The sequence below is a fragment of the Nyctibius grandis genome, chromosome Z, assembly GCF_013368605.1.
Source record: "Nyctibius grandis isolate bNycGra1 chromosome Z, bNycGra1.pri, whole genome shotgun sequence".
Lineage (NCBI taxonomy): Eukaryota > Metazoa > Chordata > Aves > Nyctibiiformes > Nyctibiidae > Nyctibius > Nyctibius grandis.
Genome location: NC_090695.1, coordinates 2,024,342 through 2,091,499, shown reverse-complemented (window position 1 = coordinate 2,091,499; position 67,158 = coordinate 2,024,342). Strand labels below are relative to the sequence as shown.

The 67,158-nt window shown below is 49.5% G+C and overlaps 1 protein-coding gene across 1 annotated transcript; it reads left to right on the top strand.

Annotated features, from left to right (window-relative positions):
• The first annotated feature begins 13,268 nt into the window (after positions 1-13,268).
• ARK2C (arkadia (RNF111) C-terminal like ring finger ubiquitin ligase 2C) lies at positions 13,269-59,878 on the top strand. Its single transcript, XM_068423822.1, has 8 exons — positions 13,269-13,329; positions 49,387-49,696; positions 51,729-51,854; positions 55,337-55,466; positions 56,317-56,421; positions 57,220-57,315; positions 58,518-58,624; positions 59,761-59,878. Exons 1-8 carry the CDS (start codon positions 13,269-13,271, stop codon positions 59,876-59,878), a joined length of 1,053 nt encoding a protein of 350 aa, XP_068279923.1.
• The last annotated feature ends 7,280 nt before the right edge of the window (positions 59,879-67,158 follow it).

Here is a 67,158-nt window from a genome sequence, read left to right as displayed (position 1 = left end):
CTGTCCTAGGGCCTAAGGTTTTAATTTTTGGTTGTTTGGGTTTTTTTTTTAAAAAAAAATCTAGATCTTGCACCATTTTCCTGCCTTTAGGTCATGTCTCTTATCCTAGTTTTGGAATTGTTTTTAGGATACGATCCAGGAAACACTTTCTACCAGAATATTTACCGAAATCAGTGGAACTACTTACTTCAGCGGGCTGTAGTTTCTGTAGCGTATCTGGAAATTTCTGACCCTCATCTGTCATTTTGAGCCTTTCTCGAGGCAAAAACCAAAGATTAGACGTTAACAAGATGATACTCACTTTATATTGTGCAATTAAAATGTTCCTTTGTATTCAAAATGTTTCTAGTGGAAATTTTGTACAGCTCTATCATCAGAATTTTTTTTGCCATTTAAGGCTGAACAGGGGGTAGTCAGGACATGGGAAGTTCTGTTTTCTTTTTGTGTTAGCTGGTTTCTAAATTTATTTGGCTTCCAGTAATTTTATCTGTGGGGAAAAAAAAAAAAAAAATTAAAAATTACCTATATTGTCACATAACTTAAAAAAAAAGGAAAAAACCCCAGCAGTGGTGATGTAGTTAGTAACAAAACAGCGTTTTCTTTAATAAGCAGAACGGTTGTGACTGCACTTTAAAGAACAACTAGGTAAGGGATTGATATTCCCATTTCAGGCTTTCCAAAACATTGAACACAAGTGTATTGCATGGCCAGAAAAATGTACGTGGTGCTTCTAGTGACCGATTTCTTTCTCTGGGGGGGCGGCGTGTGGATGGAGCCCATTCACACTGCAGCAGGGAAAAGCCCTGGACTCTTGGGGCACTGTATCAGTAGTGGCTGTCGGTCTTTGCTCCTCATCTTTTGATCATGCCAACTCAGCCGTCGTTCTAGTGGGCTAGCGCACATGCTGTAGAGGTAACTTTGGGACAGTGCTTTAGCGTGGCTGCTTCTTTCCTGGTTCGCAAAGTCTTTTAAAAGATCAGTTTTGAAGAAAGCTGCAGGGACCCATTTGTCGTCCTTCCATGAAAAATGCAAACTTAACTCTCATTTTTCAGTTTGTATATGATGTGACTTCCATGTATATATAAAAACGACTGCGTCCTAACCAAACTTCCTCCAACTGTGCACTGTGTTTGTTTAAACAATTCATGTATTGTAGTCTGATGCAGGTTTTCTTTTATTTTATTTAAAACACTACATATTTTCTCATATTCTTCACAAATTTGAAAGGGTAGTGGTCTGAAAACCGCAATCACTGGATAGCTAGGAAGTTTTTGTTTTGTTTTTTTTTGTTCCCTGAGCAAAAGGTGCCTGGATGGTTTTGCTCTTCTCAGCAGGAAAGAGAAACGTTAGCCATTGTATGGCTAAGAACCAATGCACTCGGGGCCTGATCCAGAACCCACTGGAGTTGATGCGGGGCTTTCCATCGACTTCAGTGTGCATTGGCTCAAGCCCTTCATGGTTTTAGCAGTTCCTGAATCTCTGGAGTGTGAACTTGGAATCTTCTGTAGTGAAGACAAATCATTGCTTAGAATATAAATGTTTAAAACGTGCAACTCTAGTTAAAAAAAGTTTGATTCTTCTCGACACTCATTATTTAGTTCTCATTTTCCATCTAGTATTTAATGGTCTTTGGAGAAAAAATAATAATAAAACAGAGTGTTATATATATATAAAAATATATATATTTTTGGTGCAAGATGAGACCTTCTGTTTTTTGAAACAAGTCTGTAGCATAAAGGTTAAACTATTTTAAGACGAAATAAAATAGAGTGTATTATTTAAACAATATCAACTTGTTTGGGATTTTTTTTTCCCCCCCACTTTGCTGCCCAGTTGTGTAGGCATGGGGTCAGGAAGGCCAACGCATGGATGGAGCTGAACTTGGCAAGGGATGCAGAGAATAATAATAAGGGCTTCTACAGGTATGTCAGCCAGAAACGGAAGGTCAAAGGAAGTGTACCTTCTCTGATGAACATGACTGGCAAACTGGTAACAACAGACGAGAAGGCTGAGGTACTCAACAGCTTTCTTGCCTCAGTCTTCACGGGCAGCCTCTCTTCCCCCACCTCTGGAGTGGATGGGACCACAAAGCAGGGACTGGGGGAGCAAAGTCCCTCCCACTGTAAGAGAAGATCAGGTTCATGACCACCTGAGGAACTTGAACATACGTAAGTCTACGGGACCTGACGACATGCATCCCAGAGTCCTGAGGGAACTGGTTGATGTAGATGCCAAGCCATGCTCCATGATATTTGAAAAGTCATGGCAGTCAGGTGAAGTCCCTGGTGCCTAGAAAAAGGGAAACATTGCACCCATTTTTAAAAAGGGTGGAAAGGAGGATCCTGGTCAGCCTCACCTCTGTGCCTGGGAAGATGATGGAACAGATCCTCTTAGAAGCTATGCTAAGGCACATGGAGGGCAGGGAGGTGACTGGAGACAGCCAGCATGGCTTCACCAAGGGCGAGTCCTGCCTGACCAGCCTAGTGGCCTGCTATGGTCAAGTGACTACATCAGGGAAGAGCTATGGATGTCATCTATCTGGACTTCTGTAAGGCTTTTGACATGGTCCCCCAGAACATCCTTCTCTCTAAATTGGAGAGAGAGGCGTTTAATGGGTGGACTGTTCGGTGGATGGAGAATTGGATGGTCACATCCAGAGAGTAGTGGTCAATGGCTCAATGTCCAGATGGAGACCGGTGACAAGTGGTGTCCCCCAGGGGTCTGTACTGGGACCAGTACTGTTTAATATCTTCATCAATGACACAGGCAGTGGGATTGTGTGCACCCTCAGCAAGTTTGAAGACAACACTAAGCTGAGTGGTGTGGCTGACACACCTGAGGGAGGGGATGCCATCCAGAGGGATCTGAACAAGCTCGAGAAGTGGGCCTATGTGAACCTCATGAGGTTCAACAAAGCCAAGAGGGACAAGGGATAAAGGTTTTAAACAAAAGAGGGGCGATTCAGACTAGATAGAAGGAAGGAATGTTTTACAATGAGGTTGGTGAGACACTGGCACAGGTTGCCCAGAGAGGTGGTAGATACCCCATCCCTGGAAACATTCCAGCTCAGGTTGGACGGGGCTCTGAGCAACCTGGTCTAGTTGAAGATGGGTTGGAAGGGACCTTAAAGGCCATCTAGTTCCAACCCCCCTGCCATGGGCAGGGTCATCTTCCACTAGGCCACCTGTGCCAATAAAGAGAAGGACGGTAAGTATAACTGCACTCTAGAGTCCCGCTGCCTGCCAGTCTTCTCATAGCCAATAGGGAAACAGGAATAATAATAATCATCATCATAATAAAAGATCCATTACATTTCCAGTTAAACAGGGGAATTTGCTTTAGTTCTGATAGTTTTATCGCACGAGAAGGCTCTCAGTGGTGAAAATCACAGAATCACAGAATTGTTTTGGTTGGAAAGGACCTTTAAGATCATCAGGTCGAACCATTAACCCAGCACTGCCAAGCCCACCACTAACCCATGTCCCTCAGCACCACATCTACACGGCTTTTAAATCCCTCCAGGGATGGGGACTCCACCACTGCCCTGGGCAGCCTGTGCCAGTGCTTGACAACCCTTTCCGTGAAGAAATTGTCCCTGATGTCCAATCTAAACCTCCCCTGGCACAACTTGAGGCTGTTTCCTCTCATCCTATCACTTGTTACCTGGGAGAAGAGACTGACCCCCACCTCGCTGCACTCTCCTTTCAGGCAGTTGTACAGAGCGATGTAAGGAGAGCTGTTTATCCGTGTATTTTAAATGTCAAGATTGGTTTCGAGTGAAGTGAGTTGGCTTTTCAGCCCCACTGAGTTCTTGGCTTTTGCAAAGCTTGACAGTACAGACTCTGCGCCTGGTGGTGGTTGTGGAGGCGGACACCAGGCTCGGATTTTATTTCATGTGTATCACCAGCTGAGGGAGAACAGCGCTGGGGAGTTGGGTGCAGACGCAGAAAGAGCTGATGTATCTCCTGGACCTTTTTTTTGTTCCATCACCAAGAGGTACGCAGAGTCTTTGGACTTCAGGATGCACCGAGTGGAAAGATTAAAGTTTCTCCTGCAGCATGCAGCACATCCTTTGCTTTGTGGGAACTGTCATTTGTGGGGCAATACAAGAACTAACAAAAACTACCCAAAGGGGTTAGACCTTGTATTGCTTTCCCCAGTGAAATCATTGCAATGCAGATTAATTTTTTGGCTGAAAAGCCTCCTTTTATTGACACTAAACAGCAACTGAGGATCCAGGCTCCCCCAGGTTTATATCTTGATACCAGGGAGTTTATGAAAGTATAAATGCATTCCTGAGAGCCCATATAACTACTGATTCATAAATGCCCCTTGGAAGTTTTGTCTCGGAGCTGGTTAGTCATCTGGGTTTGTAATGCAAGTTAAAATTAGAATTGAGTGACAGCTACCGGGAAGGAAGGACCTTTCAGACAGTAAATCTTGGGCAAAGCTGGAGTAGGCAGGGGAAAACTATCTGAAAGCTTAATTTCAGATAATTTTCTACATTTATTAGCTGCATAGGCAGCTTTGGGTGAATCTGGGACAACCACAGCCAAGCTGGAAAAAGAAACAAGTAAGAGTCCCCTGTCAAATTCATTTTTCATTACTGTAGGTGATGCAAATTGAATGCAGAACTCCTGGAGTCTGATCGGTGCCTTTTCCAGGGGGTTTCCTACACGTGGCTCTGAGAAAATGCCATCTTGTACAGCTGAGGATTGCATTTGCTTTGCCCATGGCTCCATAGAAGTGATAGCTTTGTGCTCTCCATGATCAAGGACATGCACGGGTGGGCCTGTGCGAACCACATGGAGCTCAACAAGGCCAAGTGCAAGGTCCTGCACGTGGGTCGGGGCAATCCCAAGCACAAATACAGGCTGGGTGGAGAATGGATTGAGAGCAGCCCTGAGGAGAAGGACTTGGGGGTGATGGGTGACGAGAAGCTCACCATGAGCCGACAACGTGCTCTTGCAGCCCAGAAAGCCAACCGTGTCCTGGGCTGCATCCCCAGCAGCGTGGCCAGCAGGGCGAGGGAGGGGATTCTGCCCCTCTGCTCCACTCTCGGGAGACCCCCCCTGCAGTGCTGCGTCCAGCTCTGGGGCCCCCAACAGAAGAAGGACATGGAGCTGTTGGAGCGAGTCCAGAGGAGGCCATGGAGATGATCAGAGGGCTGGAGCCCCTCTGCTCTGGAGACAGGCTGAGAGAGTTGGGGCTGTTCAGCCTGGAGAAGAGAAGGGTCCGGGGAGACCTTCTAGCACCTTCCAGTACCTGAAGGGGCTACAGGAAAGCGGGAGAGAAACTTTTTACAAGGGCATGGAGTGACAGGACGAGGGGGAACGGTTTTAAACTGAAAGAGGGGAGATTTGGATGAGATCTTAGGAAGAAATTCTTTGCTGTGAGGGTGGTGAGACACTGGCCCAGGTTGCCCAGAGAAGCTGTGGCTGCCCCCTCCCTGGCAGTGTTCAAAGCCAGGTTGGATGGGGCTTGGAGCAACCTGGTCTAGCGGGTGTGTCCTGGTTTGGCCTAAACCAGGCCGATTTTCCTTTCAGTGATTTTTACTTTCAGCTAAGTCTCCTCTAAGTAACTGCACTTTCTGAAACTAACTGCATGTTTGCAGACAGTGTCTGCTTCCAGGACTGATAACGCTCGAAGTTTGTAGTTATCGCTGAGGCACCGGTAGGGATGTTGTGCAGAAAGGCTCTTGCTGTACTTAGTCTTAGAGAAACCAAGGTCACTGCTGAATTCCTCACTGCTTACGAGTGAAGAGCCGAAGGGGGGTCGCAGCTGCAGTGGGGAGCAGACAGGGCAGGTGACCCAAAATTGACCAACGAGGGTATTCCATCCCATACACGTCATTCTCGGTATAAAGTGGGGGGATCACGAGGGTCTCGCTCTCTTTCTGCTATGGCTGGTGTCCAAGGAGGACTCCATCTGTTTTCCTGCTGCCCCCGATCCCAATCCGTGCATCCCTGAATCCAGCTCTCGACCGTCGCTAGGCCCAGCCTGGGCCTTCCCGGAGCCTGCCCTGCAGTGCTGGGGGTGACGTGGCTGACTTCAGGGGAGCTCAGTCTTGCTTTTGTATATATATTTGTATATATTTGATTATTTCTATTATTATTATTATACTCTTTTTCATTATTATAGTTTATTAAAACTGTTTTAACTTTCCAACCCAGAAGTCTCTCTCCCTTTTCCCTTTCCCTTTGGGGGGAGGGTGGGGGGGATAACAGAGGGCATCTGCCACAGGTTTAATAGCTGGCCCAGCTTTAAACCATGACAGGGTGTCCCTGCCCATGGCAGGGGGTTGGAACTGAATGATCTTTAAGGTCCCTTCCATCCCAAACCAGTCTGTGATTCTATGATATGCCACCCAAATCTTTCCATTTCCGTTCTGTCAGGTGCTTGTGTGTCTACCTTAAACTTGACATGATTGAACTCAGTGTCATATCCAGCTCATCTGACCTCATCTATGTCTTCCAGTATTGACAGTGATGCTGCATAACTCTTTGTGATCAGCAATCTTGAGTAGAAATCTCCAACTCGATATGCCAAAGGCACTCATAAAAATAGTGATTTTCCATTGCTTCCCTGGAAAAGCATCTTTTGTAATGTTACCACCTGCAGATCATAGAATCATAGAATCATTTAGGTTGGAAAAGACCTTTAGGATCATTGAGTCCAGACAATTTAATTATCTGCATCCCAGTCTGCAAAGGAGGTAATTCAGCAAGAAATATTCAAAGTTTTTAATGCAATTTGGCCACTGATGTTTTAGCTCGGGAAGCCCAGGCTGGAAGCAGCCCGTGGGACGGCACTAGATGGCACCAAAGCCAGAGGATACAGGCTCTGGGCTGCCGTCGCACCCTCCGCTGCATCCCCCAGAATGGGGGAAAGGGCGCCCAAAAACAGGCAAAAGGGCTCGTGGATGTGAAAAGACCAAGTATTTTGGTTTTCCCAACCACGCTGGACCCCGTCACCTGGGCTGGACCCTGCCCGTGCAGCCAGCATCCATCCCGTGGCGGGGACACGGGCCCTAGGAAGCACGAAAGAAATAGAATCATCTGGACGTAACACCGAAATTAAATCACCCAGCTGTGATTTCGAGGTAATTAATCACCGATGAGTCTGATGGAGGGTCGTTTCTCTGGGTACAAAGCTCGGGATCTGGGAATGCAGACAGGGGTTGTCGACCTTGCCTTATTTTTGGTTAGTGCAAAGCTACCTTGAGAGCAAGGAGCGGATTTCATAAATAAAATATTGCAACGACCTTGATTAGCGGCAGAAATTGCGGGGTTGTGCAGCGAGGCTGCTGCCGAGCGTGTTGCCAGGAGAGGGCTTTCCTTTCGCCCCGACTCTCTCACCGGCTGCGGCTGCATCCCAAAGGCACTGTGGGATACTGGGATGGGGAGAGCATCAGGGGGGACCTGCAAGGAAAACGCACCAAAACCTCTGCTTTCCAAAAATATGACCAGGATAAAGGAGAAAGGATGAGGTTGGGGCCATTCTTCTTGAAAAAGGATACCGAAAAATATCCTAAAGCCCAGTGCCTGCCCACTCCATAGGCAGGATCAGGGTTGATGCTGAGGATGCGTGGATAAAAGTGTGATTCGAAGGAAGCATTAAATAGGCCTCAATATCCCGCTGCAGCGAAACATCGCCAGCTCCCATTTTGCAACAACCCTGTTCTCGGGGGAAGAGGAAAAAACCCCTCCTGCTTTCCTCTGGAGAAACTCCTGGGCTGCGTACCTCAAATCTGCTCAGCAAAATGGGTGCACAGTGTTTCCTTTCTCTCCTCCCAAAGAGCTGCTCTTTGGATGTGAGGTTTTTACCTTTTTTTTCCATTCTCCATCTTGCCTTCAATTTTTCCACCTTCACTTTTCCCTGTAGGTTCTCTTCTCCAGTGCTCATCTCCCAAGCCCAACAGGCTTTTTGTCTCACCCCATCTAAGACCTGACATGCTCAAAACCCCAGACCTGTTCTTCTTAATGGGGTTTGTAAGACCCACCACCCTTACCCTAGAAGCACCATCAAAGATCCAGCCATGGCCATGCCATGTTTGTATCATCATTGACATCAAGACATGCCCCCAGGGAAATCATTAGCCAAAATGTAGCTGAATCATAGAATCACAGAGTCATAAAATCATTTTGGTTGGAAAGGACCTTTAAGATCATCAGGTCGAACCATTAACCCAGCACTGCCAAGCACACCACTAACCCATGTCCCTCAGCACCACATCTACATGGTTTTTAAATCCCTCCAGGGATGGGGACTCCACCACTGCCCTGGGCAGCCTGTTCCAGTGCTTGACAACCCTTTCAGTGAAGACATTGTCCCTGATGTCCAATCTAAACCTCCCTTGGCACTACTTGAGGCCGTTTCCTCTCGTCCTATCACTAGTCACCTGGGAGAAGAGACCGACCCCCACCTCGCTACACCCTCCTTTCAGGTAGTTGTAGACAGTGAGAAGGTCTCCCCTCAGCCTCCTTTTCTCCACACTAAACACCCCCAGCTCCCTCAGCCGCTCCTCATCACACTTGTTCTCCAGACCCTTCACCACCTTCGTTGCCCTTCTCTGGACTCGCTCCAGCACCTCAAGGTCTTTCTTGTAGTGAGGGGCCCAAAACTGGACACAGGATTCGAGGTGCGGCCTCACCAGTGCCGAGCACAGGGGGACGATCCCTGCCCTAGTCCTGCTGGCCACACTAGTGCTGATACAAGCGAGGATGCTGGTGGCCTTCTTGGCCACCTGGGCACACTGCTGGCTCATATTCAGCCAGCCATTGATCGACACCCTCAGGTCCTTTTCCACCAGGCACTTTCCAGCCACTCTTCCCCCAGCCTGTAGCGGTGCGTGGGGTTGTTGTGCCCCAAGTGCAGGACCTGGCAGAAGAAGATCAGAAAATAATCCAAGGCTCAGACCATTGTCTAGCAAAGAGATCTCGTCTCATGCTTCATCCCTACCAGGAGTGAGGCATCAGATTTTTTCATGGCATCAATCCCATTTCTCCCTGTCCTGCAATAAAATGGCCTCTGGGGGTGCCAAGATGTCCATCTTGAGCAAACCATGGCTTTGAAAACGCCAGAAAAAGTCCTTCACCGGGGTTTTTCTGCTGTCATGCCAGAGGCTGGCCAAAAATAAACCAAGTTTGGAGGATGCTGGCTCATCAGTTTTTGAGCCGGTGGAACCCATCCCGATTTCCCGAAGGATTTCACCCAGCTCAGTTTTGCAGAGAAGGTGAAAAATTCCGTATTGCATTGAAATTACCAAGGGATTTGAGGTGGGCAGAGGGTGAGTGTCAGGTCTGGAAATGAGCTGAAAGTTATGGTCACCCCCAGACCTGACCGAGGACAGTGGCTGATGTGCCATATGTGCCCCAGGACTTCTCAACTGCTCTGTGTCACATTTATATTTATTGAATATCCTCCATGCACGCCTGGCTAAGGGGAGAAACCTTCCCCATGGGACCGAGGGGTGAGACATCCCCAGCATTCTGACGCCTGCAGCATCTCCAAAACATCTACTCCATCGGTACACCAATGTGACATCCATGAGGCTGGAGAACATCACATTGAAAAAGAACTTCATGGTGTTAATTTTTAAAGAGAGCTTGGGGCAAAAGTGGGAGGATGCCCCAACGTGGGGGTGCTGGGACCCCAAAAGCTGCCTTGGGGGACACCAACAGGCACCGGCCACGCAGGTGGGAGGAAGATGAGGGCTAATTTTAACGTCAACCTGTGCCTGTGGCATCTGCGTGACACGCAAAGCCCCAGTGACGGATCGGGTGTCCTGGGGGACAGTGCATGGATGAAAAGCAACAGCAGCAAGGGCTGATCCCTGCGAAATACCCGTGACAACAGCCGCAACGGGGCCGGGGGCCGTGGGAGCAGCTGCCAAAGGCAACTGGAGCCGGCAGCGGGGCTGCAGCCCCCGGCCTGGGGCCAGCGATGGTCTCAGGGGACCATGGAGGGGACATCAGGGTGCTGGCATTGTCCTTCTTGAAGCCACAGGAATTCTTTGTCTCATGAGGAAGGTGACTCCAAGCCTCGTGGGGTTTCCAAGCGCTCTCTGCATGGAGCCATTTTGGGTCAGCAATGCCCCAACGAGTAAGTTCTGTCAGGAACCGGGGTGTCAACACAACAGGCCAAAGGGTCGCCTGCGGGGACGGGGACAGGGACGAGCCCCTCTGCACTCCTGCATACGGTGCAATCCTCTGCTTTGGGCCTGACTTGGCATCGGGCCCAAGCTGAGTTTAACATCTTTGTCGGCGACATGGACAGTGGGATTGATGTGCCCTCGGCAAGTTTGCCGATGACACCCAGCTGTGTGGTGCGGTCAATACGCTGGAGGGCAGGGATGGCATCCAGAGAGACCTGGACAGGCTGGAGAGGTGGGCCTGTGCGAACTGCATGAATCTCAATGAGGCCAAGCACAAGGTCCTGCACGTGGGTCGGGGCAATCCCAAGCACAAACACAGGCTGGGCGGAGAATGGATTGAGAGCAGCCCTGAGGAGAAGGACTTGGGGGTGATGACTGACGAGAAGCTCACCATGAGCCGGCAACGTGCGCTCGCAGCCCAGAAAGCCACCCATGTCCTGGGCTGCATCCCCAGCAGCGTGGCCAGCAGGGCGAGGGAGGGGATTCTGCCCCTCTGCTCTGCTCTCGTGAGACCCCCCCTGCAGTGCTGCGTCCAGCTCTGGGGCCCCCAACACAAGAAGGACATGGAGCTGTTGGAGCAAGTCCAGAGGAGGCCACGGAGATGCTCAGAGGGCTGGAGCACCTCTGCTCTGGAGACAGGCTGAGAGAGTTGGGGCTGTTCAGCCTGGAGAAGAGAAGGCTCCGGGGAGACCTTCTAGCACCTTCCAGTACCTGAAGGGGCTACAGGAAAGCGGGAGAGGGGCCTTGTACAAGGGCATGGAGTGACAGGACGAGGGGGAATGGTTTTAGACTGAAAGAGGGGAGATTTAGATGAGATATGAGGAAGAAATTCTTTGCTGTGAGGGTGGTGAAACACTGGCCCAGGTTGCCCAGAGAAGCTGTGGCTGCCCCCTCCCTGGCAGTGTTCAAAGCCAGGTTGGATGGGGCTTGGAGCAACCTGGTCTGGTGGAAGGTGTCCCTGCCCGTGGCAGGGGGTTGGAACTGGATGGGCTTTAATGTCCCTTCCAACCCAAACCATTCTGTGGTTCTGTGACTGACGTGTGTTTCGAACAGGTGCCGTGGCCAGGGTGTGCCTCCCACGTGCGCTCCCCGGGAGGGGGGACCAGGGCTGCGGCCTGGGGTGCCGCCGTGCTGGCTGCTGGCCTCAGGGGGTGCGTGTCCGTGTTTTGTGTGTGACAATCGGGTTGCACACCTGTTTGCACACATGCATGTGTGTGTGCCTGTGTGTGTGGTGTGTGCATGTGCACGCAACGCTGACATGTATGCACCCGTGTGCGTGGGCCTGGCATGTGTGCCAGTGCCCGTGTGTGCATATAGTTCTGTATGTATGTGTGCCTGTGCTTGCCTGTGCAGTGAATGTGCGCACACACACGTGTCCGCTGTGCACGTGTGTGCATGTACAAGTGAACACATATGTATGTGTGCCGGTGCCTATGTTTGCAGTGCACGTGCACACACACCTGTGTTCGTTTGTGCATGTGTGTGCATGTACATCTGTGTGCACATGTATGTGTGCACACACACGTGTGCCAGCGCCCATGTGCGCATATACATCTATATGCACACGTATGTGTGCCTGTGCCTACATGTGCAGTGAATGTTTGCACACGCACGTGCCCGCTCGTGCACATGTATGCATGTACATGTGTGCACATGTATGTGTGCCTGTGTCTATCCGTGCAGTGCATCTGTGCACACACACGTGTCCTTTCGTGCATTTACATCTCGGTGCACATGTATGTGCGCTGTGTGTACATGTGCAGTGAATGCGCACACACGCATGTGCCCGCTTGTGCCCATGTGTGCATGTACATGTGTGCACACGTATGTGTACCTGTGTCCATGCATGCAGTGCATCTGTGCACGCACACGTGTCCTTTTGTGCATTTACATCTCGGTGCACATGTATGTGCACTGTGGGTACGTGTGCAGTGAATGTGCGCACACGCACGTGCCCGCTCGTGCCCGTGTGTGCATGCACGTCTGTGTGCACATGTATGTGTGCCTGTGTATACGTGTGCCGTGCTTGTGTGCACATGCACGTGCCCGCTCGTGCCCATGCATGCATGTACATGTGTGCACATGTATGTGTGCCTGTGCCTACGTCTGCAGTGAATGTGCGCACACGCACGTGCCTTCTTGTGCATGTACGTGTATGCACGTGTATATGTACCTGTGTCTATCCGTGCAGTGCATCTGTGCACACACACGTGTCCTTTTGTGCATTTACATCTCAGTGCACATGTATGTGCGCTGTGTATAAGGGTGCAGTGAATGCGCACACACGCATGTGCTTGTGCGTGCATGTACGTCTGTGTGCACACGTATGTGTGCCTGTGTCCATGCATGCAGTGCATCTGTGCACGCACACGTGTCCTTTCGTGCATTTACATCTCGGTGCACGTGTATGTGCGCTGTGTATAAGGGTGCAGTGAATGCGCACACACGCATGTGCTTGTGCGTGCATGTACGTCTGTGTGCACACGTATGTGTGCCTGTGTCCATGCATGCAGTGCATCTGTGCACGCACACGTGTCCTTTCGTGCATTTACATCTCGGTGCACGTGTATGTGCGCTGTGTGTACGTGTGCAGTGAATGTGCACACGCACGTGCCTGCTCGTGCCCGTGTGTGCATGTACATCTGTGTGCACGTGTGTGTGCCTGTGTATACACATGCAGTGCTTGTGTGCATGCATGTGCCCGCTCGTGCACGTGTGTGTGCATGTACGTGTGCACACGTATGTGTGCAGTGCATGTGCGCACACACGCGTCCGCTCGTGCCCGCGTGCACACCCGTGTCCGTACGTGACCGCTTTGTGCGCGTGCGCGTGCGCACGTCCGTACCCTCGCGCCCCCGCGCGGGTCCCGTGCGCGCTTGCTCGCGCCCCCGCCCCGCCCCGCCCTCCACCGCCTATTGGCCGGCGAGCGCGCCGGGGGGCGGGCCGCGCCGCAGGGAGGGGGCGTGCCGGGCGGCGGGCGGCGCGCTGCCATTGGCGGCGGGCGCCTTTGTGTGCCGGCCGAGCGCGCGGCCGCCACTCGCCGCCGCGTCGGAGGGGCCGGCGGGAGCGGGCCGGGCCGCGCTGGGCCGCGCCGCGCCACAAAGGCCGCAGCATGGTCCTGGTGCACGTCGGCTACCTGGTGCTGCCCGTCTTCGGCTCCGTGCGCAACAGAGGTACCTCGCCGTGCGCCGCGGGTTCGCGTCCCGCGGGGTGTGTGGTGGGGGGTGTGGGCGGTCGGGGCTCCGCGCCCCTCGGCAGAAGCGCAGGGCTCCGCGCCCCCCTCAACCCCCCAGAGCGCGTTGTGGGGGTGTCCACCCCCCCCTCTCTCCACCCGGCCCCGGGGCCGCCCGCCGCTTGCCCTTCTCCCCCCCCACCCGCACCTCCAGTCTGTGCTCCGGTAGATCCATTTTCCTTATTTTTTATTATCTTTTAAATTTTATTTTATTTTTTAATTCACCCCCCACCCCGCCCCCGTCTCGCCGTGTAGCCTAGCCACCAGGCCATCTCAGCGTAGCTGTAGACGATAACAGCCATTTTTGTACCTTCATCCTGTTTAGCTGAGTACATTGCACTGTAAATTCCTGTTAAGTGGATTCATTTTGCTGTGGTCGTTGGGCGCAGAGTCTCCTGGGGGGGGTCTTGGAGGGGCTAAACGCCCCCAAATTGAAGCCAAACCTCTCTCCCCCCCCCCCAAAAAAAAAATTAAAATGGGGAGGGGAAATCCATCAAGGAAACGCAATTGGCCTTAATTCCAAATATAAAATTGGATGCGAGTTGTATGGTAAGATCTGTGATGGAACGGGGGGATAAAATACCCCCCGAGAGCTGCTGGCGAGGGGGTGCAGCCTCCCTGTCCCCGGTGGCACCGACAGCCGTCCCCCGTGGGCACCCGCCCACCCAGCCGCTCGCCCGGCCGTCCCCATCAGCCACAAGTGTCCTGTCCTGTGAGCAAACCCCCCCCCCACCCCGCCCTCTAAAATCTAATTGCCAAAGGAGACGACTGGCAAAATGGTTTTCCATTAAACAGGGATAACATTTTTTTCTGCTGTGCTAAATTACTTCCTGTTCTTATTTTGTGGGTAATTTTCTGTATCGAATATCCTTTGGTTGTGTACCTCCACCTTTTTTCTTGTACTAAAACTAAAGCATGGTCTGTATTTTTTTACATTACCTAGTTTCTGATGTAAATCTCTCTGTAGAGACATACCCTGCTGAAATGTAATGTGCTGTAGCCTATACATCTGCTCAGTGTACGCTGCTTTTGTTCTGTTGCCCTTCCATAGCATGGTGGGCCTTGCCTTTTTTGTATTGTGTGCATGATGACATTGTTACACACGATTCCACTAATACTAATATACGATCTCTCAATAAAGAAACTAGTTTTCCTATATTAACCTAGTGTGCTTTTTCTATTGCTGTTTTCCCATTTATTGTCGTATCCTGCTGTTTAGATTTTTTTCCCTTGCTTTCCCCCATCGTGAGGTTTGAGTAAGTGGATTCCCTGCAACCCCCCCGCCCTGTAGCGCAGATATGGGGGCTTTTTAATACATATTTTTTTGTTTTTTCTCCTATCCCATATCTACCCTCAGCATTAGTCTGTGTGTACATCCCCCCTAGACACACAGCCCGTATTACCGTTGTGCCGATGCAGAACTCTGTTTTACCGCAGAATAGCCAAAAAAAAAAAGTATATAAATCCAAGCCCTCATTATTAATCAAAAAAAAAGTTAGATATTTGATGAAGGGTCTGCCGCTGATTTCCTTCTAGTTACAACATTACACATTCCTTACTAGACTGATAACAAACCGACGACCTCCGGTTGGATGGGGGGAGCAATTTGCTTTTAACTCTGATTAACGAGGTAAATGAACCTGGGGAAAAAAAAAACCCTTTAATCTATTAGCTGTATATTTAAACATATGTATATATATGCGAGTGCCCTGCCCACCATCTGCTAGGCGAGAAGTTGCCATGCCTCGGTCCCGCGGCTGCTGGCACGCTATAAATATCTTCACCAGACCCCTGCAAGGCAGGGCTCGTAAAACTGTCCCAGCTGCTAATGTTGTAACTACATTTTCCTGCTTGAAACCTCCAGGCCCACCATCTTCTGAATAACTTGATTTGGCCAAAAGAGTAAACGATGGGATTGGGGGGGAAAAAGTCACCGGGAACCTTAAAATATGGGAAGCAGGGAGGGATGGAGAAGCGAACTGCGGTCAGCGAGCGGTTTTGCTGCAGCTGCAAAGCGATAATAATACCGGTCACCTCTCCTCGTTCCTACGCCAGACCTCCTTTTCCAGGTCTGCAAAATGGTCCTGTAAAACCCCCCCAATTTTTGGCTTGAATGCTCCCAGAAAGCGAGGGGAAGTCAGGGCTCCCGAAAGCAGGCAATGGGGCTGGGGTTGGGGCGGGGAGGGGAGAGCATCTTGGTTGCATTCCCACAGAAGGCGGGGGGGGAGAGACACAGGATGGGTTATTTGTCTTTAATGCGAGGGAGATAAATTCAGCAGGTCGGTGGTTCCCACCGCTAAAATTTCCAGAGGAGCCGCTGGCAAACAAAACAAAAGCAAGTGGCTCCAGCAACCCGCCCTGCCTTAGCCCGCAGCCCTCGGAGAGCCGCATCCTTTTGCGAGGCCGTGCCTCTCCGCCTCCCCTCCCAGCTTTATCCTCACTTCGGTTTGGTTTATTTTTTTCTTCAAACATTTATTTATTGTTTCCATATCTCCTCCTCCGTCTCTCTCGATGACTGTTTGGCCATGCTGTCCCCCCACCCCTGTATGAGCACAAGCGGGTTGCCCCCCTGGATGCGGTGTCTGCTGTGGCCCTTTGTTCTCGCTCCATCCTCGCCCCGGGCCGGCGCTGAGCTCCATGCGTGACACATGTCCCCCCTGTACGCATCCCGAGGAGGGAGGCTGTGCTTCTCGCTTGCATGAAGGGAGACGTGCATGCCTGTTGGGGCTGATCGTTTTCCAATGTGATTTTATTTATTTTTCATTATTTTATTTATTTATTTTAAATTCAACTCCCACCCCCACGTGAGACAATGAGAGTTGGCGTGGAAAAAAAATGAATACCCCCCCACCCTCTCTACCCCACCCCGAAACCCTGACATGGATAAACCCAGTCCCCTCCGACACACACCTCTCCCTACGGACACCCGCCAGCAGCTGCCCCTTTGTTAGGAGCGGCGGATTCGCTGCCGCGAGCCTGACGACCCCCCCCCAGATCTGCAAATTAGCGCTAACACAGAGCCGAACTGGTCACTATGCTCCGAGGACGCCTTGGTAATCTAATAACACAGAAAGCTGCTGGGTTCATGGCAACTCGTACGAAGCAATTTATCATCCCCATCGTATTTTGACCTGTCTCGTTAGAAACACGTCCTTACGAGAGGCAACATTTCCCCCCCACCCCTCTCCACCTCCCAGCCTTGTTAGTCAGTAACCACCAGGCTTTCGTAGCCCGTAATCCATCGGACGCATCCACGATTTAATGGCTTCATTCCTTTGACGCTCCGAGTCTTGAAAAGCCACCTGGTACGAAGAAAATAATCTTTTTTTGATTTTTAGCAGCGCAGGCTGAGGAAATCCAAGACGAGTCATGTGCCGGTGGTGCTGCTGTGGGTGCGGGGGCACATGCAGTGGTTTCTGTAAAGCCTATACATCTCTCCGGCACCAACCTGTGTTAAATAACATCTTTCAATAACAGGGAGATGGATAATCCCAAACACAGACAAAACGGGCTCTGAGATTCATTTCCAAGGGCTGTGCAAAGGTCTTACACACATCTGCGTGCGTTTGACAGTGCCCAGCGGGAGCTGGACCCAGCTGTGCCTCACACGGGGTTTGGGGTGGTGTCACGATTTCCATCACTTTTAAGAAAAAGGGTAACAACTAGTGGGTCACATTTTGCTCGTGTTGGGAATTATCAGCAAAGCCTGGTGACAGCTGGTGTGGATTTACCGTGCTGGGCGCGGATCCGGCCCCGTGGAAACGCGGGATTTAAGAACCGGTGAGTTGGTGCCCAAGCGAGAAAGCAAACGCAGTTACGGAGCTGGGAAGGGTTTGGGGGGGGGGTGTGTGCCACAAAACCCAGGAGCTGTCCTGGCCAGGGGGGGCGAGGCGATGGGGACGTGGTGAGGACACAGCCCAGCATCGCTTGGTGCATCCCAGAGTGTGGGGTGCCAAACTGGGGGGCGAGATCCGTAGGCGCCAGGACGCTGCCATAACCGCCTGGGGCCTGGGTCCTCCTCCGTGAACCTCCTGGAAGGACTGTCCTAGAGTAAGTCTGAGCTTCCTTTTTTGTTGTTGTTGTTGTTTTAAACCCTGCTTGTAATTTGGGGAGCAGCTCTTTAGCTGTAAAAGAAGGACGGAGCACGGCTGGGGCAGGCGCGGGAGCCCCGTCCTCCCAAACCTGTAGGAGAAACCCCCCTCCAAGTGCCACGGGGAGCACATGTGACATCCAAGACCAGCTCATCCCTCTCCACCAACCAGACAGAGCATGGCTGCAACCGCTGGAGGTGATGGGGTGGAAGGAAAGGGGAGGATGGCTCTTTTGGGGAGAGCAAGGGGAGACTGCAGAAGGTCTTCTCCCACATCTCGATCATCTTCGATATCCGTCACCTCCAAGACCAGAGCTGGTTTGGCAATTGGGAGAGGCGTGGTGGCACCGCCAAATATCGTGTGACTCTTGAGCATCTCACGGTATTTGGATGTTTCCACATAAACCCGCAGCTCCTGGAGTCGAGCAACAGCACAAGGCTGTTTGGTTAAAGGGTTCTGTATAAAATAAAGCTTCAAATTGCTGCTTGTGGCAAACTCGGTGCTCAAAACCCGGAAGCCAGCTACAACACTCAGGAGAATTTTCAGCTGACGTGGTGGTTTAGTAAGGAGAAGGGCGACGTGTGGCTGTGGTGGGGCCAGGGCAGGGACCTGCAGGTGGGCAGCAAGAGTGGGGCTAAAACCCAGTGGGGAAAATTATAATTTTCTTCCTTTTTGGGTTCAATTTGGGGAAATGGAGTGGGTCAGTCAGCAGAGGGGTCAGGGTTTCCCAAGCTGTGCCGTGCCTGTGAGCAGCTCCACAGAGGATCCCATGGGAGACCCCCCACATTTAATCCTTGCATGGTCTTGTCTTACTCCTAAACCTTCTTAAGGAGAAACTCAGATCTTTTGGGAGTGGCTAAGTTTTCCCTCTAAAATAAAAACCCAAATCACTTTTCATCCAGAGCAGCAGATCCTGGTCATTGCAGGGACCAGGGTCCCGTGCCGGAGAGCTGAGCTTGGCAGAGCTCAGCAGAGCCAGCACACAGGGAAAGCAAGCCCATGTCTGCTCCGTGCCTCCCCACCACCTTTGCGTAACCCTTCCTGCTCCTCCTCTGCTCAATTTTTCAGTCTACTGGGACTTTTTCTCACCTATTTTCCTGCCTGCTGGTCCTTTACATTTCCCAGCCCCAGCTGTGTTGGGCTGGTTGGCATGTGCTGTGGTGGATCCCTCTTGGTAAGTCCTTAACCACTCTTGTTTTCTTTCCCTCCCTTTAAAGGCTTTAATATGTGCCTGCAGGAAAGTTGCACACGTATGGTTTGTAGATCTTTAATGAAGGTTATCACTTTGGTTTGAGTGAATAAGCTCAGCGGGGTCAGCAGCAAAGCAGATGCTGGAAGCAGTGAAGATGCAGGTTATGGGGAGAGGCAACAAGGGGCAGCTTGGTACCTATGGGCTGGGACCCTTCGAAGTGAGGACGTACTTGTGGGGAGATGTTTGGATGAGGATTTTGGTAGCTTGGAGAAGTGCCTGGATGTCTCCATCTCTCACACCGCATCCCTGTACTCCTGACTGCTGCAGTGGCTGCTCTGCCTGGAGGTGACACCCCAAGGTGTGGGTGACCGTCAGCTTAGACAGAGCCACTGGCCATTGCTGTTTTTCCCTGGGGGGCTCAAGTGATGTTGTGGAGCTGTTTCCATGCATCGCTCCTCCACCTCCTTCCTCAAATGGTACAAGGTGAAGCCATTTCCCTAAACAAGGAGAACACCAAGCCATGAGTACCTTCTAGGACTTCTTTGAAGGGACCTTGAGCAGGGCTCTGATGGAGCTGGACAGCCTGCCAGGAGAGGTGTCCAGGCACCCAACACCGAGGATGGGTTAGGAGCTGCTCCAAAAACCTGCTTTAGTCTTCTCCAGGCTCGACAGTCCCTCGGGCACCCGTTGTGCTGTGGCTGCTCCCCACATTGGGCTCCTCCAGTGGGATTGGAAAATGTCCCCATAGCAAATGTGCCCTCCCCAGTGGTGCTTCGTGCTGTGTTTCTGGGCATTCTCATTCTCCTGGTGGCATCTGACTCTCCCTTCGGTCACTCCGCTAGCTCAAGGTTCTCATATATACAAAGGGATATTGGGTTTTTTTTGGAAGCTGTGGGTGCATGAGGAGGCATCACTCGAGTACTTGTCCAACCAACCTGTTTCCATGATACGTCTGCTTGAAAACTGTGCATCTACAGATAAAAGGAAGCTTTTCCCTCTCTTTTTTTTTCAATAGCAGAGGAGGTGTCTGTTCTCATGCAGCCCTGCAGCATTAGGTAGGATCTTATCTCTCTGTGCTCCTTGGGGCGATGGAGGATGTTTGTCTGGTCCATTCAGAGCTGATCGTCATCAGCTGGTGGGAGCTGAGGCTTAAATACACTCTTCTGTGAGCCTTAAACCTCAGTGAGAAGCAGCTGGAGTCAGAAACGAGCTGTGGGTTCATGGTGAAGCTGCATGGACGTGGGATGGGACACCAAGCTGGAAAGGTCTCAACTTGTCTGTGTATGCATAAACCCAAAATAAGTCCTCAACTTTTAAAAGACTTGCTTGGCTTTTATACTGGGGTGAGTGAGGTGAGAACCTAGTTTGAGGTGTTTAGGTTTGTTTTGAAAAAAAAGTACTGGGCAGCAAAGTGGCCACAGTCTAAAGGTGTTTTGTTAGTGGGTGGGTTTGGTGGTGCAGTTATCTCTGCAGGTCTGTCAGCGTGTTTTCAGCCCTGGCGTGGCATTTGCTGGCAAATTTGAGCAGGAGCGTTTTAAATCTTGGTCAGCATCTGAGGATTATGGGGGTGCTAACGCTTCAGGAGAGGTGTCCTGTCAAGCCTGGCAGCTTCCACAACCTCCAGGCGGAAAACACCACGTCTCTTAATTTGCCCGGCAGGAAAGGAGCTGTAAATCTCATGCAGATTGCCACGCTTCTTGTTGTGGTTTGCTAAATCCACATTTCTCTTTCTTGTAGCCTGGCTTTTAATATTAATATCTTTAATTTCATTTATAAATTCACTTATCAGCTTTCATTAGTCATCCCGTTAATGATCCCGGGCAAGAAATTTGTCATCTGACGTCAAAAGGCAGATTAAGGGACTTCTAGAGCCTTGGGAAACGGCTTCACGCTGCACCGGAATGATAGCGTTTGGCATACGAGGCTAATACTATGTATAATTTGCATCTGCTGCTCAGGGGATGCGTGATTATTTTATATATTTAGCAGAAAACAAGAGCATTTCTTAATCATGAATGGTGTTACATTTCCTGCAAGCTCTGCAGTATTATGAATCACCGGGCTATAAACATCTCGTTGCCGGCGGTGCGCCTGGTTTCACAATCCCACGGTGGTAAACCCTGGAGGGTCGGATCCTGACAGCTCGCCTCCTCCTCAGGGGGTTTGGCTGCACGAGTGGCTAATTGAAATTAAGACGTTCCCTCAACACTGGGAGCTGGAAGGGACCAGGAGTGGATTAAGCTTTGCTTGGCCAAAATTGGGCGTCTTTGGTGTCTACTTTTGCTAATGGGAGGCGAGGGTGCTGGTAGGGTTTGGAGATGGGCATCTAAGGTGTGAGAACAAGAGGGGGAAAAACATGGTGTTTGCTTAAAACATCTGGAAAAGAGCAGGGTTGGACTGAAAACAGATGAGGTGTAGCATGGAGAAAAGAAGGCTCAGGGGAGACCTTCTCGCTCTCTACAACTGCCTGAAAGGAGCGTGTAGAGAGGTGGGTGTTGGTCTCTTCTCCCAGGTAACAGTGATAGGACGAGAGGAAACGGCCTCAGGTTGTGCCAGGGGAGGTTTAGATTGGAGATCAGGAGAAATTTCTTCACGGAAAGGGTTGTCAAGCATTGGAACAGGCTGCCCAGGGCAGTGATGGAGTCCCCATCCCCGGAGGGATTTAAAAGCCATGTAGATGTGGTGCTGAGGGACATGGGTTAGTGGTGGGCTTGGCAGTGCTGGGTTAACGGTTGGACTTGATGATCTTAAAGGTCCTTTCCAACCAAAATGATTCTGTGCTTCTATCCCCAGGCACTGGCCCATTCAGGTCCATCACGATGGAGCTTTATAGATGTTAGGAGCAACCAGGGTGTTGGAAGAAGCCTTATCTTCTTAAAGGGCTTCCTTTAAGATCAGTGGGCTGCAGGCAGCTCTCCATGAGGCTGAACTGAGAAAATTTTATCCATCGTGTACTAAAAGCACTTAGTGAGCTGGTTTTGCTCAGCCCTCGTGGGTCTGAATGGGCAACTCCTGTATGAACCTGAGATGGTGGTTGTATTGTGTGTCAAGGGCAGCTCTGGGAGAGTCTGGAGGTGGCAAGAAACCTGGCCAGGGGCTGCAGACTGGTGGGGCCCTTCAGCCTTCCATCTGCAAGGGCTGAAGGGTGACCAACAACCCAGGGAGTGAAATACCTTCCTGCTCTTACCAACATAGCAGCAAAACCGATTGTCCATCCTTAATCTGTTGCTCAGCTCTCTGCCTGACTCCTTCCTGCATTAAATTAACGAGTGGTGGCCGGACTCTTTGTCTCTGAGATCGCTCCTTGAAGCTTTGAGCTGAAAAAATGGCAACTCTTTTGCAACATGGAGCAATATTGCCCAGGAGTGGGGCCCCGGAGCGAGGGATGTCAGGGATCCCTGTGGCAGCAGCAGGATGCACAGGTGAGCGATGGGTGGTGGACCAGCAGCTCAGCTGATGGCACTTCTACTGACCTGAGCTGCTGGGGACTAGAGCTACATGAAAACAGAGATGTCTGGGTTTGATGGTGATAAATTTTCACCCAGTGAACCGGAAAATAATTCTCTTGGTTTTTTGTTGTCTTTGAGTTTTCCAGCAAAATGAGAGGAGGGGGGGAAAAAGGCTTTTAAATGGCTCATTTGAAGTGAGATGAAATACGCCACAACCCCAGAAGTGAAATGCTGTCTTGTGGCAAAAAATGAAACAGCAGCAACTGGATGCAGAGAATAAAACCGATTCATCATGATCTTTCAGTTGGGTTTTTCATTCTGAAACGTTTCACCTCGACATAATTTTTTTCATATCCGAGAGGTGGATTCGGTGTTTTGCACTCACTTGGAAAGCGTGCAATGGTCAGGAGTAGACTGCCCAAGTCCTCTGCGTTCTTGTACTGTGAAACCATGTTGTGACTTTAGTGCGTGCAGGAATCGTATTTATTTAATCAACAGAAACTGTTTTAATACCTGAGCAGAGTCTTGGAGAAGCAAAGGCTGCGTTCCTGGTGTGGAAGGTCACAAAATGGAGCGGGCCCTTACAAAATGAGGGAGGCCATGTCAGCCCCTGCCTCTCCTTCCTTCTCATCTCTGTTGGCAACGAGGGTGGGTTTCCAGGCTTGTGAGGACCAGAGGCGGTTTCCAAATGAAAATGAGAGCTGAGGTCTCAAACGGAGTGTGCAACCACTGCTTTGCTCCTCACTGGGCTCAACCACCTGAGTAACTTCAGCCTGCAGGGACAAACAGTACCTTCTCCATGGCCTTGTTTGATTTGAGTAGGAAAATCTGTCTGGCACGTGCGATTACAAACTTGCTGGTGGAAATCCTGGGTGCTTTGCCAAAGCAGACCATAGGAGCACCCTGGAGATAAGGACGTTATCATCTTGCCCTGGGTCATCTGCAAGGAGAGTCCTATATCAGCAGATCCAGATGGCATGTGATGCCATCCAGATGCTCCTTCTATGGGGTGCAGGAAGGAAAATATTACCAGGAGGCAGTTACAAGCTTACAAAAATAGGACATGGACCAAGGGGAGGGGAGGCAAGGTAAATCCCCCTGTCCCCTGGGCAGAAAGCAGTTCCTCCTGAATGGAGTTGGGGTGCTGTTAGGGAAGCCAAAGTATGTTTGTTAGGTGTCCAGTGTGACTCTGTTCTTCCTGTAACAAGCAATTTTGAGCCCCATTAACAAAATCAAGGGCCAGACCTCAACAACATCCAGGAAGCTCGCAGCAGTTTTTTGGGATATGTTACACTGGCTTGTGCATTCATCCAGACCATGTGGGACCAGCTCTGCTGAACCCCTGTCCTTGCCCTAGGATTCCTTATCCACAGCCCAGCACCTCTCACTGGACCTTTTTCTATTAGAAACTAAGCAGCAAGAGGAGGTCTTCTCAGCCTGGGCTGACCTCGATGCTGGCAGACCCAGGCTTAGACCCATCCTCTGGCTCTCTGCAGAGACACAACATTTGCTGCTCTTCAGCAGATGCATTACGAGGATGGTTGTATGCCAGATGAGAAGTCCTCCTGGCCAGCACTGCTGTTGGTATTACCTTCACTTGATTTCTTCACCTTTCCCTCTCTTTTCCCACCACGTTTTTAAATATCTGCTGTATTTTTCCCCATGTATGTGATGGGTTTTTCTGAATTCTTCCCTCCTCACATTCATTCCCCAGGCACCAAACTCTTCCTCAGGGTTGGTGCTGACTCCAGGGCTCAAACCTGCTGGAAACACTTGAGATGCTCAAGCACGCTGGTCTGGTGTGTGTTGGTGGAGGGGAGGGTAAAGCATTGCTGTCCATGGGATAGTGTGTCCAGAAGATGGAGGACCTCCTTGGGACCTCTGTATGGGCTGAAGGGATGAGGAGGCTGAAGAACAAGTGCTGTCCTCTGGCTGCTGCGTGGAGATGGATGTGATGGATGCTGTAATAGCTGGTGTTGGGAACACAGTGATGGGGAAGTCTATCTCATAACCCAAGTATGTGGTCGCATTGGTCATTTGGCCGGGGGGAAAGGAGCATCATGGTCTGGTGCCGAGTGGGCTCTAGGTATGCATCCCTCATCTGGCTTCACTTCTGGAAAACACTGCTTTTGGAGGGGTGGTTCTTATGGATGCTTTGCAGAAAATACCTGTGCAAAAGTGCTGCTGCTCTTTCATCACGTTGAACAGGGAGCGCTGGTGCCTCTCCTCTCCCCCACCTCCTGTCTTTGGTGCACCAGCACAACTGGTCACAGCTTTCTTGCCCCACGATGAGAACACAGAGGCAGCAAGGGCACCTTCCCAATGCCCTGCAAGTCAAATGGGAAACAGGGATGGACATACTTTGCAGAAACCCAGCTCACCAGCAGCATGCCTTGGGGGCAGGTAACATCCAGGCCACCACGAGAGCCAAAGGGCATCAGAGAGGTGCTGGGACCCTCCTGCAAGCCAGGGCTGGGCAGGTGGATGGTGCAGGGGAGGAGGGATGTACCAGGGCACCCAACAACTAACCCCTCTTGGAGCTGCCCCCTCGGCAGAGGACTTGGAGTCCTCTTTGATGGCAGCCTGTTGGAGGTAAGTTTAACGGAGCGGGTGGGTGTGCAGAGTTGGGACCCTGCCCCAGAGCCAAAAGGCTCCTCTCCAGCCCATAAATAGACCCAGCTCCCAGTTGCTTTTCTTTTTTTCAGCGCAAAGAACAAGTCCGTGTCTAGTGATGCTGTGACACACGCAATTTCACATCACGCCAGGGAGCCGGACCTTTGAGAAAGCCAACAAATAGAATGAGACTTTGTGATGTAGAAAAAAAAATAGAAAAAAAAAGGATAAAACCCCAGAACACAACAGCAACATGAAAATGAAGTGTTTGCTAAGGTTCAGACACCAAAAAGCCAATGAAAATGTGTTTTGTTCTTATCGATGCCTGCCATGAGGGGTCTGTTCCCCATGTCTCCTGGGGTTTGGGGTTGGCTGTGGTGCCTAGGAGCTGCTTTCTCTACTTGTCCATGTTCCATAGTGAGAAAGGTGGCTTTCATCTCAGGTGTCCTGCTCTCTTCAAAGAGCAGGGCTTACAATTCCTGGCAAATCTGCATCTGTGGGAGCGGCTTTAGCTGAGCTCTGGTGTGGAAGTGCTGCGTGATGGTGGAGGAGGGAGGGCAGCACACAGCTGGAAGCCCAGAAGGCTCTCAGAGCAGCGGGTGATGGACCAGAAAGTCAAGGAAAAGCAGCAACGGACAGAGAGAGATCTCACACCACGGGCTGGGGATGCTCATCAGTGCGGCTTGGTGATGGTTAGGAGAACTGTGGGTCTCCACCACATCCAAGCTGGGCAGGGGTTGGCGGTGGCCATTAACTGGTTCCCACAATATTAAGAGAAAAGGAGACCTTTGTCAAGCAAGCTGAGCGGCTTTGAAGGGCTGGGCACTTTGGTTGAATGAGCCACCACTTGTCATCGAGAAAACGGTGCATTCAGGAGTGTGGCAACTCTGCCCAAGCTGCACGTACCATACCAGAGCACCTCTGCATTTAAAACCACAAGTGGGATAATGCTAGTTGGGCTTTACACTGCTGTGCTGCTACCCCAAAACACAGAGAACAGAAATGCATATACTCCATTAGAGCAGAAGGGTAAATGACCTGATCCCAGGGGTCCCAGGAGGAAGTTTGCCATCTGTACAGCTGTTGTTTCTCTAAAAAATAAGAATGATCCACTGTAAAATGTCAGAAATTAAGAAAAGACTTCAAGAAATCTTTAAGAACGTCTAAGACAAGACTGGACACGGCACTTAGTGCCATGGTCTAGTTGACATGGTGGTGTCAGGGCAATGGTTGGACTCGATGATCCCAGAGGTCTCTTCCAACCTGACTGATTATGTGATCCACCCATCTAACTTTCTGTGTGAGGGTATTCAGGGCTTGGGGACTGCCTGCAGATATCTCTTTGGGGCTAGATGTTTGCAGATCTGCCAAACCTTGGACAACTTCTGAGCCAGCCAGCACCTCCTAATGGGGCTCGGTTTGATTTGCTTGGACAAAACGCTTCCTTTGACTGGAGGAACATGATTAGATGCTTTGTCATCCATGTCTCTCAAAAACACAAGAGAAATTTTAGAAAAGCAGCGTGCAGCTTGGCTGGTGTTCTGGAGGCACCGGCCTTTAATTAACATCACCGAGAAGTTCAGATCCCAACTTTAATTTTCTTTTTTTTTGTAACTGGGAGCTCTGAGGAGTCAACAGATTTTGTGGCTTGAGCAGATGTTGTTTTTTTTTTTCCCCAGAGCTGGGCTGAACCTGAAATACACCTTTATAATTGCTGATTTTCTCTCTTCTACTTGATATTTGCCAGAACCACCATCCAAAGGACATTACATGGGTTAGTGTTATTCATGCTGTATTATTCCAACTCAGGCAGAAGTCTTCTCCTGGATTCAGCGGTTAGAGCTGTGAAAAATCTTGTGATCTTTTTCTGCTTTCTCTGAAGGTTCAGTTACAGTGTGAACTGACAATATAAACGGAAAACGCACATCTAGGATTATTTTCGTTCCAGTCTTTGTGTGAAGTCTGCGCTCCTCCTGAAGTGCTCTGCACTGCATCTGTGTGCAATTACAAGCACACCCCTTGCAAGGGCAGAGGAGACTTTTCCATGTTGTTGGTGCTTTCAGAGGTGGAGGTATGGAGGTGCACACCCAGCTGCCCCAGAAGATGCTCTTTTTTTTTAAGAGCATCTTCCACTGGCTGATAGAGTTGCAGAATAATTCAGCTGGGAAGGGATCTCTGGAGGTCTCCAGCCAAGCCTCCTGCTCAGGGCAGGGCTACCTTCACAGTTATTGAGTGTCTCAGGGTCTTGCCCAGGCGATCTGGGATAATATTCAACAATGGAGATGGAGATGACAGCACCTTGGAGGTGCCTGCTCTCTGGTCAGCAGTCCCTGGGGATACACCCGCTCCTAGGCCTGGATGGGCAGTCAGATGGCGTGGGCAGCGGTGCAGATGTGCTCTCCCTTGCCATAAAATTCAATGTTGGACACTTTCTGTTCATTCTGTACCAGGGTCGTCCCCTCCAAACAAGAGGACTTTCCATGTGCAGGGAGATCCACTTCCATGGCCACATCTGCATGAGGAAGATCCCAAACCCCCATGGGTCTGGTCCAAGGCCAAGCAGATGGTCTGTGTCCAACACCCAGAGCAGAAACTGTCTCTCCCCAAAGTGCTGGACGTATTCCTGCTTGCCCAAACGACACACGTGGGTCCGAGTGGGCAGCGGGCACAACATGCTGACCCCCAGCTCCACGGATACCTGCTCAGACCCTCTGGCCTTCCCTAAGGTTGAGTAAGAGCTTTTGGTCTCCCACCCTGCTCAGACCCTTTGGCCTTCCCTAAGGTTGAGTAAGTGCTTTTGGTCTCCCACCTTCATTTCTCCATCTGTACAATGCACCAGTGCCCATCTCGCAGGCCACGGGGTGTAAAACTCAGGGATCAAGGAAAATGAGGGTGATTCTGCGCCGTTGTAGGTAAAAATCCTGTGAAAATGTAAATGTGGATGGGGAAAAGTGGATTTCTGGTTTTCATCCTCCTTTCTGTGGTCGCTGTTGAGGAAATGTGTTACAGGAGATGTCTGAAGAATTGCATTTAGCCGTAAAAACTTGGTCAGATGTCTCTGCTTTCTGCAGGAAGTAGATTTAGCAGTTAAACAGAAAGCTGACAAAGCTGAGATTTTTTGGATGAAAAATAAAAACCTCATTTCTTTCTTAGAGTCATAAACATAGATATATGTACATTTTTTTTAAGAATGGTTTTAACATCATTGTGTTTCAATCCAGGGGCAGGCATTTTCCCAAGATCACTCACTGCAGTCGTGGGAAGAGTGACTCAGGCCCCATCTCCTCTATGAAATCTTCTTTAAAATAATGATCTGTGGGAAAACCTGGCTGCTGACACTAACCATGGAACTTCCTTATCTAGACGCTGTGATCGATGGGTTTGTTTTCCCCACGTAGCTGGTAGATCTTGACTTTTTGAGTCCAACAGTGACTTTTTGCAATGCCAACTGATACAGGATCATGGAGACTTGTGGCCAGTTCTCAATGGCAGGGGATTTGTCGAAGTAAATAAAATCTGGAGTCACTGAGAGGGAATTAATGTGAAATGCTTTGATGTTAGTTTTACAGTCGCTTTAATAGGCATAACTACACTATTAAACTGATCTTCCTGTATTTAACTCTTATTTGTACATCAGTGGATAAATGTTTTCCTTTAGGAAGGATGAATTTTAGGCTAAAAGAGCTATTATAAACCTCCTAAATGCCTCTGTAATAGCATCGTGACAGCTTACAGCTTGAAACCCAGACTCCTTACACTGTGGTAGTGCCTTGAAGTCCTGTTTCATCCTCTTAGAATTGTGGAATCATCAAGTGGTTTGGGTTGGAAGGGACTTTTAAAGGCCATCTAGTCCAACCACCCTGCCATAACCAGGGACATCTTCCACTAGATCAGGTTACTCAGAGCCCCGTCCAACCTGACCTGGAAAGTTTCCACGGATGGGGCATCTACCACCTCTCTGGGCAACCTGTGCCAGTGTTTCACCACCCTCAGCACAAAAAATGTCTTCCTTATCTTCCGTCTCTTCTCCCCCACCCCAATTTCACTTTCAAAATGTCTCTGAAACGATGGTGTTGGGACACTTAACTGGTTAGACCTTGGGTAGTCACACATAACTAAATCATCGTCTTGCTTCAGCAGAGCAGCTCCTGGCTTCGGCGCAAGTCAGCTTCTCCATGTTGTTGTTGTGTTACATGGTGGAGAACATCTTCACCTTGATACCCAAATGGAGCTGTGATAAATTAAGGCTCTATAAGAAGCTGCAGCTTGTACTAGTCCAGAACAGACATGAGCTGGCTGCACCCTCGGGTTTGGGATAATTGTGCTAAAGAGTAGGAGAAGTGTTTTCTGACGTTTTTTTAGCAGTAGGTCCTCCTTTGCCCATGGGTGACAGTAGCTGTGCGGCTTTGTTGTAGAAGTAGGGAGAGAAACTGCAGGTGTGGTGGGCCACCAGCCATGGGGCAGTGCTGGAAGGGGTCAGGAAGGTGATGGAGTGGGCACCTTCATTACTCATTTCTCTGCTGTGCAATTGCCAGCTCCTCAAAGCTGCTTTCTGGCCAGGTGCAGAGCTCAAGATTTGAGGAGGTGGGTGGCCCAGTGTTGGTGGCTGTTGGGCTGTGAAAAGCAGATGGAGGTTAGCACCCAATAAGTCTGAGTGGTGTGGACTTATCCTGACCCGGTGTCCATGAGCCCAGAAACAAGGAGGATCTTGTAGCATCTTTAAATCCTCCGTACCTTCTCTGTGACAGACAGTGGGATGAAAAACCTTTAACCTTGCTCATAAAGCAAGGGGCAGAAATACATGGCTAGGGCTGAGAAAGAAAGACCAGGAACTACTGAAGAGAGTCCAGCAGAGGCCTACAGAGATGATCAGAGAGCTGGACCATCCCTCTTATGAGGAGAGGCTGAGGGAGCTGGGTCTGTTTAGCCTGGAGAAGAGAAGACTGAGGGGAGATCTTACAAATACCTTAGGGGAGGGTGTCAAGGGGATGGGGCCAGACTCTTCTCAGTGGTGCCCAGTGACAGGACAAGGGGCAACGGGCACAAACTGAAACATGGGAAGTTCCGTCTGAATATGAGGAGGAACTTCTTTCCTTTGAGGGTGCCAGAGCCCTGGCACAGGCTGCCCAGGGAGGGTGGGGAGTCTCCTTCTCCGGAGATATTCAAAACCCACCTGGACACAACCCTGTGCAATGTGCTGTGGGTGACCCTGCTTTGGCAGGGGGTTGGAGTGGATGATCTCCAGATGTCCCTTCCAACCCCAACCAGTCTGGGATTCTGTGAGGGCTGGAAACTAAGACAGAACAGTCCTGCTGAAATCTATTTCTTGCTTTGGGTTTTTTTTGTAGGGTTTTTTGTGGATTTTTTTTTCTTTCGTTCTCTTGACTCTATCTTTCGACTGATGCTCGTGCAGACTTGTCATAGGTCAGGAAAACTTAAGCCATGATTTGTAGAAGATGAATGGACTTTTAAAATCAATTTTGTAGTCCCCGGTGGCAGTGGGGTGCCAATCACTCTGTGCTGGTGCTTCCCGGTTCCGCTGCCGGTATCATTAGGAGGCGTGGGAAGCATTCATTACAGGGAGGCCGAGACCCGCCGCCCGTTAATGGAATCAAGCTGCCTGACCTTAATGTGTGACTGATATTTAATTTCAAGTTCCTCTGGACACCAGCTGTCTGTAACGGAAACAATACAGGCCCAGCGACGCAAAGTCTTAACACCAAGAAGAGAGCAAAATAAATTAAGTTTAGCAATTAATAAAAATCCTTGGGGCCTAGAGGTCACACGTGGAACTAAAATAAGGGTATTTTTTTTCCACTTTGTAACTGCACTGGTTCCTGGTAGTGTCCTGTGTGCCATGGGAGTAGTGTGGTACAGTCTGTTCGCCCTGGACTGGGAAATCTTGTGATGCTCCTGGCCCCGCTCAGATGGGTGCATCTCCAGCCCCATAGCCATCACCATCACCCTCCTGGTCTCCTTTGCTTCACTGAGATGCACAGGCCCTGTATTCTTGAGACCCTCATCCATGGGGTCTCTCCTGAGGCACCCATTGCCCCACGGGATCCCTCCTTGACCCAGTGGTGTGCTACCTGCAGTGACTGAGTTACCTACAGTCCCTGTCTGGCCTTGGGGATGATCACCTGCTAAAATCCAGCTGGATGCCTGAGTGGATGTGGTCTTCTCACATCCCTGGTGCTCCATCGCAGTCCTTGCTCCACTGGGAAGTGCAGGCAGCAGGTTGATTTGATATGATATATCTGGGGATCGGGGAGCTTGCACTGATTTGAGATGCTCCCTCGGTGAGGTTGTCCACTGTTGAGAACATGTGTGCAGCTGGCTCAGAAGCTGCGCCAGGCAGGGGCTGTTTTCCTCCCTTCCCATGGGATTTTCGAGACTGTGGGAAGAAGCACAAACCTCTGCCTGCAGCTCAGGGCTTTGGGCTTTGCCTGGGACCCAGCACTGGCCAGTTCCTGCCCCATGAGTGCCAAAGATAAAAGGTATGAGTCGGTGGCCGGGCTAGGACCATCAACCAGGTTTATTGCCCGTTCCCCTCTTCCCGTGAGCCCTACTTGCCCCTTGGTGCAGGCGAGGTACAGGCAGGGGGTTCCCAGCATGGGGCTCTTGCAGGAAAAAGTAAAATTGGAGAATGATCCCACCATCCCAGCTGTTTGGCAGGGAAAAGCATGGTCTCTCCTCGGTCTGGAGCAGATGAAGACGTCTCTCCGGAGTCAGGAGGAAGTTCTGGGCCGGCACGATGCCGGCTAAAAGATTGAATTACAATTTCCTAAAAGCATCCTGAACATCTACATGACAGTGTAAAAGGTGCTCTGATGTCCTTTGGGAGGGAGAAGTCTCCACTCCCTAAGATGCAGGAGTGGTATCCATAGGAGAAACTGAGCTACCTTATAGTCTGTGAATCTGCTGCCCACCTCCCTGGGGCTGACCCAGTGCCCTCTGGGATGAGTCTTCCTGATCCTGGTCATGTGTGTCCATTGCTTCCAGGGCAGAATACTGCCTACTGCTGGGAAAAATAATTCATGTAAGGCAAAAAAGGGGTATCTAGGCTGCTGCTGGTAGAAATTCAGACCTGTTGTTGTTCATCTTACTAGCAATGGTAACACACTAATCAGTGTGGGACCCATGGGTGAGCTGGTATCTGTAAGTGCCCTGCAAGCATGGGGTGATGTAGGAGACCTTGGCTGGTCCCTCCATGCCATTTAAGTACAGAAACAGCTAATTTGGGTGGGCTGTGATCCACGAAACGAAAAGTTTGCTTGAAGGCCCTGCAGAGGAACCAAAATCAAACAAATTTCAGATGGTCTCTCAAATGAAGCTGAAAGGTCATAACAATATCAAGCAGGAGGTCGTGTGTGACACTGCAAGCCTCTGCTAAATATCAGCCAAAGATTAGTCCATCCTCTCCAAAAGGCCAAGAGCTATAAAGGCTCGGAGTTCCTTCTGCCGCATGATCAAACTCACGGTGTCTAAAAATGGCACAAGCCCCCTATGAAAGAGAGATGCAACTTCAGGAACAGCAAATTCGAGGGAAAATGTCAGGCCAGTGAGGTACGCAAAAATGAATTTGGAAAATTCTTAGATTTTTTTTTTAAAAGCCAAAAAGGACTTGTAGATCGTGTGGCTAATTAATTTGGCATTTTGCCAAGCATCGTCATCCCAGTTTAATCAGCAGCTGTTGAGCAGAGCGTTGTCCATCTGCCAGCCTCCTGTCCTGGCTTCTGGGGATGGCCTCAATGGATGGACAACCGTTCTGAAAGATGAGTTTCTGGGGGTGGAGGAAAGCTTGAGCCAGTCTGAGACTGATTAACTGCTTGTTTAGGCCCCCAGCGAGGTTGGAACAGTCAGTCCTGTCAGGCTATGGTCTGCTGTGTGGTTGCATCTGCTTGGCAGTTTCTGGATGTCCATTCCGTACATCACCACATCCTGTATTCATTTGAAAATCTGGTCTTTTAAAGGCTTCATCTGACATGAAAGTTGCCTGTGCAGGAACTGTAGTGGAGAAAAATTTCATCTGGGAAAAGCAAATCAAAGCATCAGTTTAACCAGGGGGTTGTTAGGCTCTTGTGGAAAGAGTTCGACAAGGCTGCAGGCTTCTCCCCAAGGCCACCAACCTTCTCCTAATAGCGTTGTACTAATTAACTGGCAAATTCCTTGGCTCTTGGGCTGGCGTGGATGACTGGTCTAACTGGATTCAGTAATTCTCCCTAGACCATTTTCTGGTGTCTGGCATTGGGTCTCCCACAACCTTCAGAGGTCCAAGAGCAGGAGTTTGAGGAGCAGCTAAACCTCAGACCCATTAAAACCACTAAAAGCCTATAAGAGACACTCTGAAAACATGAAATAATCCATCAGCATGAAAGAAATCTCACCTCATATGTGGCGGGCAGTGACTGATCCTGTGGGTGGAGGCATCAGTTAAGTTAAAAAGTGCCTGAGGTGCAGGAAGCCCTGGGGACACGTGCTTTCCCTGCCATAGCATCCCCCTTTCCTCCCTACAGCTGACAGCTCACCTGATTCTGGTCATTGCCACTATTTGTATTTATGGACCACTTAACCAGCCCTATAAACAACAATTTACAGGTTATTCTGCAATCTGTAACTGAAAACCTCTTCTTTATTTTGTTCTCTCTTAAGAGCATCACCTGCAGCCCCGGGAGCTGAATTCCCTCTGAATGCCAGTTTTGTTTCTCAACAGCAAGGCTGGCTTTGGAAAGCAAGATAACGGTGGCAACCTGGTGCTGCTAATGGGTTTCTCCAAGGGGGTTTGCTGGTCCAGCGGGGCTGAGGGTTGTGTAGCCTCCCCATACCTGCTGCGCTTGCTGGTTAGGCTGAATGGCAGCGTGCGGGTTTCCAAGGTAGATGTAATAAAAACAACATCCACGTGAGGGAGGAGAAATGTTTCTGTCTGAGCGGGCTCGGCAAAACCACTGTCAGGAATGGTAAGAATCATAACAGGAGGTCAGCTCGGGTCCCGGCTGGGTGGTTTGCTCCTGCACGCGATGGGAGGAGGCAGTTCTTTGAAAGAAAACAGTAAAGGGAGATAAACTCGCCTGCCATTGCCTTGGTAACCCTCCCTTCGGGTGACTTAAGGCCGCCTGGTTTGGCTTGTTCCCAGCTGAGAAGCACTTTCTTCTCCCAGCAACTCCCCCAGGTCCCCAGTGCTCTCCATCCCACGAGGTGCCCATCGTGTCCAGCCGAGGGGTTGATGCAGACTTTGCTGCTGGGGTCCCTCTCCCCGAACCTCCTCATCTTCTCAAGCCCCTCATTCCTCCCACAGCAGCTGGAGAAGACACGAAACCAGGGGTTGCAGGTTGGTGTATGGGCCTCCCTCGTCACTCGGCTTGGTTCATTCTGGATTTGTTGGTAGTTTCTGTGTCTTTAACATTCACGTGGATTAATCTTTTGGCTCTGCGACAGCTTTTCTGTTTGAGGTGGCTGGGTTTGCTTCTTTAGGCTAGTTTAATTACTGGCACTCTATTGCCTTTGAATCTAGAAGAAAAAAGAAAAGCCATTTATTGACGGCAAGCACAGGGAGTGCAGACCCACCGCTGCCGTCTTTCCAGCATGTGTGGATTTGCAGCAGACACACCTGGCACCAGCCTGATGTTAAGAAAATGCTTCCCAACTGTGGACCACGCCTGGTGTTGTCTCCAGAGACACAGCCATGGGAGCTGGGTTGCATCTTGTGTGAACGAGAAGTGGGAAGACCTTGCTGTGGTTGGAGGTAGCTTTGGACACAGTGTTGGAGTTTACCCACTGAAAAAATCCTGCAATAGCCTCATTGCAGCAGGAGGATGCTTCTTCCTTGGGTGCAATTGCTATTCCATGTCAGAGTAGTTTCACATGAGGAACTCCTTGCTGTGACATCTCCTATGTGCTTTGTAATGTGGCTTATGGCTGGTGTCGCTCGAAGACAGATGGCCCAAAGTGTACCTGTGTATTTGGGAGTTCTTCCTCCAATTCACCACTCCCTCATTCAGTGAGTCACAGAATCCCAGACTGGTTGGGGTTGGAAGAAACCTCTGGAGATCATCTAGTCCAACCCCCTGCCAAAGCAGGGTCACCCAGAGCACATTGCACAGGGTTGTGTCCAGGCGAGTTTTGAATATCTCCAGAGAAGGAGACTCCCCCCCTCCCTGGGCAGCCTGTGCCAGGGCTCCAGCACCCTCAAAGGAAAGAAGCTTTTCCTCATATTGAGATGGAACTTCCCATGTTTCAGTTTGTGCCCATTGCCCCTTGTCCTGTCACTGGGCACCACTGAGAAGAGTCTGGCCCCATCCTCTAAACAGACCCAGCTCCCTCAGCCTCTCCTCATAAGAGAGATGCTCCAGTCCTCTGATCATCTTTGTAGCCCTCCACTGGACTCTCTCCAGTAGTTCCTTGTCTTTCTTGAACTCAGGGGCCCAGAACTGCACACAGTTACTCCGGGTGTGGCCTCACTAGGGCAGTGTAGAGGGGGAGGAGAACCTCCCTCGACCTGCTGGCCACAGTCTTCCTCATGCACCCCAGGACACCATTGGCCTTCTTGGACCCAAGGGCACATTGTTGACTCATGGTGGTCTTGTCCACCAGAACTCCCAGCTCCTTCTCCGCAGAGCTGCTTTCCAGCAGGTCAACCCCCAGCCTGTACTGGTGCATGGGGTTATTCCTCCCTAGGTGCAGGACCCTACACCTGGAGTCACCTGGATCCTGTGCAATTCCATACCATCTGTGGGCTATCCCATTCCTCCTGGAAACTACACGTACACAGCACTGACGGCAGGCTGGGGCCTTCTGGGGCAAGGGGTGGGCTCTGCAGCATGAGCCACCTGCTGTTCTTCCAGCCATTAAATTCCTAATACCCCTCTTGCAAGTAATTCTTCACTGGGTCTGCTGGGATTTGGGGAGGCTGTGATGTGGGATGAGGGTCTGTACATGCTGTTGGGTTTCAAGGCATTGAGATGGAGAACTTGGTGAGAGGCTGTTTTAGGGAAAATTTCCAACCCTGTAGCGTTGCCTTCAATCCTCCTTCCCAGCAAACGGAGACGCAGCTCAGAGGGGAAGATGGCAATGGCATCCTGGCCTCTATTTAAGGCTAATGGCATCCTGGCCTCTATTAAGAATAGAGGTGGTGGAGTCACCTTCTCTGGATGTGTTTAAGAAAAGACTGGACATAGCACTTAATGCCATGGTCTAGTCGACATGGTGGTGTCAGGGCAATGGTTGGACTCGATCCCAAAGGTCTCTTCCAACCTGACTGATTGATTCTGTGATTCTATGGGTGAATCCCCACCCCATGAAAAGGACATTTTCCTAAGGTAACGTCTGCAGGGTCCTCCTTGGGCCACACTGCATGACCCTGACCCAACATCAGCCCAACTCCCCATACTAGTGCAACGTTCCCATACCCAGCAGCCTCCCGCTGCCTCCTGCAAAAAATCCCAGCCCTGCAGATAACGAAGCATTCAGATAATGGCACTGGCTGGACAGTAACCCAGCATCCCACTGGGGATCCTCCGGTGTCTTGGAGCTGACCATACGAGAAAAACCACTGCTATTTCTCTCTGCTCCAGCTGAGGTGGGCTTCTGAACAGCAGCCAAGCCCTCGGGCTGGGGGCTTGGGGCATCTCCTTGGCTTTTGGCTGCTGGAAAGTATCTGGCCTCAGCAGAGCAAGGTCTGAGTTTGGGGTAAATGTGAAAGTGCTGAAATCCCAGTGGGTAGCTGATGAAAACCAGTGGGCTGGTTAGATAGTGCTGGGCTGCAATAACTGCCTGAGCTCTGGAGAAGTGGGATGTCACAGGGGTGCAATTAAAACAAAAATCCATCCTTAAAACGTTACTGACGTTGATTAAAGGGCTTGGGGAATTTTGCCATGTTTTAGCTCTTCCTGAACGTGAGGCTTAATGTGCCAAAGATCGAATAATCCGGCGTTGGGAGTCACCCCCGGAAATCTGGGGCTGCAGTGCTGGCGCTGCACTGGGCGAAGGATGTTGATCCTGTTAAAGAGCGGATATTAAAAGGGCAAGATATCTGAGAGATGGCATTATGGAGTGTGTGTGTGTCTGAAAAAAACCTGCCATTATTCAGTATAAGCTGCTTTTCAAAATTATCTGAAGGCAGGGGAAAAAAAAAATCCCACACATTTTTCTTTTCCCATTTTACATGTTTAAACCAGGAAAAAAAATGGTTTATGAGATTTAAGCTATTTATTACCAAATAAAACTGCATCTGGGCCATGTGTTTCTGTGCCAAGTTTTCGCCTCACAATAGCACAAACGTTGAGAGTTACGAGCCCCTCGAAAGTGAGGTTGATGATGGAAACATTGACTTAGTCTTAACTCTCTCAGGGATGCCAGATGCTTGTTGAGCTCTTTCGGAAGCTGGTTGCAGGGAAATGAGATGCTGCCTGTGATGTGGAGCCGTACCTGCAGCATCCTACCTGGTTGCTGCTGGACCACATGCAGCCCTGCAGGATATTGTTGATGGAATAAGCAGAAACCTGATTGCCTATTCCTATTGTGATGGAAAAGCGAGTCCCTTGCAATCAGCCTCCTTTGACTTCAGCAGGAGGGTGGATTTACATGCCGGAAAGGACAGCTGTTGTCACCTTCTCCATCCCACATCTCAAAATTAATACATAGAATCATGGAATGGTTTGGGTTGGAAGGGACCTTAAAGACCATCTAGTTCCAACCCCCCTGCCACAGGCAGGGACACCTTCCACCAGACCAGGTTTCTCCAAGCCCCATCCAACCTGGCCTTGAACACTGCCAGGGAGGGGGCAGCCACAGCTTCTCTGGGCAACCTGGGCCAGGGTCTCACCACCCTCACAGCAAAGAATTTCTTCCTCATATCTGATACAAATCTCCCCTCTTTCAGTCTAAAACTGTTCCCCCTCGTCCTGTCACTCCATGCCCTTGTAAAAAGTCCCTCTCCAGCTTTCCTGTAGCCCCTTCAGGTACTGGAAGGCTGCTAGAAGGTCTCCCCAGAGCCTTCTGTTCTCCAGGCTGAACAGCCCCAACTCTCTCAGCCTGTCTCCATAGCAGAGGTGCTCCAGCCCTCTGAGCATCTCCGTGGCCTCCTCTGGACTCGCTCCAGCAGCTCCATGTCCTTCTTATGTTGAGGGCCCCAGAGCTAGACTCTTGCCCAAGTGAGGGGATGTCCTTTAGGAAGCCATCCACCCTGGGCTTTATCAGCTCTAGTGATGAGGAGGACATTTCGGCTGTGGGTATGTGGTGCCTGGTTTTTCAGCCTGTGTTGGCTGCAGGTCAGTCTCAACCAATAGGTTTTGTCAGGCTCATTATCAGGCTGATGAGCCTCGTCCTCTCCAACCAGTGCAAGGTACCATTTTAGGCTGTGCTGAACCACAGTTTCATCTTTACCCTTTCTGATGTGGAGACACAGGTCTCCTGCAGTGCCTCCCTCCAGGGTGCATGCATGGCACCCTTGAGCTCCTCTCCAAGCCTTCTTCCTTGCTTTGGCATCAATATAAGGCACTTATTGCTCCCAGGTGACACCCGCACCCTCCTTTTTATATACCAAACGCTTGTGCCTTCAGGTGCTGCTGGGGCTCTGGGAGCTCATGGTTTGCTGATTACCAAAAATCACTTTCCCTTGGATAGCCTGCCACCTGCAAATAGGACCTGTATGGTTTTTCTTAGATGGGTGACTTTACATTTAGCCCTATAAAATACATATTTCTTGCTGTCTGGGTAGAATTTTTCCTTATATGTTATTACAGCAGGGCTTAGCGGCACTAACTCACACCAGGACCTCGGGCAGAAATGTAAAGTAAGAGCAATTTCCACATCAAGAAACTGATGTTTTACTTGTACTTTAAACACAGCTCTCTCCTGGAGTGACACATACCTATAAAATTCGGGATATTAAGTTTAATAGTGAACAGGCTTCCAGGATCTTTGATTTTTAGCTACAGACTTATTCATGGAGCATGAAAGGGGAATTGCGAGGACACGGAGTGTCAGGACTTGTTGTAGCTGGGGTTTCCCAGACCTGAGTTCAAGTTAGTTCAGTGTAAAGAGACGCTGAGCTGCCCTGACCTGTGCCAGCTCACTGCTGGCACCCACCACATCTCGTGCGTCTTCTCTTCAGCCTTGGTCCTTGGGACGGACCACGGCCTCAGCTGCTGCTGTGGTGCTGGGAGCGCAAACAAGTCCCTGCATGGCACCTCCATCCGGTGCACAGTGATGATCTAACCTCCAAGTTCGTTAGGTTAATTAAATGAAGAGGTCCTGTGGGGACTGGGGACTTGCAAGAGCTCCACAGGTGCAGGCCCCGATGCTGAGAGCTAGCTGCTCTTGGACAAGGTGGTGAGCTCGTGGGCTCAGGATAGGATCTTATAGTGTTGTATGGGGGACTTGGTAACCTTGTTGTATTTGCTGCATCCCATGGACCTATCTACCAGGAGTGTTTCTTCTCTCTCTTAAGAGATAATCTTCATTTTTTGTACCCTACCATTTGTAAGATGTTCCTGTCTTCTGTATATGGTCACTCAGAAGAAGTGCCAGCTGCTGAATGGCTTCTGCCTTGTGGGGTGAGGAAGGGCATTTTTTTGGTGTGTTTTTTGAGTGGTCTGTAAAAAAATCGAGAGGGACCATACAGTATCTTGGCTTCCATGGGTGGCAGGTACTGCACATACTGCAGCATTGGCCTCCTGGCCCCGCTGAGGGTCTCATGCAGCTAGTTTTAAGAGAAACAAAACTCAGAGCCATGCCTCGCTGACAAAAAGTTCTGGCTTTTGGGCTGGACTGTTTACAGTTGGACTCGATGATCTTAAAGGTCTTTTCCAACATAAACAATTCTATGATTCTATGACTGTAAAAAAGTCCCCCCCCAACCTGATGTGCTATTCCCAGAAACGGTGAAACGCTCCACCCCAAATCACTGCCACTCACTCTGGAGCTGTGTGGACGTGTTAGGTGGGATCTCCCACCTCTGGGCTTAAGCTGCAGATAAATAAATCAATCAGGAAAACCCAGCTGGTGATTACAGCCCCATTTGAATCAGGGTGGGGGGAAACTGCCCCCTCCCTGGCAGTGTTCAAGGCAAAGTTGGATGGGGCTCTGAGCAACCTGGTCTAGTGGAAGGTGTCCCTGCCCGTGGCAGGGGGGTTGGAACTAGATGGTCTTTAAGGTCCCTTCCAACCCAAACCATTCTATGATTCTATGAAAATCAATGCATGCAAAATGGAGACGGATGGGATCGATGTAAGTAACACCCCCAAAACACCCTTGTTTATGTTTATAGGACAGGTTTCAAATGCTGCTCTGTTCCCTCCCTAGCAGGGAGGTTTAAAGCAGTTCAGGCAAACTGTACCCCCCAAAAAATTCTTGTTTTTTTCCCTCATGGTTTTGGCTTTTTGCCTGTTTCTGGATGTCCTGCATTTCATTACTGGTAGGAGGGAGCTGCTGCAAGCCCCCGATTCGGTCATTAGGAGCTGTTAGGAGTGTTTTAAGGCAGGTGTTGAGCACTTCCAAATGTCTGGGAGGGCTTTGGACACCGTGAAAACAAGGAAACACTGGAAACCCAAGTATTGAATTTCTCTTTCCAAACAACTGGCTGCAGCATATCGCTGCCCGTCAAAGTCAAAGGCTCCTGCGTGCACAAGTCAGCAAGTTTTTACATTCCCAAGGGCAGGGATAGGGCTCGCTCCAAGTGCTTCCCCGTTGCTCTCTGCAGGCAGAGCCAAGTAACAGACCGCTGTCACGTCAGGATTTTTAGTTTTTTTATTTTTAAATTGAGGATTAATTCCTTCCCCTAGTTAATTTTCCCATTTCCAGGCTGGGGACCAACTCATGTGGATATAACACCCTGCTCGTAATGCATAACCACAAAAAGATGAGCTCTCTTGCCTCCTTCGACCAAAGAGGCTCCTGGCCCCCTCCAATTCCCTTTTCAACTTTTTTTTTTAATTGGGTTAACAGTCCAAACCCTGGAGAAGAGCTGTCGAGCCCAGGCGCCTGCCAATAAACTGGGGAAAGCTATGGTTTTGTTTGCTTTCCCCACCATACAGCGTGTAAAATGGGCTTGGGTTACACATAGGAGCTGGCTGGGATGATGGTGAGGGAGGAGGGACGGGTGAGCAAATCAGGGTGCCCATCCAACGGCCAAAGCCCCAGTAATTGCCTGAAGTTCAGGTACCTGCCAAACCCCCTCTGCCCTCAGCAGCACAGGGGTTTTGCTCGGGCATAAGCCCTGCAAACGGCCAAGCAGCCCAAAAATGCTGGTGAGACCTGACATGTAACCCCTGCCTTCAGTGCAGGGTTTGAGGGTGAGCAATTCCTGTTGGCCGTTCACTCTCCATCCTTTCTGACGGCTTCAGACCGAACAGAAATGAAAAAAGTCGCAGAGGAGTTTTGCAACATCTCCAAAGCTGGGTTTCCTCGAGTGCCCTTTCCCGGCATGGGCACAGAGCTGGGCCCAAAACGGTGAGAAATGGGGTGGTTTGGGGAGGAAGAGCTGGGCTGGGTGGGAAACATCACTCCAGGCTGCTGGGACCACCCGTCCCTCCAGGCACATGAGAGCCTGGAAGGGGAGGAGTGAAACAGGGACCATTAAACCTCAGAAAACATTTTCTTTCAGCACAGTTTGGCTTTTTTTCTTTTTTTTGATGTGATGTGATGATCCGAAAATCATAAATACACCCTCGAATAGCTACATGAGAATAAAGCTATAATTAAAACATAGTGTGAAGCACAAAAGCAAAAAGACGGATTTAAGTGTAGCAACGCTGCCAAAGTGTTTCTCCTTCCTCCTCGGAAAATATTGCTGAATTCAACACGTTCCTGTGAAACACCATCTTCAGCAAAACTTTTTTTCCCCCCTGAAGCTAGTGGAAAAGAGTCATGGGAAAAAAAACCCCTCAGCCAGCACTGTATAAACAGCTCTCCTGTGATGGGTCCAGGCTGCCTGGCCATATCCCATCCCTAGCTCTCGCTCCCCATCCCCACCTCTCAGCATTGCTTCATCTCTGACGGAAACATGCTGATAAATGCTGGTTATTGCCAATTGTAAATGTTTTTGTTGTTGTTGTTGTTGAATGCTGAATTTGGGCTCTGGAAGGAATCCCAGCTCAGCCTTTTTTTCAAGTACATCAGGGCTGCATGTGGTTCCCCCCGCCATGGTGTGCAGGAGAGGAGATGCTCTGCTCAGTGTTAGGGACCACAGGTGTGTGTACGAGCCTGTGCTCCAGCTGCACCAGGTCATATCAATCAATTAATCAATCACAGAATCAATCAGGTTGGAAGAGACCTCTGGGATCATCGAGTCCAACCATTGCCCTGACACCACCATGTCAACTAGACCATGGCACTAAGTGCCATGTCCAGTCTTTTCTTAAACACATCCAGAGACGGTGACTCCACCACCTCCTATCATGCAGCAATTAATGAGAGGCTTCATTAGGGAGAGAGGATGTTGAATGGGGATGGTACAAGCAGGCAGGGGCAACCTACAGTCTCTGAGATCTGTGCTTATGTGGGTTTTGGGATGAGCTGAGCTGTGTTTTGTGGTGCCTGCACAGAAGTCCATAGAGCTGGGGTGCAATAAGGGCTGTTGGGTGACAGTGACCACTAAATGGTGACGAGGGAGCCCAGCTCAGCCTCGTTCCCCTAAATGCCTTTGCAGCCCTTTTCCATCAAATGTACAAGACTCTGAGCTGGAGGATGATAAACCTCTAAAACGTCATGTTTCCACCCAGGACCCAACCATGCTCCGCCCGACCATGCTCCACCAACCACCATGGTCCAGCTCTTTGCCCACATCAAGGGCTCCACCCTGATTTGGTCCCTGGCGCTGCACAGCCTGGCCAAGCAACGAAAATGTTCTTTATATGTCGCTAACATGTGCCAGGGCTGCTCCTTGCCTGGCCACGGGCTGGTTCTGGGGTCTGCTACCCACTGCATAGCACTAGACTTGTGGGACAGCAGATTGCACCCTGGACTGGATTTGAGCTGGCTGACTATTATTTTTGGCACGGTTCTTTCCTTTTGCTACATGAAATGAGAAAGCTGTTGGCGAAGGTGCTGAAAGTGAGACAGATTCCTTCCTGCTTGATAAATTTTTCCCAAATTCTTTCCTCCTTCTCTTCCATCCTCCCCACCCCAATCTCCTCACCCTGCAGTTTGCTATCCTGTCACCGGAGTAAGATGGCATGATATCTCCCTCTGCGCAAGGCTGCTAAGTTTTTATGCAGCTGAATACACCATGGGTTTGGCCTGGGGGTTTATTTTTTTATTTTTTTATTTTTTTATTTTTTTATTTTCCAGGTGCATTGCCGTCCCTCATTTCCTATTAGCAAGTCAATGTAACTCAGTTAATAAGGGTAAAGTCACAAATAATTTGCAAAGGGTTAACATGTGGCTGACAGCGCCAGGTAATTAGTAGCTTGTTTGTAAATGCAGTCCTTCTCCTGAAGCAGCTCCCACAGTTTTAGCCTTACTCGCTGTATGCCACTGGGATGGATGCTAACTTCCCACAACGCTCCTGTCTCCAAGGGGAATTTTAATGCACGTCCAGGGAAACGAGCTGCAGGCGCCTGGGCTATTAAAAGCCTGGCGGACTCTCTGCTAGGAGAGGCACCCCTGATGGCTCTGGTTTATGGGGTTTATCTGCCATCCCAGGGCAGGAGGAGGGGTTGTGGGGGCTCTAATCAGGGAGAAATGGCCGAGACGTTGCCGCTCCAGCCCCTGGCTCAGCCGATTGCAATGGGCAGATCTTCCCTGGCTGCAGAACCTGTCAGTGAGTGAAGCCAGGGCTCTCCAGGAGCTGCCATGTCCCTCTCAGCCACAACGGGATCGAGATGTATAAATAGCCCCAGCCTCCTTTCCCACCCCCCAGCCCCCACACGCTCGCACGCGGACCGTGAATGCCTCGACAAGATGGCCAGGTTGCCTTACCCAGGGGAAAAATTCACATGCATCGCAGGCGGCTTAACAGCATGAGACAGATTTTGTTTTCCTTTCGAAGGCGGCTGCGCTCCCTGGGCTGCAGCTGTCTGCTTGAGATACCTATCCCCAGTGCCAGCTCTGGGCCTGATCCTGTGTGTCCCTTACCAGTAGCCCGATTGTTTCAAAAATATTGCTGCCACAAGGAGAGGAGGTGGAAATAAATTGTTCTGCTTTCTGGGTTTTTCTTTTCATAAAGCCTGTAGCATCCGCAGTCTCTCTGTAGGGTTTACCCAGGGGCTTTGCATCTCCGAGATGGGTCAGTGTTTAATGAGCACACGGATCCCTTGAGCTTTTCTGGGAGAAATATTGGTGGATGGATAAATTTGCCTGTGCACATGCACAGTCAGATCCTGACTGATGCTAAATGAGAATCCCCGGTGACAGAAATACCCAGTATCAGACCAGTAAGTTCCTGTGACTCCATGTCACATACCAACCTGCAAAAATACATGAACTCGTCATTTATGGGGTTCACCTGGGGGTGTGAAGGAATTGGGAGCATTTCTTTTAACGTAAAATAATCCAAGCTGCTTCAGATAATGTATAGAAACAATAAATATAACTGTAGAACTGTGGAATAAAAAAGAAAAAGCCGTGGACGTGAGAAAGCGGCTTCTGATCTGCTTTCACGTTCTGGCAGCAGCAGCAATTAATGAAGTGCTGATTCCCCCACCCCTTGATCCCTGGCGCTGACCTTGGCTTCAGGACATGATGGAAGAAGCCAAGGGGGAGTTGATGCAGTGGCTATCAGAGCATCACACAAGGCAGGGAGGTGTTGCTGGTGCTCACCCAGATGGATGACGCATCCATGACCACATGGTCCTACACCATCATGCTGTGTTGTAGCTTCTTGTGGGCCAGACTTGGCCCCAGGCATGTCCAAGGACCACGTAGCTCCTCTTTCCACCCTTCAGGGAGCTTGCCCAAGATCTGTTTCACATCTCCACTGGATTCTATCTTTGCATCCGTGCGTTCGGCTTTAGACTTTTGCAGGGCACTTTTTAGAGGTGGATTAGCCAGGCTCAGCCATTAGCTGCTTTTGTGGCTTAGCTGAGGCCAGGGGGGATGTAAGGCAACAAGGGTTGTCTAAGCTGGGAACTTGAGTGGGTGGGCAGGCTGAGAAAGACAGAAGACCTTGCAAATGTGTAGAGTCAACAGAAGAGCTTGAGGAACTAATATGGAGAGGGAGAGGAAAGGCAAAGAAGGGGAGGAAAAACCCCCTCACTCCGCTGAGAAATAGCCCTGTTTAGATGCTTGCATTGAGACAGAGGTCTCTCATCTCAATGGCATCTGGCCCCAGCCTGTTAATGGGAGACTGCACAAAGCTGGAGTATGTTGTCTGCTTTGCTGACACAGATGTGACGCATTGCTCATCTCAGAGCTGCTGATCTGATGTTGCTCTGAGCTGTCATCATCTGTCACAGAAACAGCATTTAAATGAAAAGAAGAAGCAACAGGACAAGGAAAGAAGGATTTCTGGCTAGCAGGCAGCCTGACAGTGATCCCAGAGAAATCAGTCCTCCACAGTTCCAGGTATGAGCAGCTGGAGCTACTCATGCTACCAGGAGGAGCAGGTCAATGAGCATCACACAGCGGGGTGGACCCTCTCCTCCTGACCAGCAGGCTGGACGTGGGGACATGTGTTTCCAGGCTGGCCTTACGTAAAAAGCCTCTCGGGTGCTGGTGAGGACGGCATTGCCTCTGTAGCAAGGACACTGGGCTTCCCTCTCCCTCTTCAGCTGGATGAGAGAAGTGTTTACAGCAATGGCCACTGAAGGTGATGAACCTGTTAGGTACCTTTGGGGTAGGCTATAAAAAACCATCCATGATCTGGCTGACTCCTCTTCCTGCAATTCAAAGTATCCCAATGGAGAAGGATGAGGACGACAACTTGAGCTCATTGAGTTGGGACAAGGTCTCTGCCTTGCCAATCCCAGAGCAACATTGCCTTCCTGCAGCCACCTCTGGGGCAGGCAATGGGGAAAGTGGCTCATGGAGGAAGCAATTAGTAGCACTGCACCTTGATAGGCATAGTTTGAACCTCGTTGTTTTTGCTGCAGAAATGTCCTCAAAGCTTAACTAATGAAAATGTCAGCCCTGCCCTTGTTCTGAGGAGTAAAAACAAAAGCTAGAGTGAGGTATGTGGACTGTCTTTTAGTCGTGGATTGCTCTCTGCTGTGACAGACATTACTGCCCAAGCAAAAAGCAGATTAAATCCATGAATCAAATTTCTTGAAGCATTTTATGGGCCATGCTTTCCAATGCAAATGTGATCTAGGACCAAACTGTGGCTTGGGAAAGAGAAAGGAGATGTGCTAGCAGCGCAATCATTAATAGACACTGCTAACATGAGATCATCTGTTATGTTGAATAGGAGTGAGCATCTGTGAGCTAGATTCTGGTGTTGGTCACGGTGAGTTACCAGGAGTAAGGCTGCTCAGGTGGTGTCAGTAGGGTGATACTGGATTTACCTTGTGTATGCAAGATCAACAAGTGGACTTGGAAAGCAGTCTCCACCAAGGTCCCCTGTGGCTAGATACAATGAACAGAAGAGGGTAAACTTGAAAATAGGTAACTCAGAGATGAAAAGTTCTGTTGTGCAGTGTTATTGGTTCGCCAGGGCTTTCTGGGGTCCACCAGTACCATTCTTGGCAAGGACTGGCTCTTTGTTGTACAAGCTGGTTCGGTTATGCCTGCTCTATGAATTGATGACTGCTAATAAGCACGGATTTGCTGAAGTATTCCCCAAAGTCTTTGTTTTGCCATCAAAATCCTCATCAGCAATTGGATTAGTTGTAGGGAATGAACAATTACAACACAAGATAGTGAATTACGTTAAGACAAATTGATGGGTTTTGTTTAATCATATGGTCTCAGTCACATCTTGATAATATTTTTCCTATGGAGGGAAATGCATCATTGCACCAGTAGGTATCAGAAAAGAATACTAAAAAATGCTTCTTTTAATTGACTAGTGCCTAAAACCAAGGCAAATTAGCTCTCTGTACCAAAACAAAATGGGTCAGGCTTTTACTTTAGGTTACGTTGGCTCTGCACAGGCCCTGCATACCTTCCTGCCCAGGTATTAGAGATAGTGTTTGTACTTTCTGGACCATAGGGAAGTGTATGACCAAGTTCCTCGCAAGGACTGTCTTGGTGTGGGAGGAAAAATTCAAGTCAAAAGCTCTGACAAGATGATCTGCCCACCCTGTGCTCTCTAGTTCATCATGGCTCTGGCACCAAAGGTCCTGCAGATGTTTCACTAAATCAGACTAAGGCCTCCCAAGATACAGCAGAAGGCTGGAAATCCTTGGCTAAGGTTGCACCAGGCATTCAGAGACAAGAAAGACGCAGAGGATGAGAGACGGGCTTTTTCTGCTTTGCTTATGTGCTACAAAATTTGTCTCAGTAAACGTGGGGGAATATCACTAAGCTTCATTGTCTTGTGTCCTCCTAAGCTGGTTTTGTCTGAAATACACCTGAACGGCTGCCTGGTGGCACAGGCTGGTGTGTTTGGGTATGCAGAGGGATCAGCACTTTAACCTGCACTGGCACCTTGTCTTCAGGTGCTCTGAAGATCTGGAGGTGTAAAATGTCTCACTCATGACTTGCTGTAGGTCTTTTCCATTGGGAAGACCTATAGCTATCAGAGGTTGAGCAATTCAGCATGAGATGCTCTGCAGGTACCGAGAAAACACAGCAGTTAGGAGGCACCTTCCCATGATTACAGTGTTGCTCAGCTTGAGTAATGGGCCAGGGCAACACAGGATCCCCATTTCATTACTCAGCCTTTAGCTGTTGGTGGGGTACAGTGAATTGGGGCCAAGCCGACGGCAGCAAATATAACCTGCAGTACTGGGGGACAGGGTACACTGATGGCTCATGGGTTTGGATTTGCATCTCCATCATTGGGGAACAGGGGGTCTGATCCCACCTCCTCTGGTTTTATGTAATAAGGCAGCCAGATCATGCCGTTATCTGACAGCATGAGAAATTATCACCTTAAGAAGTTCTGCTGCTGGTGGCACACATATTTGTTACCCTCTGCCTTTCTCAGAGGGGCGCCACAGAGGATTAGTTTGTATTTAAGAGGTGCTGTGTGTAATTACTTATACACATGCAAACCATTAATTTCTGTCAGGTCCTTTCCCGTTGTTTCTGTTGGTGGCATCTGGCTCTCTTTACACATCTCCCTTTTCCATACGGACGTGAACAGAAAGCACTCGGGGCTCCCTGAGCTGCTGTGATGGACTGGCCCTGCCTGCCTGCAGAAGGGAGATGTGAGCAGAAGGGATCTGGGTGAAGAAGGCATCATGGGCACTTCTGGCCTGTGTCTTGGGATGGCAATCAGTGTCTCTTGGTGCTGTTGTTCCTGGATTACAAAAAAAAAAAAAAGAGGAGTTTTTGGGAAGAGGAGGTGTTCAAAAGGCTGTGTAAAAGGGTAGGTGTCCTATCCTGGGGCTAATCCTCAGCAAAGAGGCATCTCTAATAGCCTCACTCGAGTCTCATCCTTCACCTCTGAGCTGCCTCTCTCTGTAGTTTAGGAGCCAAACATTTTGTCGTGATGCCTGTAAAAGCTCCGGGAATGTAGGAATTAACGTGCCGGATTGGGCCAAGAGCCCATCCAAGCAAGGATCTTGAGGGAAGTGCAAGCCAGTGCCAGATGTTTTGGAAGAAGCCTCTGCTACAGATATCTTTCACACCTCATTTCTATCCCACTCCCATCAGTTTCATGGCTGGTCTCATAGCAGTTCATGTGGTGTTTCCCACAGCCGCTCTCTCCCTGCATGCAGCTCACAAGGATGGGCTATTGAAGGGTCTCAGCAAAGACACACGGTCTTAATCCCAGCTCTCGGAGGTGGAAGGTGTCTCATTCACATCCTGCAGTCAGCAAGGGACAGTTTCTTAGAGCAGAGATTATTTTCTTGCCTATGAAACACTTTTAGACAGGCAAAGAAATACCTCGAATCGCATGGAAAGTCAGCAAGCTTTGAAAACTTCGGTGAGCTCATAACCCATGAAAACATATTTTAGAAAACAGATTTTTTTTTTCTAAAATGTTGAGGCTTTTTCATAGAACCATAGAATGGTTTGGGTAGGAAGGGACCTTTAAAGGCCATCTAGTCCACCCCCCTGCCATGAGCAGGGACATTTTCCACTAGATCAGGTTGCCCAGAGCCCCGTCCAACCTGGCCTGGAATGTTTCCATGGATGGGGCATCTACCACTTCTCTAGGTAACCTGTGCCAGTGTCTCACCACCCTCATTTTAAAAAATTTCTCCCTTATATTGAGTCTGAATCTTCCATTTTTAGTTTAAAACCATTACCTCTTGTCCTATCACTACAAGCCCTATTAAAATTTTTGTTCCTTTTCCCTTTAAGACAGGCAAAGCAAAACAAGCTGAAGCAGTTTTCATCAATAGACACTTCAATTTGGAGCCAAAAACTCACTTTGAACCCAAACCCACGGTTTGGTTCCAATGTTTTTTTGGAGGAGAAATACTATTAGTCAAAATCAACATTTTTCCATGTAATCAACGTTAACTGACCTGTTCTCTCTATTTTAACCCTTTTGGCAGAGGAGAGAAATAGCTGTTTGCTCAATTCTTACCCTGGATGGACAACCACTGGGCTGGGATGCCCCAGCCACCACTGGTCCTCGTGACGGCCGTGCTCTTCTCTTCCAGGTGCTCCTTTTCAAAGATCTCAGCATCCCCATGCTACCTCCTGCCGGCACTTCCACCTGGGTCCCCAGCCTCAACTCTCTGCCGACTTCACCCTGCCTCACGCCGTGCAGCCCCAGACGGGGCTGACCCCCCACATGGCCCCTGCGCACCAGCACAGCGGCCCCCTGCACCAGCCCCTGGCGCCGGTGCCAGCTCTGCCCTTCCAGGACGTGGCTGGACCCTCCTTCCTACCTCAGGCGCTTCACCAGCAATACCTCCTCCAGCAGCAGCTCCTCGAGGCACAGCACCGCCGGCTCATGCCCCATCCCAGGTAAGGGGGTCTTACTGTTCCTGAAGGGTGCTGAGAAGCTACATCACCCTCACTTCAGCAAAGTGGCTTCTGCAAAACCCTGTCAGTATGTGCAGGTAATATTGGGGTTTCTCCACAAATTCATTCATCCACCAGAAAGGAAGATTCAGGGAAGGTTGCACCTGTGAGTGTACCTTTCCCACGAGGATCCATACCATGCTCATCTAGTATGTCCCAAGGTCACCTATAGGATGGTAACTTCATGATGATACTACCTTGGTGTTGCAGTGTACCCACTCTGCCATGACAGGGAGAGCGATAGACTGCATGCACGAGCTACCTCCTTGTAGCTGTTTCAAAACCATGTAAGAGATTGTATCCACCTGTCCCATCAGGCTTGGCACATGAAGAGCTTGCTCCTTTGGGTCTAGGTAGGCTTCCCAGATCTATGAGGAATGATGCTGTTGACCTGCAGCACATTCAACCACAGAAAGCAGCCTAAATTCAGACTGGGCTGATGACTGCAGAGAGAGTTACTCTAACTCAACAGAGGTGGAAATGGATGCCTGGCCTTGTCTTGATTGTGTTTCTTGAGAGAGGGGTTTAGATAGCATGTAGGAGAGGAGTGCTTTTTTTGGAAACATATGGAAGCTATTTGTGGGTTGCACCCATGGATCAAGAATCAGAGGATGAGTCTTTGTGATAACACTTCAGTTGGAAAGAATGCTACAAACCGAAAACGCTTTCTTTCCATACCCTTTCTGTCTGAAAATTGTGTGTTCTTCTCATCCTTATTTTGTTTTGCATCAGATGGATTTTGGGTGGATTTGATGATTCGTTAATAATTAGGTAGCAAATCTGTGTGAGGCTGAGGCACAGATGATACAAGTGTTTACCTCTTACTCATACACTGAATTCAAGTAAAAGCACGGAGCACAATTCCACGCAGAAGCTGCTTTGGTAAATGCTGTCAGGGTTCCATTTGCAAAGGGGCTGTGGTGCAGAAAAGGGCAGGAACCCTTTGCCCGGTCCCACAGCCTGTTTCTGGAGCTGCATCGGAGGAGGGTGTTAGAAACCTTACAGGTGTGGGGCATGAGGTCACGGTGGTGGGATTCTGGATCGTGCCTTTAAAAGTGAAGCCTCTGAGCTGAGGCTGGATGAAAAATTCTTTATCTAGCAGTTCCCTGTTCATTTGCTCTAGTGTTTTCCTGAGGATTTACTTTGTGATGTCTCCACTGGTAAGCAGGGGATTGGCAGGGAGCAAGAGGTATGAGTCTGAAATGCAAATCCTGCTTGTGCATCCATCTTGTCTCTCTCCGAATGTGAACACTGATCAAGCAGCACATGCTCTTCCCCCGAGTAGTTCAAATGGGCAATAATCAGGAGGAGAGACTCAAATCCCTAAAAAACCTTGCTATATTTTCTACCACTTTCATTTCCCTGCCTGCAAAGGCAGCAGAGCTGGGGGAGAAGGAGCTGGATCGCAGCCTGGCCTGTCCATCATCCAGAGAAATGTTGGCAAAGGCCAGCAAGAGTAAATTCTGCTTTCAGTTACTCCTGAGCAATCCTGTCATGAATGAGGTTCCTCAGGAGTTTATGGACTGCTTGGGAGACGAGACAACCTGCAGCTTCTTTATGATGATGGATAACGGCTGAACCAGGGATTCATTTTATCTTGTGTGTCGTTTATGGACCTGAGAGTGGATAAAAAGAAAATAGTGCCAATGGCACAAAACTTCCAAGGAAGATGTTCTTTGGTTTCCTCTTTTTCTCTCCATGTTGCCACCATAAACTGAGCGTATGTGGATGCCACAGGGAGTGAGAATGGAGGTCTGCGTTATGTCCGTGGTGACCACGAGTAAATGACGTAGCTCTGAGTTCCTCTTCCCACCATCCTTGACACCTGCCTGGACTCTTTTCTCTTGGACACATATTCACAAGCCCAGCCATTTGGGTTTTCCCCTGGTTTATTGACACAGGCTCGGAGCAGGAGCTGTATGTACCAGTGTCCCCTGCATGGCTAACTCGCTTGCTGGTCTCCTCCTCTACGCAGGCGAGCCCAAGAGCGCATGTCCGTTCAGCCTCACCGGCTACACCCCAGCTTTGACTTCAGCCACCAACTGCAAACTCCACAACCCATGGGGCCCCAGCCCAGGTATTTAGCCGAAGGCACGGACTGGTAAGTCTTCCACATTACACTAATGTGTTGAATGAGGTGTTTAAAAAGTCCTGGGGAGTCTGCAAGGGTTTGTGGATGTCATCATGTATCAATGCTTTCATGAAAGCTAAAGATTCATCTCAACAGATACAATGGGGGGAGTGTGCAATGGCAAAACTCATCTCTGTGAGGGCCATGAGTGCGTGTTAAAGCCTTTATGCATTTATATGATAACATCAAGGCATTGATATTGACCATAACTCTCCATCCATGGATGCAGAGTGCAGCCAAGGGTCAATCTTCCTCCAGGGGCTCTTCCTGCTGCAGGGCACATCCAGGGTCTTCTTCCTGTAGACCAACATCTCTGCCTGAACTACATCTTCTCCCATTCACCAGGCACTCAAAAAAAAGAGTGTCTGCAACACTTTCTGTGGTCTAAATTATGGAGCATGGTGCTGCCCTGCCCTGCAGGGTGGTGTGAATGAATTAATAGTTAATCATTCTCTCACTGTGGTGTTTGACACCCTGGAAAAGCCAAGCAGAGAACCGATCCCTTCGTTTTCAGAGCAGGTTTTGAGCTCTTGCACAGTTAATAAGGTACTGGGCCCTACTTGAAAGAATAAGAAAATCAAAACGTACTTCTGAGTAGCTGCTTGTTAGCTGAGCAAAGTCCATTCTGTGCACTGAATGGAAAAAATAGCTTGTGAACATGTAATTAGAGACAATCGCAATGTGTATGCAAAAGGAGTCTGAAATAAAATGTCATAGGAAATCTTAATTACGGCACTTCCTAACATCTGAGCACTTCGCTCTGCAAATGGAAAGTCCTTTTAACACAGGGGGCTTTCCCCCTCCTCCGGGGTAATAATATGCAACCTAAAATATGGCCGGATCCTTCTGCCATTTTCTTCTCAGGTGTTCCCATTACTGGCACCGCTGTGAGCTGCATTTGGCCAGGATGACATTGTTCGGATCAGTTTGCAAAGCAGTTCACATGCCATCTGGATAGAGCCATTCTTTCTTGCCTCTCTTTCAGCTCAGAGTGTTTAATTATAATCATTAGAAGGATCTGATAAAGCATTGCTTTATGTTCCCCTCCTTCTCCCTCCTTTTTCCCTCTGTGTTGCTCCATCACTTTATAAAACCTAAGGAGTAGGGATGACAGAAATCATATACTGTGTGTATATATTCGGGTGACTCACTTCCCCTCAGGACACATGTATGGTTTTCCCAGTGCCAGATATAAAAACTCTCCTCTAATGTGTTGCCACCGCATGAGCAGCACCAACACTCAGTGGTAGGCACCATCATGGGGATGGAAGGAAAATCTGAAGGTGATCAGTGATCTCAGGCAGCCCCACCTCAATTAAAATCTTCTGGTGAAGAAGAAATAAACTCCCATTTGGTTCCTTAAATCATCTTCTGCATATGCATTTAGTGACTAACCTGTTATCTGGAGCCTTATCCTTCACTTTTTGGTTGTTGGCAGCCCATGTGCTGTAGGCATCACAGCCCTCGAACCTCATGTCTGAGCATGAAGATGCTGTACACATAGCACAAACTAGAAGGTCATGGTTGGTTTTGGTTTTCTTCAGCTAATGTGCTCTCCTTATTCACACCCAAACCCTGAGAAAACACTGTTCCATGCAGTATTCTGCTTTGGACCCTTCTATAGACCCAGGAGCCTTGATATCCAGTTTTAAGGCTCTAGATGCACCAGTGCACAAACAGTTCTGCAGTGCTGTTACTGCAATACTTGTGCAAGTTAACAATGGCAGTTCATCCTTGCGAGATCTCTTCAGTCCTTGATCTCAAAGCACTCTGTGGGTTGTTGCATGTATTTTGTAGACAGGGAATATGGGAAGGCAGAGAGGAAATGGTCAAAGTCATGCATCAGGGCAGTGGCAGGGCTGGGAATGGACCCAAAGCCTCCTGATTTCCAGTTGAGCCTTCCATCCATCTGGGAACAGTCTTCAGCAATTGGATAAATATCCAAAACTGAGACACAGGAGTTGGAAAATGCCCAGTCCTGTGGATTGTCACCCTGGTTCTGTTTCTGCCAGTCACCTGCTGTCTTTTATCCTCTGCCAGATTTTGTCTGTATAGGACACGGCTAGCACAGGGCCAGCAAAGATAGTCCCTCTCTTTGCTTCAGCTTAGTGTGGGGGGTCTTATTAGGGGGTAATAAAGCACTGGAGCTGCTGCCTGGTACACAGGCTGTTCTGGGTAAAGGACTTCTGCATTTACTGTCCCCTCACGTCCATTATCTGCTGCTGTGAGAAAGCAGTTTCACAGCTGCTGGAGGACACGTCTGGGTTGCTCCTAACAAGCCATGGCACTCGCTGCCACTGTCCTCCACACAGGGGAAGAGAAGTTCGAGGCTGAAATGGGAAGCCACCCCTGTGCTCTCATTAGCTTAGCTCTGGCAAATGTGAAGACAATGGTTATTAGAGCGCCAGCTTTTGTAATCATGATAAAGTGAATGACATTCAAAGCACTTGTTTGCTGAGAGACTCTTTGGCTGAAGAGAGGAGGGATCAGCTAATTGGATTATAGAGGGAGATGCTGTGTTAGGTCTCCTCCCATCCCCTCCACACGACGTGGAGATGGGGTTTCACTTTGTCTCTGTGTGCTGGATTGGGCAGGGCTGTGGCATTTGCCAGGATCTTGGTCATGCCAAGTCCTGGGTTTGACCTGGGTTTGAGCTGCATTATTTTTCTGGAGGAAAAATGTGACAAAACTCACCAAGCTGAGCCCCAGATCTGCTTGTCTGGGCCGGGCTGTGTGTGGGAAAGTGGGACCATCAAGGATGTCCTGCTTCATTGGCGTTGGACCACTGGTTGTGTGACACCCTTTCCTACAGCAGTCTAATCCAGAAATTTCTTAAAACCTTCATATTTTCTGCACAAACAGCAGTTCTGGAATTCCCTGAAGCTGCGTTCAGGCAAGGTGCAGTCTCCCTTGTCTCCCCGAGTCCTGCCACGACCTGGGCTGGGAGACCTTCAAGGAGAGCACAGGCACATCAAAAAGCTGTGCCTAGTTGGCTCCTAACAACTACCCAGAATGGTTAATCAGTGTGTCCCCTGAGTAATTAGCTGTATTCCTGCAAAACATTGAAGGCAAAATGTAATTGTTTGCAGTGATGGCAGCACAGGGTGGACCTGGTCTGGCTGGGTTGAGTTACTGAGGGTGGGTATCGATTTGAGCCACCAAAATGCTCTTGCTTTGAAATCAGCAGGCTGTGTCTGTGCCGCTCTTGACCCCAGTAAAACAAATGCTGACTGGCATAAAAACAACCCCTCACTCCTTCGTGCTGGCCTGGTGGGCGATTGCCCAAATTGGAGGAAACTTCCTTCCAAGCAGTAGCATCACCCCAGGCTGCAGAACCCACAGCAGCCCAGAGCCCACCAGTGGAGGTTGCCCCGTGAGCGTGATCTGACTTGCTGTAAGCCATGCAATAAAACTGTGCAGTCAAAGCCATATCCTCATCCTCGTGCCCACAGGGACCTCAGTGTGGATGCGGGACTGACTCATGCCCAGTTCCAGGTCCGTCCAGTCCCTCAGCCCTATCAGCATTACTTAGCTACACCTCGGATGCACCATTTCCCCAGAAGCACATCCTCGACGCAGATGGTAAGTGAAATGCTTTTACCGAGAAATGTTTTATGCATTGTCTGCCAGAAGGCAGTCAAAATAAAGGCTGCTATCTTTCTATCACCTGTCTTCTGTGAATCCCACTTATCTCCGGCCGTGGGAGGGAGCGTCTGAAAGGATAATGTTGCATCATTGCACTCTGGATTAGAGAAAGGAAAGAAAAGCTCAGCTGCTCTGGAAAAGATTCGGCCCATCGTGTGCAGCACCATGCTCACAAGCTCTTCTGCAAAACCTGGGCAAGACATGAGAGACTCAGCAGTTATTACTAATAACATTATTAATACTGGAACAAATTATGGGCTCCCAGGGTTCCCAGCATTGGCAGTAGATGACTCCCTTCCCCGGGCTCAGCCCTGAGGACCAGCCCTCCTCACATCATTGCTCTCTACGTCTATAAAGGTTTTGCATGACCTGTTGCACAGGTGGAGATGGAGTTTGACAAGAAGATGGGCTGACTAACACCTGTGCATACAGCAAGGCTTAAAAAAAATCAAAGCTTGGATGAAGAGAAATCCACCCATTTAAAAATAATTAAAATAAAATGTCTTTTTAAGCTAATCCACGTTGAGAGTTTGGAACTGCAAAGTTATAGATGCAACAGGAATTATTACAATCGTTTGTTCAGAAGAAATGCATGTTCTTAGTTATCATTTATAGGAGATCTATCTAATAAAACCTCATCTTTTGGTTATTAAAAGGCTTCCATTGGGGAGGGTGTCAGTCTGTCTTTCATTTTGAATTTTTAAAGCACTAAATTTAAATCAGGGTACATGAGGGATTTCTACCTACAAGTACAGGTGGCTTTATTTTTCTCCCTCACTTCTTGCAGGTCGTTCATGAAATCAGAAATTACCCTTATCCTCAGCTTCAGTTGCTCGCTCTTCAGGGACTGAACCCAAGCAGGCACACGTCCGCTGTGCGGGAGAGCTATGAAGTACGTATCTCGAGGACTGGGATTCTTATTAAATTTTTAAGTGCTGGGAATCTGTGCAAGCTCTGGCATAAACTTGTAAGACTGTTCTGTGGCATGGCAGTTGCATTGAGTCTTGCAGAAATTTTAGTAATAACTGGGAGGCGAAGGGGTTGAGTGGGTTTGGTACAAGACAGTTTACTCCAGGGTGCCTGGGTCTGGCTCCAGTTGACTCTGGCTCACTTCGAGTCTGTGAACAAAGTGTTCCAGTTCTACAGGGTTTTGTTTCCCAGCCTGTCAAACAGAGCTCAAATTCCACCCTAATTTCTGAAATATTGGATATCCAGCTCTTTGCCTTGAGCCCTTAGTTACTAGCCCAAGAGCCAGGGCTCAGATTCATAGAATCATGCAATCATAGAATTGTTAAGGTTGGAAAAGACCTAAAAGATGATCAAGTCCAACCATTGACCCAATGCCACCATGCCCGCTAAACCATGTCCTGAAGCACCACATCTAGACGTTTTTTGAACACCTCCAGAGATGGTGACTCCACCACCTCCCAGGGCAGCCTGTTCCAATGCCTAATGACTCTTTCAGTGAAGAAATTCCTCCTAAGATCCAGCCTGAACCTCCCCTGGTGCAACCTGGGGCCATTTCCTCTCGTCTTCATCATTAAAGCATGAATGATCTGGGTTTGATGGATGTTTCCACCAAGGAAAGGGCAGGAGGGAGCCTTAGTCCCCAGCAGGTGGGGTGGGGTGGTGGGACTTCATGCCCTGGGAGCGATGCTGATGGTGCTTTGCTGCTGTTCCTACGCCACAGGAGCTGCTGCAGCTGGAGGACAGGCTGGGCAGCGTGAGCCGGGGCGCCGTCCAGAACACCATCGAGAGGTTCACTTTCCCCCACAAGTATAAGAAGGTGAGTGCCCTGAAACCGCAGCACGGCTGCCAGCTCCTCTCAGTTGGCCAAGCGTTGTGGGCATGGAGCAGACAGAAGGAAGGACTTTGGCGGGTTGCAATGCTCAGGGTTGGCAATCCGGTGCCATCAGCATTCCCCAAAATGGGGACTGTAAAACCCAGAACTGGTGCCTTAATATCTTGTGGGGCTCCCGGGCTGAAGCGGTGGTGTAGCTCAGCTGGCTGTTTCTCACTTCTAGGCTAGGAAGCTGCGGGCCAAATTTTCAAAAGGGTCTCAACCTTCTCCCACCCAGCGGGTGCAATTTCCCCCCTGTCCGCACCTGGTAAGAAAGTGCACAAACCAAGGGGGCTTCGTGCATGCAAACCCACCCAGTTCTGCATGCAAGCGGCGCTGGTCACGCGCCCTGCCCCAAGGGCGCTGGCTCCATGGCGTGGGGGAGCTTGTCCTCCCTTCGTTTTGCAAGACGTGCCTCCTCTGTTGGAGCTGATTTCCCACCCATAAGGAAATGGGTGCCATGGTTTTGGATCGTGCTAAATAGAAAATAGGAAAAGTGGTTGTTTGCGTAGTAATTTCATGTGTTGGTCATTCCCAGCTGGGCAGTGACACGTAGGGAAGTTGCATTGCCCAGGTTGGAAGTGAGTCAGCTCCTGCTGTGCTTATCACTGACCGCATCTCCAGTGGATACAGAAAAATTATGTTAATAGGAATGGATGTTGGGGGGGGCGGGGAAGAGAAGAAGAGAGAGCTGATAGGCTAAGAACTGCTCCATGGTGTGGTGTGGGGCTGGGCTGGTGACCAATCTGCCATGGGACACAGTGGTTGCCCTTCCTGTCATTGTTGGCCCCACATGCTTTGGAGTCGCCATGAGAAGCCTCTAGCAAAGGAGACCATGGGGCCATCCCCACTGCAAGGAGGATGGAGGAGGTGGTGGGGGGCTGTGCTAGGGCAGCAGAGGACAGGCTGCTCCTTAAGGCACTGCCACCGGCCCCACTGCCACCAGCCCCGGGAGGAGACGTGCCAACCAGCAGCATGTTGGTGGCATCCTCCCCTCACTGACTGATTTGGCTAGGCTGTCTTCCCCAAGCTGGAGGATCTGGCTGATAGATGAAGCTCTTATTATTTGCCTTCCTGCAACTACCCAAGCTTGGGAGAACATTAGAAAGTCGAGTCCTAACCAAATTATGTCTTTAACCTTGCTGCAGAGAAGACCACAGGAGGGCAAAGCTGATCAAGAGGACGGAGAGGAGTCGGACACCGACGAGAAATGCACAATCTGTCTGTCGATGCTTGAAGATGGAGAAGATGTCAGGTATGATCCTTCCACTTGTTCCTCTGCCTCTCGATGCCATCTGAGTTGTGTTTATTGGGATTAATGCTGCTGTGCGCTGGTGGGATTTTCCCTGCTCTTGTCCTGACAAACTCACTTGGGTTGTTGCAGGGTCTGGGAAACCAAATGCCATTTAGATGGACATTGGTATGGGCTGTAGGCAGGAAGAGCTCTGCAGCAGCAGGAGTGCCAAGGTTTTGTAGTACCTCCTGGGTTTGGAGCACGTACTTCAAGGCTGTACCATTGGATGTCAATGGGCCAGGTGGTGGCAGAAGAGGATGGGCCCCAGGTCTCAGACATCAATGTCTGAGCTTGACAGATGACCAAAGTACGATAAAAGGGAGTGTGAATGTGAAGTCCAGGAGAGTTTCACTTGTGGCTGGGACAGAGCTGCTTTGTTGTAGAATAAGTGAGATTACACAGCCCTCATGGTCACAGGGAGCCATCCTGAGCCAACAACTAAACTCCAGTTATCTGTCAAAGAGGTCCCCAGGGTCTTGGCTGGGTCAAATCTCTCCTTGGGTCAGAGGATGGCAACAAGCGATTTCAAGGGTCTGAGCTACCTGGCTGAAGGAGCTGCAGGTGAGCAGTGCAGCTGCACTACCTGATCCTGCTCCTCACCCTTTAATTGCCTTAAGCCATCAAGAATAACTGATCCTCTTGCTGTGGGTCCTTGTGTTTTGAGGTCCCTCCAGTTCATGAGGGTCAGCGAAGAGATGACAAAGGGGATGTAGGTGAAAAGCAACCACATTCCCTGGGGCACACCAGACACCCACTGTGGGGACACACCTGATTGCTAATGAGTCACAATGATGAAGAACCAAGAGGTTTTGGAGTATAACCTAATACTCCTGAAAGGTTAAAAAGCAGCAATCAGGGTAATTAATAATTGGAACAACTCAGTTCAGGAGGGTGTGGGGGTTTCTAAAAGGCTTTAGCCAAGAAGAACATCATTTCTGATCTGCCATTGCTGCTGGAGGCTGTAGGACCTGGGCAGCACTGGGGTCACTACATTGGTGCTTCCCCATGTTTGAAGCAGCCCCAGCTGCTCCTTTCTGGCTCTTCTCGGTCCCCTGGACCTCCTCCATCCTAACAGGGTGGTACTTCTCTCTCTGCAGGCGGTTGCCCTGTATGCACCTCTTCCACCAAGTCTGCGTAGACCAGTGGCTGGCGACGAGCAAGAAGTGCCCGATCTGCAGGGTGGACATTGAAACACAGCTCGGCTCGGACAGCTGAAAGGAGTGGCTGGACACACCATTTTCCTTACCAGGTCGTATGGCCATAAACCCTTGCAGCAAAATTTTTGCCTTCTGAGCCATTTGATTGAGAGGAAAAGTCTGCAGGCATGTTAGTGAGGAGGAGGAGGAGGTGGCGGTACAATGTCTAGCGGTAGGAGATATTGCACATACGCAGGATACGGGCCCGGTGAAAGGGAGCTGGCATTCCCGGAGCTCAGAGACCCCGTGCTGCAGAAGATTTAGTGTTGAACATGAAGGAACTAGCTGTGGTAGTCTGGCCTGTCAATCCTGCACTTCATGAGGATTGTATATATACCTCTCGAATACGTAGAAACATGTTAGGGGTCCTTTAGCTATTTCTATGGATGGCAGCTGGAGCATGTTAGCTTAAGAAATGTTGTGTTTGATGCCCTGCTCATCTTGTGGTGGACATGTTGCTGTTACCTAATTTGCACCAAATATTTTTTCATAGATTCCTTATTTTGGTGCCTGATTAATACATTGCAGAGGGGGGATAAAGAGGTCAAGCTTTCTCACCCTTGGCGGGGTGGGGAAGAGGCGAAAAAGCAAAATCCTGTTTACAGTCAGAAGGGTTGCGCTCTTTGCCTCAGCCGCGTGTGCTTCCTTTTCTTGCATTTACAGTGTGTTGCAAATTTAGAGAAGCTTAAAAAAAATAATAAAAATTGGGAACGAAATGAATGAAGCAATAGGGAGAAGCTTCATTCCTGCTTATCTGCTGGTGCTGGATGCTTTCTGTAGGGGCGCAACGTTGGAGTAGATGCTGTTTCTTTGCTTTCCATATCTTAACGAAGTATCTTGGCGTATCGAGATCCAAGGAAGAGCTGTCTTCATGATTGTCGTTGTCCATAATGCTTTCTCCTGTGAGCTGTGAGGCTGGTTGGCTTTAGTAGCCGCTGCCAGCACCAGTCCAAAATGATGGTTGCTGGAGTCGGCGCTTATAGCTGTGCTTTGGGGTAAAATAACACCGTGGGGCTGCTGAGAGGTGCTTGCTGCCCGCTCCTCTCCCATACAAAAGCATCTCTGATAACAGGACAGGAGAAAACTTGATGCTCACAAGGCACAGCTGAGGCCATGAGCATTTTGGCACAGGAGGGGAAGGCAGGTTGGAAGGGGGGTTTGCTGCTTTCTGGAGGGGCTGGGTTGTGACCCTGCCTCAAAGCACGTGCACCTGCGTGCGTTTGTATACATGTTTCAGGCCACATCCGTACGGGGAATGGAGTTGTTAAAATGAAACCTAATTGCATTGACGCTCAAAACAGAATTAGGAGGTGGTCCCCGAAGGAGTGAGCTGTTTCGATCCAAGCTTCCCCCGAAATAAAGACCTCAGCACGCCAGCCGTAGGGACCAAGCTGAAAACCCTCCAGAGAACTGGCATTCACAACTAAAAACCCTTTTTTTTCTTTTTTTTTAATACTTTTTTTTTTTTGCATAGTAGGGAACAAAAGAAAGATGCGAAGGAGCAAGGGGAATTAGTTGGGAACATTATATATTGAAAACGCTGATGTGGTGGGAATGATTTCTGGCTCCCCTGAGCATCCGTTTTGCTGGAGCCAAGTGATGCTCTCCAAGTAGAAACAATCATAAATTACCATCTGAGAGATCACAGGATTCCCATGAGCTGTAATTGGAAAGCACCAACCTCAGAGGCACCCTGGAGATGTGTTCCCCAACTGGAGAGGGGAGGGAAAGAGGGAAGCCCCACAGGGTGCAAGGATGCAAGAGCCCTTTCTTGCTGTGCTCATGCAGGTAGGAGGGAGTGGAGGGGGACACATGGTGGCATATAAGGAAGATACAAGGAAGAAATTTGTTACGCTGAGGGTAGTGAAACACTGGCACAGGTTGCCCAGAGAGGGGGTAGATGCCCCATCCCTGGAAACATTCCAGGTCAGGTTGGCTGGGGCTCTGAGCAACCTGATCTAGTTGAAGATGTCCCTGCTCATGGCAGGGGGGTTGGACTAGACGACCTTTAAAGGTCCTCTCTAACCCAAACTATTCTATGATTCTATGGTTCTATGATATATTTGCCACCCAGTGCAAAGTGATGGCTTCTTGGGGGATGTGGTGGTCCCAACCCTGATGGCCATGGGTCAAGAAGTGGTCCATCGATACCTATGAGGCTTGCTCCAGCAGCAGCAGATAGAAGCAGCATTAAAAATAATACCAATATTACTAATAATATGGACAAGAAAAGCAAGGCTTTGTTGGTAAAATACACTGTAAGCCGGTCTGGTCTGTCCAGGCATGAGCTGGAGGCACAGCAGGGGGAGGAACGGGGTGACTGGGGCCCTGGACAAGTGGGGCAGGAAGGATGAGCGCTTCCGAACCGTGCGTTTTCTTAAAGCTTATGTGAAAGTATTACTATTTGCCTAATGAACAAGCACAGTTTTTTTTAAAAAAAAAAGAAAAAAAAAAACCTTTGGTGAAGAAAAGCACCAAACTCCCGTGGTCTCGTGTGAGTGGCTGTTCCCCAGGTGCGTGCGAATTTACAGCGTCTGGAGCTGCATCGGTGTGTCAGGTTCCTTTGCGTTTAAATAATTTGTACAAGTAGGTTGCGATCATAGGGTGAGCTTAAAAACAAAACGAAACGAACAACAAAAAAATCTCTAGGATCAGAACATTGATAGTTTACAGGGTTTTGTGAGTTTAAATGCCTTATATTTAACAATCATAATTTATGACTAACTTGTAGATATTGTGGGTTCTTATTTAATTATTTTTATAGTTGTTTTTTTGCATTTTTAATTATAATTTATTTATTTAGAAATTAATACTAATTTTTTTTATTACTCCTATTACCTCATTTTTGCATTGTTTCTGGGAATGGAATGCTTTGCATGTGTCGGTACTTTAAAAAAAAATTAAACATGGGATGTGGGGGGTAATGCTTATCTTGTCAAAAAAAAAAAAAGAGAAAAAAATCAGGGTGTGTGATTACAAACTGTATTACTGTGGTGCTGTTACCTTGGACACATTCCATAAAAATGCAAACCTTTGATTCTGTATGCTGTGACATAGTGGAAAAACTGCAATATAGTGACTGTGTTTAGCACATATATATGAATATTATTTGCACTCATAATCAAACTCTGGCGATCCTTTCACCTGCGTCCTTGCGCATTGAAGGCGATTAACGGTGCTCTGCAAAACCAAAACATTTTGGTCGATTCCTGCCACCACCCTGTCCCCGACGCCGCTGGCGATGCTGCTGCTCTCGCTGCATATGTTACCCCGCAATAACACCCAGCGGGACGCCGCTACGAGGCTGTGCTTGGGGCAATGCTTGGGGCAATGCAGGCACTTAGTGCAAGACTCTGCGAATGGCTTCGAAAGCCGAGGAAGGAAGCGCAGACATGGTCAATCTGTCCCGTTTTTGGTGCCTGTCGGTGCTCGGTCTGGCTCTCTTCACCCTCTGTGCGCGCACCCAGCTGGGTGCTGCAGGGAGGATGAAGGAGGCGATTGATTGAGCCTGAGCTTGGAGGTGAGAAAACTAAGGGATTCATTGCAATGTATAAGGGTTCAATCAGTCAATCAATCAATCAGTCAGGTTAGAAGAGAACTCTGGGATCATCGAATCCAACCATTGCCCTGACACCACCATGTCAACTAGACCATGGCACTAAGTACCATGTCCAGCCTTTTCTTAAACACATCCAGAGATGGTGACTCCACCACCTCCCTGGGCAGCCCATTCCAATGTCTAGTGACCCTTGTGAGAAGAAATGCTTCCTAATGTCTAACCTGAACCTCCCCTGGCGAAGCTTGAGGCTATGTCCTCTTGTCCTATCGCTACTTGCCTGGGAGAAGAGGCCAACTCCCACTGTGCTACAACCTCCCTTCTGGTAGTTGTAGACCAGGTTGACCCCTGGTCTAGCTGAGAGGGACTGGGATGGACACAGGAGTGATTCGAGATCCCTTTGTAACGCCTGGACATGGGTGTTTGCTATAACCCAGCTGTAAACCATGCACGGAGCAGAATCCCTCTTCTTGAAAACCTTCCAGTTGTTTTCGTCCCCTGTGTTGATGGGAAAACCTCGACTTGAAGCTTTTCAATCCACCGTAGAGCTGGGACCTGCACCAGAGCCCTCCTGTCCCTGGGGAGGGGACCAGCCCCGAGCCGACATCCCTCCCACAGCAGCAGCCGAGCATCCCCAGGCATGGCCATGCGGCTCTCGCAACTCACTGCCCTGTCCCCAACAGCTCCTGAATACCAAGCGCTAGAGCCTCGTGAGAGGGTTAGAGCACCCTCGGTAATATTTTAAGCTTTAAGCCATAGCCGCTCTTGGCCAGCGTACGGACAGAAGTGGGGTTCGATGCACGCGCTCAGCTAGTAGCCATCCTCCTCCAAAAGGCTTTGGGTGCAATTCTCTTTTGGGTTAGAAAGGCACAAAATGATTGTACCTTATTTTTCTCTCTGTCCCTTCAGGGTGCTGCTGTGCTTTGTTGCCTTTGCCTTACCCTGGGTCTAAAACCCGTCTGTGTTTTTTTTCCTTGCTGCTCTGTAACAGTCCTCCCCTGTAACCTGGAGTTGCGGTTTTGAGCCGTGTGGGGATGGGGGGGGGTCGGTTGTTCCCCCCCTACAAAGACATTGCAAAAGGGATCACTTAAAACAAGGAGCGAGCGAACAAAAATCTTCTTTGATGACCTGGGCTGGTGAAAGGATCAACCACATTTTTGTACTCCTACTGCTGTTCTGTTGTGCTGTGCGACATTTTGCTACATAGACTATTTTATAGAAGAAAGCTAGAAAAATATTTATTATTAATATTAAAGCAATAGTGCATTGAAGAAATGAAGAGGCATTAGAAATTGTGTAAATGCTTAGATTCACTTTTGGTGGATTTTTTGTACTTTATTTATAACTAATAAAACAAACTGCATTGCTAACTATAAACCTGTGCCACACAGAAGTCACCTGTCAGGGCGATCGCTTGGTCTTTATTTATCGCTCGTTTCTTGTTTCTTTGGGTTGGAGTCAATTCTTCTTTCACTGCTGATGCCTTTGGACTTCGATGTGCAAAAGAGACGCTGCTGGGGTATAAAATGCTCTGCCCAGCTGTTTTGCAGAGGCTGTTGGTGCTTGAGCTCCACGGCAGAGGCAAGGTGAGGCTCTCCACCAGGCACACCATCGTGTGTGGTGTCCTGCGGCACTAGGTTTGTGATTAGGTACCAAAATAATTTCCTAGAACTAGGCTGGGAATTGCCTGTTAAAGAGAGATTTCTCCTCTAAACACATCCCACAGCGCCTGTAGAATATCTCTGGCAAGTCCTGCAGAGATACCGACAGGTCCTCCATCCTCCCCGTGGGTGTCCTGTTTAATAACTAAGGAAAGAGAAACTTATTGGAGGAAAAAAAAATCCTCCAAACTAATACAGAGGGTATTTTCAACCCTTTTGTTACCTGCTGGAGAATCCAATGGGCTGTACGCCCAACTTTGCACCCTGCACAGCTCATTTCATAGGTCCTCTTGCACTTTTATTTTTTCCCACAGTGAATGGTGGCAGTCTCTGCTCCTACCCACTCTCGTTTCAGCTGTTCCTCCTCATGCATTTCATGTAGAAAGGCTGAGACCAGTCCCCAGCGTTGACTGTGTGATTAGACTAAATAAGCCCTGGAGACAGGCAGCTGCTGATTGTAGAGATTTGGTTCCCGTAGCCAAAGGGAATTGCCGGCTCCTCCATCATCAGGCAAAGGCTGCATAAGGGAGGCACCACATTGATAGAATAGAATAGAGTCACAGAATGGTTTGGATTGGAAGGGACCTTAAAGATCATCTAGTTCCAACCCCCTGCCATGGGCAGGGACACCTTCCACTAGACCAGGTTCCATCCAACCTGGCCTTGGACACTGCCAGGGAGGGGGCAGCCACAGCTTCTCTGGGCAACCTGGGCCAGTGTCTCACCACCCTCACAGCAAAGAATTTCTTCCTAATATCTCATCTAAATCTCGCCTCCTTCAGTTTAAAACCATTCCCCCAGTCCTGTCACTACTTGCCCTTGTAAAAAGTCCCTCTCCCACTTTCCTGTAGCCCCTTCAGGTACTGGAAGGTGCTAGAAGGTATCCCTGGAGCCTTCTCTTCTCCAGGCTGAACAGCCCCAACTCTCTCAGCCTGTCTCCATAGCAGAGGTGCCTCAGCCCTCTGATCATCTTCATGGCCTCCTCTGGACTCACTCCAACAGCTCCATGAACTTCTTCTGTTGGGGCCCCAGAGCTGGACGCAGCACTGCAGGGGGGTCTCACGAGAGCGGAGCAGAGGGGCAGAATCCCCTCCCTCGCCCTGCTGGCCACACTGCTGGGGATGCAGCCCAGGACACGGTTGGCTTTCTGGGCTGCGAGCGCACGTTGCCGGCTCATGGTGAGCTTCTCATCAACCATCACCCCCAAGTCCTTCTCCTCAGGGCTGCTCTCCATTCTCTGCTCAGGCTGTATTCAGGCATTACAAAGCTCCCATTATAGGAAGCTTTTGCAAATGAAAACAGAAAGCAGGTTAAAAATGATCTGCTGGTCCATCTGGGGAAAATCTCTTGCCCTCTGAGATCTTGTTGATGTCCTTCAAAAGGGTACCGGTGCTAAGAGAGTCGCTCGAGATGGCAATCAGTTTTGCTTCAGAGCTGTCACAATGAACACACAACCACGATTCAATGACAGCCCTGCCAAGGGCAGGGAGCAGTAACCGGTGACTGCGCTGGGGAGGGAGAGGGGTTGTACCCATTCAGGTGTAACAGCATGGGCCCAGACACAACGTCTTTATTCACTGTGAGCGTCTGCTTTCGCGGCAGCTGCCCGGGGTCAGGAAGCTCAGTCCTTGTTTGTGTTTTGTAGCATCTAAATCCTCAGCTGGCCCCAGTAAATATATTTTTTTTTGGTATTTTTTTTTTAAATGGAGCTTTCTTCTATGTCAAAATGGACCTCTGCACATAACGATGGGGCAGGGGAGATTAGAAAATGGATACTTCACAGCCCTCGGTTATTCTGCCTTCCTGCACATAAGGTTGGTGTAGGTATATGATGTTATCAAAAACGTTTCACAACAATTTCATAAAGATTTTCAAATAATTCTCTGTGTCCTGCAGCAAGAGACAATCAGTCCCACTTGGCATTCAGCACTGCAAAGGACTCCGTGGTCATACTTGTTTTCACTGGCAGCACCCGAGTGCTTTTGTAAACACAGCACTTCATCAGGCTCCCAAAGTGATGGGGACCACAGAGACGATGGGACACCCTGGTTTTGCAGGCTCCCACTGAGTGCCACCATCCTT

What these genes read in the sequence shown, in the direction of transcription:
- ARK2C (XM_068423822.1), top strand. Translation starts at nt 13,269, where the DNA reads ATGGTCCTGGTGCACGTCGGCTACCTGGTGCTGCCCGTCTTCGGCTCC. An exon ending in TTAGCCGAAGGCACGGACTG is followed by an intron (nt 51,855 to 55,336) that starts GTAAGTCTTCCA and finishes TCGTGCCCACAG; the next exon opens with GGACCTCAGTGTGGATGCGG. An exon ending in GCACATCCTCGACGCAGATG is followed by an intron (nt 55,467 to 56,316) that starts GTAAGTGAAATG and finishes CACTTCTTGCAG; the next exon opens with GTCGTTCATGAAATCAGAAA.